General features: G+C 38.8%; 1 protein-coding gene and 2 pseudogenes across 2 annotated transcripts; all 3 read right to left on the bottom strand.

Moving 5' to 3' along the window:
* Positions 1–15828: 15828 nt before the first annotated feature.
* Positions 15829–31285, bottom strand: LOC103303639 (UDP-glucuronosyltransferase 2A3-like; annotated as a pseudogene).
* LOC129151941 (protein dpy-30 homolog) lies at positions 24778–25079 on the bottom strand (annotated as a pseudogene).
* Positions 31286–38717: 7432 nt separating the features above from the next.
* Positions 38718–52319, bottom strand: LOC103303632 (UDP-glucuronosyltransferase 2A2). Of its 2 annotated transcripts, none has more exons than XM_008160640.3 (6): positions 51596–52319; positions 46532–46680; positions 42951–43082; positions 42461–42548; positions 41825–42044; positions 38718–38997 (listed from the first exon to the last, which is right to left on the bottom strand). In XM_008160640.3, the coding sequence occupies exons 1-6, from the start codon at positions 52317–52319 to the stop codon at positions 38718–38720; spliced, it is 1593 nt and encodes a 530-aa protein (XP_008158862.2). The 2 variants fall into 2 exon arrangements, with proteins under 2 accessions (XP_008158862.2, XP_054579557.1); XM_054723582.1 differs by having other exon boundaries at positions 46532–46676; positions 51844–51932.
* Between the last annotated feature and the right edge of the window lie 19770 nt (positions 52320–72089).

Here is a 72089-nt window from a genome sequence, read left to right as displayed (position 1 = left end):
TTCTGGTGTCACTTTGTATAATTTTGGTTTTATACTAACACTAGTACTCCAGTGCATGAAATTCGTGCATGGGTAGAGTCCCTAGTGGCTGCTGGCTGCTGGCTGCCAGCTTGGGCCTTCCTTTGTTCCCTGGTGGTCAGTGCAGGTCATAGCGAGCGATCAAACTCCTGGTCGGTTGAACTCCCAAGGGGACACTTGGCATATTAGGCTTTTATATATATAGATTTTCATTATATAGGATTTTGTTTATATAGATACACCTAATATATTGTTAAGAAAAATTTTAATGTCTGATGACTTTGTATTGCTGTTACTTATTATTTCTGATACTGGTAATTTGTACCTCCCCTATTTCTTTCTTGATCGAATTTGTCAGGAGTTAATTAATTAATTAATTCTTTTGGTCTATTTAGAGCCACTTTTTGGACTCATTGATCATCTTCATTGTATGTTTGTATTTAATTAATTAATTTCTCTCCTAATAGTCATTCCTCCTACTTTGGATTAAATTGTTATTGTTTTTCTAAGATCTTGAATGAAAGCTTAGTTCACTGTATATTAGACTTTTTATTTTTTAAATACATGTGCATTTTAGACTATAAATTTCCTTCAAAGTACAGCTTTACCTGCATTTCAAAAACCTTGATACATTTACTTTCCATTATCACCAGTTAGATGTATTAAAATTTCCATTATGATGTCTTCATTGACTCTGAATTATTTGGAAAAACATTCTTTCATTTCCAAATTTAGAAATGAAGAAATCTTTTTTGGTGATTTCTAACTAACTTTTAGTATGGCCAGACAATATACTCTGTATGAATTGAATCTTTTCAGATTTTCTGGATCTTGGTTCATGGGTAGATATATAATCAATTCTGGTATTTTATTACATACACTTTTGAAAAATATGTATTCCCAGTTTATCTGTCCATCTATCCATCTGTCTATCTGATCTATCAATCTATTTTGCCTAGGGGAATGAAGGGGCATGGAAAATAAATTTTAAGGGGTATGAAATTTCTTCTGGGGGTGATAGGCATGTTCTAAAATTAGATTCTGATGATATAGTGAGAGTTTCATAACTCTGTAATGACACTGAATATATGGGAATTTTGTACTTTAAAGAGATGAATTTTATGTTAAGTAGATCATGTCTCACTATTTACATTAAAATAATGATATTCATTAAAAATAATTTTTTAAGAAAACTATTTTTACAGTTTCAACAATTTTAAGTATTGAATTGAAGTATTTTCTGGTATTGCTTTTATGTTTATCAGTGTTTCTGTGGATTTAATCACACTTCAAAAAGTTTGTGCTTCTTACTAAAAGCTGTTTGTAACCTTAAAATTTTTTTGCATAGAAAATTGTTGTACTAATTGGTTACCCATTAAATCTATAGGATTAAACTGCAAATTTGAAATAACTGTCTGGCTGAATGTTAAAGTGAATTTCAAACTGATTATCATTTTTATTATTTCAAAGTTACTTCTTTATAACTGGATAAAAGTCATAATCACTGTTGAAAAGAACAACTATATATAACTAGTGGCCCAGTGCACGAAATTCTTGCACAGGTAGGGTCCCTAGTGGCTGCCAGCTGTCGGCTGGGACACCTCCCTTTCCCTGACCGCCTGCTACCATTGCCACCACTGGCCAGGAGACTCCCTTCCCCAGGCCGTTTGCCACTGCCACCACCAGCCCTGCCCTCTGGTTGTACTCCCAGTAGAACTCCCGGTCAAGGGGACAATTTGCATATTTTATTATATAGGATTACTACATAGAAAAAAAAAATGTTATAGTCATGAAGGGTCATTAATAACAGTCTTTAATTCAGTCACCAAATCTATATTTGACATTGTGTTCAAGTCCAATCTAACAGCTGGTCCTTTGGCCTCCATGTGAACAATGACACCATCATGAGTGATAAAAGGTTTGGTATGGGTGTGATCTAAAAAGGAGATTAATAAAAACAATGAATCCTGAATCCCATTGTTAGAAATAGACAGCATAAGCCAATAAAGAAGGCAATATTTTCTACATAGGATTACTGTGCTCCTGGGATCATATGAATGTTTGTGACTTTTTAAAAAAATATATTTTATTGATTTTTTACAGAGAGAAAGGGAGAGGGATAGAGTTAGAAACATCGATGAGAGAGAAACATCATCGATCAGCTGCCTCCTGCACCCCCCCCCCGCACTGGGGATGTGCCCGCAACCAAGGTACATGCTCTTGACTGGAATCGAACCTGGGACCCTTGAGTCCGCAGGCTGACACTCTATCCACTGAGCCAAACTAGTTAGGGCTGTTTGTGAATTTTAAAAGGAAGTCTGTTTGAGGAAATAAAAGAAAGAATTATATAAGAGGTGATGTTAGTGTAGAGTTGTTTTGTCCAATAAACAAGTTTAGGAGTGAATCAAGATTCTAACAACACCCTGTTCAAAATCATGGAGGTGAAAAAACATTCTCTCTTAAGAGTACAGAGAGTAATTCACTCTGGTAATATATGCAGTATCTCATGGGGTTTTGGAAATAAAGGACAAATGATAGATGTGTTGAGCACAAAGTGTTTTATATTCTACTAGAGGCCAGGTGCACAAAATTTGTGCACTGGGGGGGGGAGGGTCCTCAGCCTGGCCTGCACCCTCTCACAGTCCAGGAACCCTTGGGGGATGTCCAACTGCCGGCTTAGGCCCACTCCCCGTGCAGGGAGTGGGCCTAAGCCGGCAGTCGGACATCCTTAGTACTGCTGTGGAGGTGGGAGAGGCTCCCGCCACCACCACTGCGCTCACCCACCATGAGCCTGGCAGCTGGCTGAGCAGCGCTCCCCCTATGAGAGCACACTGACCACCACGGGGCAACTCCTGCGTTGAGCGTCTGCCACCTGGTGGTCAGTGCACATCATAGCGACCAGTCGTTCCTCCCTTTGGTCGATTTGCATATTAGCCTTTTATTATATAGGATTGCATGTATTTATTTTGTAGGCAATGTGAGTCACTGGAATTTCAAAGCAAAGGAGTGGTGTTTTTTCCATATAATCTTACAAAAAAGAGAGAGAGAAACATTGAAGTGAGAAAGACACATCAACTTCTTGCCTCCCATATGCGCCATGACCAGGGCCTGGGACTGAACCTCCAACTGAGGTACTTGCCCTTTACTGGGAATCGAACCTGTGACTCTTCAGTCCACAGGCTGACGCTCCAAACAATGAGCTAAATTGGTCAGAGTGAAATTGTCACTTCTGAATGTGATGAAATCCCAAGGAATCCTAGGTCACTGGGTCAATATTTATTTATTTATTTTTATTTATATTATTTATTTATTTAATTTGTATTTTTTAAATATGTTTTTATTGATTTTAGACATAAAGAAAGGACAGAAGGCAGCTTGATAACTTCCTGGAAAGAATGAGAGCCAGAGGAACTATCCCATGATTCAGTCCATCGAGTGTTTTTCCATACCTAAATTTGTGTATCTGGTCTCCAAAAAAATTATCAATATTTGAAAAAGCAAATATAAATATTGCCAAACATGTGGGAAAGGGGGTAAGGGAGGCTCACCAGCAAAAAGCTGAAAATTGTCTCTTAAATGTAACTAGATCAAGGGATCTTCTTTGTCAGTTTGCCTTTAGAATAAATCAGCTATTCCTTGATGGGGAACTTGTGGAAAGTCAGGATGGAAAACTGACTGTTGTAAGAGTCTATTGTAGCATTATTTACCTAGAATGTTTTCTAAGCTTCTTTGTTACTTTGGATTATTTGTTTAGTTTTGTATTCCCACAGACCTACCAGCCCAACCACCTACTCCTTTGCCATTTGATGCTCCCATTTACCCATATTACAGTGCATGTACTTACTATGATATCTAAGACCTTGTTTTCTATGACCTGTGATTACTGATTAATTTTAGCGGATCCACTAACAACTTTGTTCTTGGATTGTTTTCTTAGTCGTTCATTTGCCACATACCTACCCACCCTCCAATTCTTACTTGCTCTCCAGCTTTCTACTTTGATTTTTTGACAGTTGATGCCTAGTTTTCTTCACGTTACCTTGCATGCCCTTTGCTATGGTATCTCTTCTAAGAGCTTATTTTCTATGAGCTATCACTTCTGATTAATTATTAGCATTATTATCTTAGAAACGTTGGTCTTTGGATCACTTGTTTAATCTTATTCTGGACAGACCTACACACCCTCTCACTTCACTCACCAACCAGCTTTCAACTTTGTTTGCCATTTGATGCCTGTTTTTTCCTCTTTATTACCTTGAATGCCTCAATTAGAGCTTATTTTCTATGACCTGTAATTCCTGGTTAATTTTTAGCAAATTTATTTTTAAGACTTTGGTCTTGATTCAAACCACTTCTCATTCTCTTATATGTGTGTGTGTGTGTGTACATGTGTGTGTATATATATATGGGTATATATATATATATGGATATATATATGGATATATAATATTTTTATATAATCTCTATATAACAATCTTTATATAATAATCTTTATATAAAAGTATGTATAAAGATTAATGCTTTTATAACTCTGATATTTATTTCTCCTATAATCTTGTTTTTTTAATTCTTTATTGTTTAAAGTATTACTACATATGTTTCTTTTTCCCCCATTGACCTCTCCTTGGCCACTGCCCCCCACAAGCCCTCACCTTCCTAGTGTCTTGCATCCATTGGTTATGCTTATATGCATGCATACAAATCCTTTGGTTGATCTCTTACACCCCTCCCCATTGCCTTCTCTCTGAAGTTTGATGGTCTGTTTGATGCTTCCCTGTCTCTGGATCTATTTTTGATCATCAGTTTATGTTGTTTATTATATTCCATAAATGAGTGAGATCATGTGATATTTATCTTTCTCTGACTGGTTTATTTAGCTTAGCACAGTGGTCGGCAAACTCATTAGTCAACAGAGCCAAATATCAACAGTACAACGATTGGAACTTCTTTTGAGAGCCAAATTTTTTAAACTTAAACTTCTTCTAACGCCACTTCTTCAAAATAGACTTTCCCAGGCCATGGTATTTTGTGCAAGAGCCACACTCAAGGGGCCAAAGAGCCGCATGTGGCTCGCAAGCCACAGTTTGCAGACCACGGGCTTAGCATAATGCTCTACAGTTCCATCCATGATGTTGCAAATGGTAAGAATTTCTTCTTTATTACTGCAGGGTAGTATTCCATTGTGTAAATGTACCACAGGTTTTCAATCTACTCATCTGCTGATGGGCACTTAGGCTGTTTCCAAATCTTAGTGATTATAAATTGTGCTGCTATGAACATAGGGGTGCATATGTCCTTTCTGATTGGTGTTTCTGATTTATTGGGATATATTCCTAGAAGTGGGATCACTGGGTCTAATGGGACTTCCTTTTTTAATTTTTTGAGGAAACTCCACACTGTTTTCCACAGTGGCTGCACCAGTCTGCATTCCCACCATCAGTGTACGAGGGTTCCTTTTTTTCCCACATCCTCGCCAGCGTTTGTCATTTGTCCATTTGTTGATGATAGCCCTTCTGACAGGTGTGAGATGGTATCTCATTGTTTTGATTTGCATATCTCAGATGATTAGTGACTTTGAGTATGTTTTCATCTGTCTCTTGGTCTTCTTAATGTCCAGTTTCAAAAGGTGTCTATTTACTAGTAAGTCCTTTGCCCATTTTTTGATTGGATTGTTTATCTTCCTTTTGTTAAGATGTATGAGTTCCCAATAAATTTTGGAGATTAGGCCCTTGTCAGATATAATATTGGCAAACATGTTCTCCCATGCAATAAGCTTTCTTGTTGTTTTGTTGATGGTTTCTTTTGCTGTGCAGAAGTTTTTGGTGTTTTTCTTTTTTCTTTTTTTTTTTTTATGTAGTCCCATTTGTTTATTTTCTCCTTAGTTTCCATTTCCCTAAGAGCTGTATCGGTAAAGATATTGCTAGGACAAATGTCTGCTATTTTGCTGCCTATGTATTCTTCTAAGATTTTTGTGGTTATGTTTTGTCCTTAATCCATTTTCAGTTTATTTTTGTGTATGGTGTAAGTTGGTGGTCTAGTTTCATTGTTTTTGCATGTATCTGTCCAGTTTTCCCAACACTGTGTATTGTATACTCTTGCTTCCTTTGTCAAATACTAATTGAGCATAATGACTTGGGTTGATTTCTGGGTTCTCTGTTCTGTTCCATTGGTCTATATATCTGTTTTTGTGCCAGTAACAGGCAGTTTTGAGAAGAGTGGCTTTGTAATATAGCTTGATGTCTGATATTGTTATCCCTCCAACTTTGTTCTTCTTTCTCAGAATTGCAGTAAAGAAGAAAGTACATTGAGACTTGTAGGAAGGGCACAGGCATGGACAGGCTGTTCTGAAACCCACGTGTGCATTTTTGTAATTGGGAGTAAAATCTCCACTGTGGAGTCCTTTCATGAGATGCAAGGGGTTCCAGCCCCACAACAGACCTACTCAGGTTTCCAGAGCTGTGAATAGAAGTCCCATAAATTTGGACTGTAAAAAGAAGCAAGTATTATGGCTGAGTGACTCAGAGGCTGCTGTAGTCCCAAGCAGTTCCTCTTAAGGGGCCAGAACATGAACTTACACATCCCTCTCCGGTTGAGCTCCAGTGCTGGGCAGCAGCATTGGGGGAATCAGGGACTAGATTGTCTGGCATCAGGGCAGGAATTTAGTAGTGGCTTTTTCTCAGAAGGATGTGCTTGGCGGGGTCATTGTTCATGTGCTGGACATGAAAAAGGACCAGTCAAAAATTAAGCATATACTAACTGAAATAAAAAATAATTTACAGGGATTAAACAGTAGAGTGGAATATTCTGATAATCAAATCAACGATTTGGAATATGAGGAAGAAAAAACACCCAACTAGAAGAACAAAAAGAAAAAATAATAAAAAATGTGCATATAGTATAAGGAGCCTCTGGGACAACTTCAAGAATACCAACATTCACATTATAGGGGTACCAGAAGGAGAAGAGCATGAGCAAGATACTGAAAACGTATTTGAAAAACTAATGACTGAAAACTTCCCCTTCTTGGTCAAAGAAATAGACTTACAAGTCCAGGAAGCACAGAAAGTCCCAAACAAGAGGTACCCAAAGAGGTCCATACCAAGACACAGCATAACTAAAATGCCAAGAGTTAAAGACAAAGAGATATTCTTAAAAGCAGCAAAAGAAATGCAGTTAATTACCTACAAGGTAGTGCCCATATGACTGTCGGCTGATTTCTCAACAGAACCTTTGCAGGTCAGAAGGGAGTGGCAAGAAATACTCAGAGTGATAAATAGCAAGGACCTACAACCAAGATTACTCTACCCAGCAAAGCTCTCATTTGGAACTGAAGGTCAGATAAAGAGCTTCACAGACACAAAAAAACTAAAAGAGTTTATCACCATCAAACCAGTATTGAATGAAATGTTGAAGGGTATTCTTCAAAGAGAAGAAAAGGAAGAGGAGGAGGAGGTGGAGGAGGAGGAGGAGGAGGAGGAGGAGGAGGAGGAGGAGGAGGAGGAGGAAGAAGAAGAAGAAGAAGAAGAAGAAGAAGAAGAAGAAGAAGAAGAAGAAGAAGAAGAAGAAGAAGAAGAAGAAGAAGAAGAAGAAGAAGAAGAAGAAGAAGAAGAAGAAGAAGAAGAAGAAAATAAATATATGAATAGTAGTATGGCAATAAATACATATCTGTCAACAATTGAATCTAAAAAAGTAAAATAAATGAACAAGGAATCTAATGAACAAAATAAACTGATGAATAAAATAGAACCGGAGGCATGGAAACATGGAACATGTTGATGAATCTCAGAGGGAACAGAGAGAGGCAGGAAGAGATTAACCAACGATCTTATATGCCTATATGCATTACCTATGGACACAGACAATAGGGTGGTGAAGGCCTGGGGTGGGGAGGGAACTGGATGGAGGAGGCAATGGGGGAAAAAAGGGGGAACATCGCTAAAATTCTCAACAATAAAAATTTAAAAATATTTTTAAAAAATAACCAGTAATAAAACAGTTAATTTTTTAAATGAAGATTGCACTAGAGGAAATCAGTTACTGTTAACTGAAAGTTTCACAAAATTAGTAACTTTTCTTTATCTTTTTATAATTACTTCTAAAATAATGTTTACTTTTAACATATTGTTGGGGATTTTTTTTCTTAAATCTGGGAAAATACTGATTTTCTTAATTTTTAAGGCAATAACAGGTAGATTGCCCCCTAAGCTCCCAACTGCCCTCCCCTGCAGCCTGATTGCCCCCAACTGCCCTCCCTTGTAGGCCTGATTGTCACTAACCGCCTCTGCCTCAGCCATCGCCACAGTGGCTTTGTCCAGAAAGACTTCCAAAAGATGTCTGGTCTAATTAGCATATTACCCTTTTATTAGTATAGATGTGGCACTTATTCTCCAAGTGAGCAACTCCAATCAAGGCACAAAGATTTTCTCTTTATAGTCTCTAGTGTATTTATTACTCTATGGCTAATGTTGGTACTTTATTTGCTTTTCCAGTGGCTAAGTAGTAAGAAACAGGTAAGGACAACAAGCAAGCTCTCAGTATGGACTTCAGTTAGGAAGATGGAAAAGGTGTTAGGAGTTTTAAAAATGAATTTGTTTTTGAGAAAAATTTCAGGATTATCCTGAGGATACATGAGATTGCATTGACATTTTTGGGAAACAGTGGGAAAAATACAGGATTATGGGAGAAAGATTGCTTTTTTTGTACTTTAATATGCCACTTAATACTCATTCTTGGAGCTATAAAACAAAACAGTCCCCTGGGTTCTAGGATTTCTCCTCATAGACAATGAGCAGTGACTGCTACTTAAACAGCTTCTCTCATCACCAATGAGGGTGGCTGAATATGGAGAAAGAGCAGTGTGAGCAAAGATAGAGAAAGGGGAATAGGGAGTGATTCCCAAAGCCTGGAGGCACCCCTAGTGAAACAGGAGGGACACAGTTCTCCAACTCGGGCAGGTTTTAAAGTGCTGCTGATTGGATGAACAAAGTGAGGTCAGCCTAGGTAAAATGTAGGTGGTGCATAGCTTGACTTTGAAAGCATTTTGAAAAAAAAATATTTTTATTGATTTCAGAGAGGAACGGAGAGGGGGAGAGAGGTGGAAACATCAATGATGAGAGAGAATCATTGATCAACTACCTCCTGCATACCCCATACTGGGGATCAAGCCCACAATCAGGGCATGTACCCGGACCGGGAATCAAACTGTAACCTCCGGGTTCATAGGTCAACGCTCAACTACTGAGCCATGCAAGCCAGGCTGAAAACATTTTAATCCACATAAAACTTGAAGGAATAATCGAAAGAAAGAGAATATTTTATATTCTGTACTATTTATTCAAGGTATCAAACTATTTACTTTCTCCCTAAATGTTATACACTTTTCTACACAAATAATTATCTTTTTTTTTCTCCATTTACATGAATGAAGCATCCTATCCTTTACCCCTGTTAAGAACAGTTAACCTCAGGTCCTTAGTCTATTTATTGTACTACTTCTTTCTAAATCTTTAACCTCTCCTCTTTGTGAGCTCTTTTGCAGTAAAAGGCAGACATTCATAAATGAGCTATATGTAATTTAATTGTAACGATATTTACTCTTGGCTCTGTCTGCTTATGGTAAAATCCTTCCCCAACCACTAACCAGTAATATCACATTGGGAAAATTATTTAACGTATTTGTACCTCAGTTTTCTTATCTGTAAAACATGTATATTAATAATGATTATTGTAAGAATTACTTGAATTCTTATATTTAGAATACTTAAAATTATGCTAAGCATTTGACACTTAACAGTGTTATGAAATAAAATACATATATGGATCTTGATGACTACATTCCTCAGTCTCCATGTTACCTCCCTTTCCCATTCACCATCAGTTTACTTCCAGAATGCTACTTTATGAGAATTGTCTACACATTTTGTATTATTTATTGTTAATTTTTAAATTCTTTATTGTTGAAAGTTTTACATATTACATATGTTTTCCTTTTTTTCCCATTGACCTCTCCCAGCTGGCTCCTGCCTCCCAGCACAGGCCCTCACCCCACTATTGCCTTATTTTCTTATCTCCTATATTGTAATGTAGTTTCTGCCCCCACTATTTCCCTGAAAGAAGTTATAACAGGTTCAGCAACAAAATCTGAAATCAGATTTAAAAAATCTGAAATCAGATAAAAATAAAACAAGTAGTTTTATTTACATGGCCTAGAATTTATTGCTCTTCTATTTCATCTACTAAAATTATTATTATGGTTCCTGACTTATACACTTCAGGTTTTTCACTTACCTTCTATTTGTTGTACTCAGTATTTCTTTTTCTTTTTCTGTTATGGTAGCCTCTGTCTGTCTAATAAATTGAAGTATTCTTTATCCATTTACTAGCTCAGTAAATAATAATCAAATACCTTCTAAGTCACTGTTGTTAGTTTCTCTGGATGCCTCATCATTTCTCTTTGTTTCCTTCATTATCCACACTTTTTGTAAGTATGCTTTTCATTAAAATTTCCGTATTTGGATCATTTGGAAGGAACATTGTTATTCACAGGGAAACTGAGTTATTCTGAGTCAGAATAGTCCCTTTAGTGTGGTTAACAAGAAAATGCACCATTAACTGTTTATCATGTTAAAAGAGGGCTCAAAGCTTATTAAGCTCATCTATATATATAAAAAGCCAATGATCGTAACGGCCATAATGAACATAATGACCGGTCACTATGAAGCCCACTATGGCCAGTGTACCCGCCCGATCAGGGGGTGGGGCTAACCAGCCAACCTTGCGGCCCCTCCCCCCTGACGGCCTGCCCCTGATCGGACTCTCCCACCCCTATCAAGAGTGGGCCTCTGGCCAAACGCTCCCTCCCTTCCCCCCAGCCAGCCCACCCCTGATCAGCCCGTCCAACCACTATAGACCCACAGCCCCTCCCCTGGACCAGCCCCTCCTCCTGGCCAGCTGCTCCCCCTGGCCAGCCCACCCCTGATCGCACCCTCCCACCCCAATAGGGTGCAGGGTTGGCTGGTCAACCTCCTGCAGCCCTTCCTCCCAGCTGCCATGCACCTGATGGGCCCCCACCACCCTGATCAGCCCACAGTCCCTCACCCCTGCTGACCCTGCCCCTGATCACACCCCACCCCAATAGGGGGTGGGGCCAGCCCACCAACCTCCTGCAGCCCCTCACCCTGCCAGGCCTCACCTCAAATCTGCTTCCCCCACCCAATTAGGGGAAGGGCCAGCTGGCCAACCACCCCATGGCCCCTCCCCCAGGCCACTGGTCCTTGATCGGCACCCCCCCACCCCATACAGGGGTTGGGCCGGCCAGCACACCACCCACAGCCCCTCCCCATGGCCGTTCCCGCCCCCACTCAGCCCCAAAACCTCAAATTGAGGTGGGGCCCGCCGGCCAATCACCCGCAGCCCCTTCCCCCAGCTGACCTGACCCTGATCAGGCCCAATCAGGGTAAGCTGGTCAGCCAACCTCCCGCCATCTCCTCCTCTCAACAGGCCTAACCTGATCCACCCCGATTAGGGCCAGGTTGGCCGGACCCCACCCATGCACGAATTCATGCACTGGGCTTCTAGTTTTTAATAATATGGAAACTATGCCACATATGGGTATGTGAGCATAACCTATTCAAGAAGTAATCTGTAAGTTACATTTTTTCAGTTCATCTAGGGCATTAGTGTTATCTACTGAATGTTCTGGATGCATTAAATTCATTATACTTAGAACGTATTACTTTTTGTGCCATCTGTGGCAGATAGAAATACTAGTGATGTCAGCATCATGGCAGTTAGATGATCCCCTTATACCTCCTTTTAAATCCACAATAAGTTGGTTGTATGTAACCTAACAAAGTTTTCTCTGCTCACCTGGGCACCTGTGGGATCCACACATTTGTTATATTTGTATCTGAAGGTGTGTGTATTGGAATGCATAGGAAGGCAAGATGGGGAAGGACAGGGGCAGTACACACCATCCCGGTTCCATGGCTTTCCACAGATGAGCTGGCAGACCCAGCAAATGCAATAAGGGGGGAAAGTGTCAGGAAGTAGCCTTGACACCACTGTTTGTGGAGGATAAGAGGGGCAGCAACTGCTCTGGAGCCCATGAATCTGGATCCCTCCCCAGATTGCAGTGGCTTGCATTACTGGATAGCCTGGTCACAGGAGACATCTCTCTGACATCCTGGTCACAGGACAGTGGTGCCAGAAGCTAATGGAAACCAGATAGCAGGGTGGCAGGCTTGCAAACATGGTTACCCCTCGACCTGCCACATCTCCCCCTACCCTGGTGGTATGACCCAAGAAACAGGTAACCCAAACACAGAAGGTACCCTTTATCCTTGTCAGCTCCTCCTCTGCCCAAGGTTCTTTAGTTAGTGGCATGATCTAAACCTTTATTCACTCAGAATCAATGTAACCTCCTGGCCCATAGGTCAATGCGCAACTACTGAGCCATGCTGTCTAGGCTATGAGTTTTTCTTTTTCTATATTTTGTTATATTTGTTCATTTGTTACCTTTTGTCTTATATTTCACATTAGAGGCCCAATACATGAAAATTGATGCCTGGAAGGGGGGTCCCTCAGCCCAGCCTGCCCCCTCTCACAGTCTGAGAGCCCTCAGGTGCAAGAGGCGATCCAGCAATCAGGGGAAGGTGACGCCCACATCACACCTCTGCTGCTGTCACTGCCAGCAGCGCAAGCCTCGGCCAGGCCCTGGTTACCTGAGCCTCGAGCAGCTCTGGGCTGTTGGGCAGCCACCATCTGAGGCTTGTCTGCGCCTCGGGCCCACCCTGGGCAGCTGGGCAGCTGCCATCTGAGGCTTGCCTGTACCTCGGGCCAGCCCTTGAAGGCTGAGCAGCTGCCATCTGAGGCTTGCCTGCACCTTGGGCATTGGCTGGGCAGTTACCATCCGAGACTTTCCTGCACCTCAGGCTGGGCCTGGGCTGCTTGGGGGCTCAGGGCGGGTCCAGCTGCACCATTCGCCTTCTGCCCCCCCACCCCCCTGAAGCTGGGCTGAAGGGACTGTGGGACTCTGGTGGCAGATGGAGGAATTGGGTGCCACCATCTTGTGGCTATGGGCACCACCATTTTTATGAGTGCATGATGGTTAATTTGCATACTCCCTCTTTATTAGATAGGATATGAATGAAACCGTATGTAATGAATTTGTAGAATAATGAGACTAAAAAATTACAATGATCTTACATTCACACTATATGACTTTTCTGTAGGAAGTGATTTCTTTGATTATACAGTATTACTAGTGGCCCAGTGCATGAAATTTGTGCACATTAAAAAGTAATTAATTAGAGGAAATACTTTAATGTTGCTATTTTCCCTTTCTCTATAATAGAAGTGTTAGAGATGAAAGAAAATTAGTAAAATGTATATGAAAAACTTTCTCCTGTCAGAGTCTGGGGCACACCATTGGACCCAGAGTCAAGTGCCCAAACACCCGTGTGCACCTCGAAATTGCAAAAGACCAAGACCCGGCCAGCCCCACCCCCGTGAAGCCCTGCCAGGTGGGGGGTGCAGTCTCAGGTCCCCCAGCCTGGTGGTGGGCAGGGCACACAGCCTCAGGTCCCCTGTCAAACCCCACTGGGCAGGGGTCACAGCCTCTGGGCCCACATTAAGCCTCGCTGGGTTGAGGGGTGCAGCCTCAGGTCCCCTGGCCCTGGGAGGCACAGCCTCAGGTTCCCCAGTGCAACCTCAGGTCCCCTGGCCTGGCACCGGGGCAGGGGGTACGACCTGAGGTCCCCAGCCTGGCACTGGGGCAAGGGGGGGGCACGGCCTCAGGGCCCCTGGCCTGGGACAGACATTGCAGCCTGAGGTCCCTCTTCAAGCGCCCCAGGCAGGGGCGTGGCCTTTGGTCCCCTGACCTGGTGCCGGGGTGGGGTGCACAGCCTTAGGTCACCCTTTAAGCCCTGCCAGGCTTAGGGCCCAGCCTGAGGTCCAACATCAAACCCCACCAGGCTGGGGGCACAGTCTCAGGTCCCTGGGCCAAGCACAGGGGCGGGGGACACAGCTTAAGGTCCCCTGGCCTGGTGCCAGGGTGGAGGGTGTGGCCTGAGGTCCCCTGTCAAGCCCCGCTGGGCTGAGTGCATGGCCTGAGGTCCCCCATCAAGCACTGCTGGGCTGGGGTCGCAGCCTCAGGTCCCCTGCCCCGGCCTGGCACCATGCAGCCTCAGGTCCCTGCTCATCACTTGTTATGGCACGTTACGGGAACCCCGCCTCCACTATGGATGCAGCCATCTTGTGTTACGGGAACCCTGCCTCTGCTGAGGGCATAGCCATATTGTTATGGTATTATGGGGTGAGGGTAAATTTGCATATTACCTGTTTATTATATAGGATCATTTGAATTATAAATACCAGTGATTTTTAAATATAATAAATTGACATTTAACATTCAGATTATCAATTGTACTGGTCTTTAAAAATTTCATTAAAATTAATAAAACAATTTTTATATAATTCTTTAATTTCTTTTTTTAAAAATAATCTCTTTACTTTTAAAACATTACTGACATCTTCACTTGTTGGGGGAAAAAAATCATTCCATTGGTTATCTTTATTGTCTAAAGACATGCTCAGAACTGTCCCTAGTACATAAAAGGCACACAGAAATATTTGTTGATTAAAGGAAAAAGATGGCATAATTGTTTGGTAGGGATTGTTATGGACGGAATTGTGTACCCCTCTCAAATTTATATATTGAAGTCTTAACTCCCAATGTGACTATAGTTGGAGGTAATACCTTTAACAAGATATTTACAATTAACTTAGGTCATGAAGGTGTCCTCTAAGGACTTGTATCCTTCTAAGAAGAGGAAGAGACATAGGCATCTTTTTCTTACCAGGCGAATACAGAGGAAAGGCTGTGAGAGGACAAAGGTTGAAGGTCACTCTCTTTAGTCAGGAAGGAGGCCACACCAGAAACCAACTCTTCTGGCATCTTTTTTTTTTTTAATATATCTTTATTGATTTCAGAGAGGAAGGGAGAGGGAGGGAGAGATAGAAACATCAGTGATGAGAGAATCATTGATTGGCTGCCTCCTGCATGCCCCCTACTGGAAATTGAGCACGCAACCTGGGCATGTGCCCTGACAGAAATGGAACAGTGACCTCCTAGTTTATAGGTCAACCACTGAGCCACCGCAGCCAGGCCCTGCTGGCATCTTCATCTTGCATATCTAGCCTCCAGAATTGTGAAAAAATAAATTTCTGTTGCTTATGCCACTGAGACTGCAGTATCTTGTTATGGCACCTGAGCAGACTAATGCTGAGCTTATTGGAAACTTTGTAAACATTCCAAAGCAGAATGTCTTATCATCATTATTTTCAATTTTGGCCTAATCCTAACAACATTGGGCAAGTAGAGAGGCTTATTTAAAACAGAAGCCTTATTTTCATAGCAAACTAATTTTTGAGGACACTTCCCTGTTTATATGATCACTTGCAACTGGTGAACTGTATAATTCTCAGCTCCCCACATTCATGAAATTGGCTGATATTTTGTTATTTCCAGCGATCATTATATCACTGAAGGTTATACAATTAAAATAGTGATATCATGAATAGAATTTTTAGAATTATTAATGTCCCTGTGCCAGAAAGTGGATAAATAGGAAGAAGGTAAACCTCTCTGAGGATATCAAAGAATGGGACATGCTCACCAGTTAATGATCTTGTGGAATTCTAGGCTGTTTCTTTAGGCTAAAAAAAGAGGAATTTGAAAATTGAAAACAAGAAGGAGGTGCAGGAATAAACTGGTTTGTCCACTCAAATCTTTGCCTAAGTTAGAAAGATCTATTCTCTCTTTTTCCTCTTTCCTGATTTACCAAATTTTCGACAAGAAAATAAACAACATTTTGTGATCAAGAATATAGCAGATGCTGCACAGGCCAGCAGGAACCCAATCACATCCAAAGAGTGGTACTGGAACCAGGTGAGGTTGTGAGCAGCTGGCCGCAGGTGTTTGGCTCCTTTGTGGCGCATGACATACTCGATCCAGAAGACGGCTCTATCTAGAGGCTTTACAGGTTGATCGTGGTGAATCCTTGATAACCTCATCACATTCTCTTTATAGCTGGAAGGCAAATAAGGAAGAAGGCAAAAGAGAAAGAAATGAATGAAATTTTATTTTTGTTTGTCACATGATACATGTTATAAAAATTAATCTAAGGGCCACAGAATTGTTACATGAACACTGCTCATTGTACAGCATTTAACATGTATAGTAGGGAGATGGTAAGATAAATATATTATTAACAGGATGTGGTTAAATGCAGGCATAGAGAAAAATAATAAGAATAAAACAGTTGTTAATTGAAGCCCAATTTTTCTGAGCTGGAAGGGTGACATTGTATGAACTGTACTTTCCAGAAGATTTCCACCACCAAGATCGTGAATGGTCCAAGATTATGGGAAAAGGTCCATTAAAAGGTAAGCATAATCTCTAACATTTTTTTGTCTGGTGCTTAATACAATCAGTGGTAATCCTTTAGAAGGAAGAAGTACTTACGAAGGATCATTAATGACTGTTCTCAAGGCCTTGAGCAAGTCTGCACTTGTCATTGTGTGCATGTTCACCTCCACAGCCGCTCCTTTGGCCTTCATGTGAGCAATGTTATCATGCTGATCAGCAAACATGGGAATTCCCACCATAGGGACCCCATGATAAATACCTTCATAGATCCCATTTATTCCACCGTGAGTGATAAAAGCTTTGGTTTTTGGATGACCTAGTTTGGGGATAGAATGAGAAGTGGGTGAAAATATTTATTATAATGCATGAACAGAAATTCAGAGAAAGAAGAGGAAGATCTATGGGATAAGTTACTGAAGAAGGCCATATTTTCTACTTTTTTTCCTGTTGGGCACTGCTACCACAGAAAATTGTTATCTCAGGAAAAGGAGGTGTTAATTCCCTCTGTATTACCCGAAACTCTTATCTTAATTCACAGCAAGTATGAATGTATAAAATTAATGGTCAAATACTTAATTACTAGAGGCCCAGTGCACAAAATTCGTGCATGGGGGGGGGTGTCCCTCAGCCCAGCCTGCATCCTCTCCAATCTGGGATTCCTCAGACAGTTGGACATCCCTCTCACAATCCAGGACTGTTGTCTCCCAACTGCTCGCCTGCCTGACTTCCTTATTGCCCCAAACCACTTCTGCCTGACAGCCTGATAACCTCCCTAACCACTCCCCTGCCAGCCTGATTGATGCCTAACTGCTCCCCTGCCAACCTGATTGCCTCTAACTGCCCTCCCCTGCCAGCCTGGTCACCCCTAACTGCCCTCTCCTGCAGTCTAGATCTCCCGACTGCACATGCAACCTGGCATTTTGTCCAGGCTGCTGGTGACTGGGCTGAACTGCTGACCTCTGGGAGAGGGAGAGAGGCTTGGCTGTTGGTGAGGCCGGGAGAGAGAAGCAGGGTCTGATCACCCTGCTTTCCTATCCCAGCCTCGCCAGCAGCCATTGCCACTGCTGATCAGCCCCACCTCTCTCTCCAAGAGGTCAGCAGTCCAGCCCGCTTGCCTGCTGTGGGCACAGCCTGGCATTCAGTCCAGGCTGCTGCCAAGCAGGCTGAACTGCTGACCTCTGGGAGAGTGAGAGAAGGTTGGCTGCTGGCGAGACCGGAAGAGAGAAGCAGGGTCTGATCACCCTGCTTCTCTATCCGGGCCTCGCCAGCAGCCACTGCCATGGTTGATCAGCCCTGCCACTCTGTCTCTCTGAGAGGTCAGCAGTTCAGCCCACTTGCCTGCTGCATGTACAGCCTAATGAATGTTCGAGCCTCCGGTTGTTGTGGATGTTACAATCCTGGCTCTTTATATATGTAGATTAGCTGTTAAATAATTAATCAACTTGTCCATCAACTACTATAGCCTTTCTTCCACTTAGTCTTACCAAGAAGATCATTCTGGGGTAGCCAGTCATAGAGCTGAGTATTGGCTCCTAATTTGGCTGGTTTCTTCCCTTTGTATCTCCATAAAACCTGTGGAAGACAGTGAATATATTTCACAAGTAATACCACAGGATAATGATGTTTTAAGGTTGTAGAGTTTGAATATATCATGCATCTACTCTATTTTAGTTGATAGTTGAGAAGGGAGTATAGAGGTATACTTTATAACCACAAAGAAATAGCGGGACTGTTTATAACAACCTTTTAAAAAGAGTTTGTGGTAGTTGCCTGTTATCATTTTGTTTATTATCACTAAACTTCCAGGAGTGAGATTGTTAATGAAGAAAATAATGCCATGCTAGCCTAATAAATCAGTACTTGGGAGTTAAAATTTTTATGGCCACAGGACCTCTGTATAAATTGTTGTCACTGGCAATCCTAGCTTGATCTTCATATTAGTGTTTCTTACAAATATCATTGATTTAGATTTTAGCTACTTATTTTTTGGATGACTGGTTATCATTTCATCCTCCATTTTTTTCTATTTTCTTTTTTCTCCCACAACTTCTTTTTTTTAAAAGTAAAAATAAGGTAGTGATTTTGCTTATATTCCATAGTTTGTTGAAGTATTCTGTTTGGTTTGGTTTCTGCAATTATCATATTTGCATTTATATATAATTTTTATAGAATTTTATGGAATTTAACCAAATGTACAAATAAAAAAAGCTGTTGGATATTTTATAAATAGCAATATATAAAGAGCTGCAATCTAAAATGGTGGTGATAACATTAAAGTGAATTGAATATCATGTTAGGACATGAAATTTGCTAGACTATATTAACATTTCTATGGCCTTTTAATTTTAGAAAATGTTAATTAAAATGCTAAATGAATCTAGGCTTCTACTTCTGTGCGCAACTATGATGAATCAAGTCCTAATACAAACAAATACATGGAGGATATTCTTATGCAGCCTTCATGCCTATGTTTGTCATTTCATTTCTCCCTTTTCCTGGTCCTGGAGTAAATGCACTTCAGAACTATTTTGGGAGTCGTTAGAACAGACCTTAAGATTTCATGAAAAATGGTGCTTAATGTTTTCATCTCTATTTCATTGAAAACAAATTATTGTAGCAGCAAAGGTCAGCAAGCAAGGTCCAAATATGCCTACACTCACTATTGTAATGTTTTACAAATTTTTACTTAATACTGGTACCTGATATGTTAAGTGTAAAATGAGATTCAACTTTCAGTGGGAAAGACACCAGCCCAGCAGGATTAAAGGTTGTACTAACCTTCTGTGGAATCTGGGCAAGGGCTGAGGCAATAAGATTGCCCTTTTCTTCTGTGAGATTTTGGATGATTGAACCCAGAGAAAACACCACAATACCATCTTTGCCTGAGCTCTGGACAAATTCTTCTATTTCCTATAGAGAAATAATTCTTTGTATTACAGATCTATAGTATTATTAGGGAATAATAAAATTATTTTATACTTTTAAAATAAAGATTCAAAGGGAATTGTCAGAGGCCTGGTTAGATTTTTTAAAAATCTTTGACATTTAGAACCACCTACTCTCTTTAGGAGAAAATATATAATGCAATATAAAGATAATGTATCATAGATTTATACACTTGAAACATATAAATTTATTAACCAATGTCACCTCAATAAAGTTAATTATAATAAGTAGATAAATAAAATCTTTGGCTTACATGCATATCATTGATTAGTGAATAACCATAGAATCAAACCATTATATGAGAGTGTTAGGTGGTAAGAATACAGTATATTTCATGGATGATGGATTTTCATGTTACGCACCATGTTTAATTTTATTAAAAACTGAGTACTGGAGCAGAAAAGATGGCGGCGGAGGTGAAAGGCTGATCTGTTGCCTCGCATGGCAGTTTCGGAAATACAACTGAAACATGGACTGCTGAGGGTGGCGACTGCTGCTCGCGTCTCCCCAGGCCGGGCAGCTGCTCCCCTCAGTCAGTACCTCAGCCGGGGCCATGGGCTCGTGGGGGCCGCGGCAGCTGCTGTGGCGGTGGCCTCGGACTCGGCGCAGCGGCTCTCGGTGAAGAAAGAGACCATCTTTCTGCAGGAGGGGCTCACCCGTGCCACCGACCTGGCCGAGCTGCGCACTGAGATCCTCGGGGCCCCGGACGCCGCCAACACCGATTTGGAGGATTCTTAGGAGTTCTCATCTTACATTCAAGTCCTCTAGCCATTTTGACGGAAGAGAATCAAGAGGACGGCTGGGCCGCGCGCAGCGGTTTCAGGGGCGCGACTGGAGGACGGAGCGTCTGCAGCCCAGAACTACAGGAGAGATTTACAGCTAAGAGGGAAGAGGAAACCAGCGAAATCGGAGGGGACGAGGTGTGGAGGCGCGTGGGTCGGGCTGGTGGTGGGGGAAAGGGGCTTTTGTTCCAAACCTAGGGGAGATTAGCTCTCCATCACCCTGAAATCCAGCTTCTGGGGACCCGCTGGAGACCCAGATGCCTGCGGGGAGAGGCGGGACTCTTGCGGAGGTGCGCCCAGCAATCAGTGTTTGCTGCGCTAGAGCGAGGAACGAGGGGACTTAGAAACTTGGAAGGCAGAAGGAGCAGACTCGCAGCCATTTCGGCTCACCGCACCATGGCCTGTTGGCGCCCTGAGACCCCGCCCCACCCTGGGACCCGTCCCGCACGTTTTGAAGACCCGCCCCGCAAGTCTTGCAGGCGCACCTACGCTCCAAGCAAGGGCTTATGCATGTGGGTGGCCTGCCCTCTGGCAGCGGACCAGATAAACTGCTGTTCTAGTCGGACTGCTCCAGGGCCACTCAGACAGGAGGAGGAAACTACAGTTCTTGCTGTAATCCCTGCTGAGTGTCTAAGGCAGTGGCTGATCTACGCCCCATTGGGGACCCAGAAACGAGGGCATCTGGTGGTCTGTGGGAAATGACACCAGACTTCAACCACGCACATAAGGGACAAATCCAACAGGCAGATTCAGTGAGCGCCAAAGCCTTGCTGCACCAAGACCCGGCCCATAGGAGAGTCTCCTGCACAGCAACTCTTCCTTTATAGACAAAGAGAGCCCTCCCGGTGGCACCAGCAACAATCAAGACTTAACTATACAAGGGAGGACCGGGATGGAGACATAGGGCGGAGGCCTGGATGTTGCCTGCCACAACAACTTTGAGGCTGCGATGGGAGAGCGGAGCAGACACCACCCAAAACCACCGTAGGGCTGGCTGAGTGGATGCTCTGCAGCTAGAATAAAAGAGGGGTATGCGGGATGATGCTGATGCAGATGACCCAAGGACCACACTTTGGGAACTGCGGCTCGGGCGACGCAGGGGCGACCTGGAGCGTGCTCGGCGCGGTCCCCCCGGCGGTCTCTGGCTGAGGGGGCGGCTCCACTTGCTGCCGAGCACGGACAGACGGGCCCCTGTGAGACGTGGGGTGGGGGACTACGCGCTTGCTGGCCTCCGAGTCCTTCAGGAATCTCGGTGCCCCGGGGGCGGCCGGGTGTGCATGCTCGGCGACCGGCCGCCGCTGCGGACCCAGGGGCCTGCGCGGTGATGCCGGGCCGGCCAGCCGCCACGCACCGGGCGCACCGGAGCTTCGCCGAGCAGCTGCCCGACGAGTTCTGTGGCGGCCGTCCTGGAGCTCTGGCAGGATGGCCGGGGGGGTTGCTGGGGGGGGTTGACCGGTGAGAATTGGGATCGGGAGGACGGGGCCCCGCTGGGACCCGGGTGCGGGCGGGGTAGCGCGCCCCTGGGCTCGGGAGTGGTCGCGCGCCTCCGGGTATGGGTGGGGCCTCGCGTCCCTGGGTCTGGGTGGGGCCGCGTGCCCCTGGCTCCAGGTGAGGCCGGATTCCGGGTCCGGGTGAGGCCAAGTGCCCCTGGACCCAGATGACGCTGGGTCCCGTGCCCGGGTGAGGCCAAGCGCCCCTGGGTCTGGGAGAGGCCAAGCGCCCCTGGGTCCGGGTGAGACCATGTGTCCCTGGATCCGGGGGAGGCCTCGTGCACATAGGTCCAGGTGAGGCCATGTGCCCCTGGGCCTGGGAGAGGCCATGCGTCCCTGGGTACGGGTGAGACCATCTGTCCCTGGATCTGGGTGAGGCCTCGTGCACCTAGGCCCGGGTGAGGCCACGTGCCCCTGGGTCTGGGAGAGGCCAAGAGTCCCTGGGTCCGGTTGAGACCATGTGTCCCTGGATCCAGGTGAGGTTCATGCACCTAGGCCCGGGTGAGGCCACGTGCCCCTGGGTCTGGGGGAGGCCAAGCGCACCTGGGTCCGGGTGAGACCATGTGTCCCTGGATCCGGGTGAGGCCTCGTGCACCTGGGTCTGAGAGAGGCCACGCACCCCTGGGTCCGGGCGAGACCATGTGTCCCTGGATCCGGGTGAGGCCTCGTGCACCTAGGCCCGGGTGAGGCCACGTGCCCCTGGGTCTGGGAGAGGCCAAGAGTCCCTGGGTCCGGGTGAGACCATGTATCCCTGGATCCGGGTGAGGCCTCGTGCACTTAGGCCCGGGTGAGGCCACGTGCCCCTGGGGCTGGGAGAGGCCAAGCGTCCCTGGGTCCGGGTGAGACCATGTGTCCCTGGATCCGGGTGAGGCCTCGTGCACCTAGGCCCGGGTGAGGCCACGTGACCCTGGGGCTGGGAGAGGCCAAGCGTCCCTAGGTCCGGGTGAGACCATGTGTCCCTGGATCTGGGTGAGGCCTTGTGCACCTAGGCCTGGGTGAGGCCACGTGCCCCTGGGTCTGGGAGAGGCCAAGCGTCCCTGGGTCCGGGTGAGACCATGTGTCCCTGGATCCGGGTGAGGCCTCGTGCACCTAGGCCCGGGTGAGGCCACATGCCCCTGGGTCTGGGAGAGGCCAAGCGTCCCTGGGTCCGGGTGAGACCATGTGTCCCTGGATCCGGGTGAGGCCTCATACACCTAGGCCCGGATGAGGCCACGTGCCCCTGGGTCTGGGAAAGCCCAAGCGTCCCTGGATCCGGGTGAGACCATGTGTCCCTAGATCCGGGTGATGCCACGTGCCCCTTAGTCCGGGTGAAGCCGTGCCCCTGGGTTCGCCGAGACCAAACCAGAGGGAGTCGGACCTCCGTTACCACCATTTGTCCACCATCCAGAGCTGAGGGGTCAGTGCTGACATGTACACATAAGGAACTGGTGGACATTGAAATTGGGTCTCAAAAGAACTGTTGGTCCAGAAAGAAACTCACTACAGACTGATCCATCTGCCTGTCAGCATAACTATTATTGCTCGTCTCACATTCAGTTCTCATAAGTATATATCTAGTGACATATGATCTCGCTCATCTAGGGGAAATGATGAACAACATAGACCTAGGAACAAGAACAGAACCAGAAGCAAGGAGGCATCGATCGGACTATCGGGCCTCAGAGGGAGGATAGGGGAGGGTGGGGGGAGGGGGAGAGTTCAACCAAAGGACTTGTGTGCATGCATATGAGCCTATCCAATGGTTAAGTTCAACAGGGAGTTGGGGCATGCGTGTGGAGGGGGGGGATGGGAATGGGGGGATGAGGACAAATATGTGACACCTTAATCAATAAAGAAATTAAAACAAAAAACAAAAACTGAGTACTTCACAAGCTCATAAAAATATTCTTGAAAAGAAAGCACCCAAATGGGTCTGAATTAGGCATCTGACAGTTTACATCTAATAAATCATTACTATGTTGATCTGCCTATGGCTTCATTGATAATTTTCTCATGTTCAAGTCTTCCTTTATTAATATGCCTAAGCAGATATTTGTTAGAATTGTAGTATCTATAATAATAAAAGGGTAATATGCTAATTAGATGAGACATCCTTCTGGATGTCATTCCAGACATCCTTCAAGACAAAGCAGGGGCCAGAGCGAAGCCCGGGTCACGGGTACCTGCCATTGGCCAGAGCAAAGCCAGCCTAGGCCCCAGGTGCCAGCAGGCGGCTGGAGGGAAACCAGCCTGGGTCCCTGGTGCCAGAGGGAAGCCGGTGCCTGCAGCCAAGGGAAGGAAGGCCTACTCTTGCATAGATTTCGTGCATCGGGCCTCCAGTATAGTAATAGTAATGTATTGGAAAAAGAGATATAACATATTTAAAAAGCTCTATAATCATAAATCACTTTTAGAAGATAGTGATTGCCTATCTTTCTAATGTAGAAAACTCCCAACTCAGTGGACACTAGCTACATGTTCTTAACTTCAGCCTTAGCACCGAGTTGATACATAGCTACTTCTGTAAATTAAACTGCCTCACTGTTTAGAGTTGTGCAAGTTGGCCATGGGAAACTCTGGGATTGGACCCAGTCAGATCATATTCTATGAGAACGATATCCTCTAGACATGCATCATGTATTCCAACTCTGGAGTCACTTATTCCCCAATTAAAGACTGTTAAATGACCAGAAAAGAGATGATGTCAAAGTTGACTATGTCAGCTTCATTAATATTAGGAGGACATATTTGACCCCACAGAAATTATCTTGTTATTATTTTGATTCACCTCCCCAAACACATGGAGTTTGAATAAAGTGTGTGTGTTTGTGTGTTCTTGATTGACAGACCTGTCATCATCATTTTTGCTTTCTTTTGATGTCTTAACACTTTATTTTGAAGGTGATTTAAAAAACAAATTTAAGGACAATCAGAGAAAAAATGCACAGAATACACTCATTAAATAAGTATTGTGATGAAATAAAAATAAGTGAAATACGTTTTCTTCTGCAACTTTAGTAATAAGTTGTTATTCTGAAGTTTCTTATACTTCTAAAAGGGAGGTGGGGGAGTTATGACTATTAAAGCTGTCTCTTAATCACAGAAACCAAATTTTTCTGTTCTTCTCAATAAGTCAGTTTCCATCTTCCAGCTCTGACTTGTTTTTTTTTAAAAGATATGATGCTAGAAATTCAAAAGGATTTGGCAGTCTTTCCTTTGCAAGTACAGCAATTTTCTGTAATAAGATAGGCATAATAATCTGATCCAGGTAGGTACATTTGGCAAAGACTGCAGATCCACTTTCTGTTTTGATGATTTTTCTGCATTAATATTCTCAGTTTTCACTATCCTCTCACCATTATCTCTGGGACTATTCTCAGAATGAGGATTTTCTGAAACCTGTGCCTGTCTTTCCAGCATCTGCTCTGGCTCCATGCCAGACCCTGCAAGTCACAGTTTCTGGATACCAATCCATGCCAGAGCCTTCCATTTCTAAGAGCCCTCTGTAAAATAAATCAAGAATTCTCCTAGGAACATCATGTACCCTAAAAACTTCCTAAAGGGATTTTCAAAATATTCTCACAGTACAAGTAAATGCGGGCTTTCCTCTTCACTCACTATTGATAGTTCAACACAGTACCTATGTAATGCTTATCTATTACTCATTTGTTTCTCAATACTGTTTTCTTTTAACATCCCTGACACTCTACATTTTTTCTTTGAAGACTTAAGAATGTGGTATACAATTATCTTTTTTATTCCAAAAGAAACCTGACGTCAGGTTGGTAAAGAATCAAGCCAAGATTGGGTCTCTTATTTTCCTGAACTCTTATGCTGGTGACCTCCAATATTTCCTTAGCTGTGTGGTGAGCTTGAGACCACATATTACCCAATGACTTCTAGAAAATTCTTCCTGAAAATTCCACTTTTTTCTTTAAGTAAATAGTCCCAATATAGAACTCATTGTATTAGTCTCAAATAAATTTTATCTTATGTTTTCTATTTCAGTAGATGCCATCACTATCAAACATTCAAAATGAAAATCCAAGAGTCATCTTCATTTTCTTCTCTTCCTTTAACTCTTACTTCCCCTGTCACCCAGAAAATAGCGTAGAACTTATCCCAGTGTCTCATCAAAGCATGTTTATCTCCCAACCATCATAATATATGCCCATTTTCATAACTTTGTCACGCTTGTGAAGAATACAACAGCAGTGTCCTTAGTGATTTTTATGGCTCCGGTTTCCAGTTGTTCCTATCAATTATCCATATTGTAAACACAATGATATTTTAAGATGTGCTTCCATCATGCCATTTTATTTTCAGCCTGATTTCCCAATATAATACCTAAAATACCTATAAATAACTCACAAGAGCCCTCTGGCATGGAAATAGAGTTGGCCATCCAATGATATTCAACATCATGTTTCCTTACCAAGACTGTAAGCTTTAAAAGGAAATCAGGTATCATATCATAAGGTACATAAAGTCCATCAATGATGTAGTCTTACCTTAGGTAATTGTTTGGCAGGTTTGCAGTGCAATCCTCCAACAAATTCAAAATTAGGTAGGTATGGACGAGGAAATTCAAAATCCCAATATGTTCGAATTAACCAAATTTCAGCTTTCCCCAGAGTCTCACATAATGTAGTGGGTCTTCCTGGGAAAAAAAAAAAGTTGGGTAGAGGGAATTAGACTATAAGTTGAATGGGAAAATTGCCCCACTAACTTTATGATTAGCTATCAAGGGAAAATTAAATTTAGGTCTTCTAGAATAATATGGCTTTTAGATGTAAAATGAAAAGGGGCATTAATACAATAAAAATGGAATAAAAAAAGAAAGAGAAAAATAAGTAAAGATGAAAGAAAGAAAAGAGAAAGTAAAAAAGGAAAAATAGATTATTTGTAAGTTTATTTTTACAAGATAAAAGAAACCTAACGTGTAAACACAACTCCAAACTGCTAATTAATTTATTGCTATTTTTTTCTCTCCAACTGAATGGCAGATGATAGATTAGCTCCACAATATCTGCACCAATCACCCCTCAATGGTTTCTAGTTTTCTAGTCAGGAATATGTCCATGTCCTCTCCAGCATGTTTTAATTTCAGGATTACTCATATTGTTATAGAATCCCTTCAATATCAGTCGACCTCATCCTTCTGAGTTATATCTCATCACTTCAATTCATGGGACACTATTTTATTAGTAAGAATCCCATGAATAATTTATACTCATGATGACCCTCTTTTTGGGATATGTGATACATAAATACATACTACAGTCATCACACACCTTTTTACTGCTTTCTTACTTTACTGCTGCCTTACTGATGTGTTTTGAAGGATATTTAAGGTATTAATTTTAGGTTTTTAAGCAGAAGAATGACTAATTGCAAATAACCTAGTCATTAATTTCTGTGCATAAAAAAATAAATGTTTTATAACTGAGAGGAAGGGAATAAAAACAGGTGAGAATCCTTTTCACTTTAGGATTCTTATTAAAGTTGATGGTGACATAAACCCAGGGAGGAAAGCCTCATTTTATAGTCATGTTTAATATGAGGTCATATAGTCCAAAGGCTGTAATTTGATAAGGAAGAAGCTTTGACCAAGGACATTCAGTTTGAAATTGCCAGAGATTAGATTAGAACTCCATCCCTTTGCTTCTGAATTAATGTCTTTTTGCCATCTGGATGTCTACTTTTTTTGAGACTCAAATCCTGCCTTGATTACAAACCCAAAGGTGATATTTCTATTAGTCATTATCTTATTTAAATTATTCATTTTTCTGCTTAAGTGATTTAGTTTATATGACCTTAGCTTCATTTCAGAAAGACAACTTAAACAAATAGGAAAATTCTACATTTAAAGTAATGATTCACAGTAATGGGTATAGAAGGGATAAATGGAAAGAGAATGAAATGAATTTATGTATAAAACAAACTGTAAATAATTTCATAAATTGTATTTGAAATTTTACATATGAGGAATTATGGACATGAAACAGAAATAAAATTGACAAATACCCATTTTCTTTTAGTTATGTAATTTACATAAAATTGAGTTATATAATCAGAATGGATACTTCTAAATATATGTGTGTTATATGGGTAATTTAATGAATGGGTTAAATTTTATCTACCAAGTAGATATTATTATCAAATGAATCTGTTATATTAAGTGAGTTAAGTAGGATGGTTTTCAATTTTAAAGACTTCTTGCCTGAATACATTATTAGTACAATTTTTGTTTAATAGAAGAAGCTCTTATTTTCCTCCTAATATAATGCTTCTGTCCACTTTTTCTCAAGTTGAGGCTTTTCAGAGGTCTTTACTCATAATCTTATCATGCCAAAATGTGACAGTGACATATTATAGTTTTCAGTTTCCACTGAGGGTAGATTTGAGCCAAGATTCTTGTATTTTTTTCCTGTATTTATACGCCTAATAAGTAGTGTGCTCCCAGCATGCGTAATGATTATATAATTAATTATAGCAAGTCATTACATTTGAGTTTAAATCATGGGTATATAAAAGTTTGTTTTTTTTAATATATATATATATATATATATATATATATATATATATATATATATATTGATTTCAAAGAGGAAGGGTGATCAAGAGAGAAGAAACATCAATGATAAGAGAGAATCATTGATTTGCTGCCTCCTGTATGCCCCACACGGGGGATCTAGCCTACAACCTAGGCATGTGCCCTTACCCAGAATCAAACCGTGACATCCTGGTTCATAGATTGATACTCAACCATGCCATCCGGGCTCAAAGGTTTTTTTAAGTTGGTTTCTCTGAACATTAGTTCTGTGAAACAATTTGATATTCAGTGAATTAGATTAGATCATATACTTAGTGCAAGATATGATCTTTTGTTTGTTTGTTCTTGTCTGTGCTTCTCAAAGATAGTTGAAGTAGAAGCCTGTCTGAGTTGATTGATTCAGATCTCAGCTAAGTGTATGAAATTGCAAATAAAAGCATTTTAAGCAGAAAAGGCAAAGATGGAAAATAGGTTGAATAGGTGTATATCAACTGTTAATTAATGGTTCTCTTTAACTGCCCAAGACACAAAGTCTTTTAGGATTTTCTCATTACTTTTTCAGATTTTGTGTAGCATTCCCCCAAGAAATACAAAGTATCCTAGGAATATTTTTCACAACCAGGCACGATGAACCTGTCCAAATACTCAACAAAATAATAACAAGACTCAGCAACATATTAAAAAGATCATACACCATAACCAAGTGGGATTTATTCCAGGGATGCAAGGCTGTACAATATTCACAAATCAACAAACATGATACATTACATAAACAAATTGAAAGACAAAAAGCACATGATTATATCAATAGATACAGAAAAAGTGTTTGAAAAACTCTGAAATCATTTTTGATAAAAACTATCAGCAAAGTCAAAATAGAGGAATCATACCTTGACATAATAAAGGCCATATATGACAAATGTACAACCAACATAATACCCAGTTGGCAAAAACTAAAACCATTTCCCTTAAGAACAAGTATAAGACAGAGATATCTGATTTTATTACTCTTCTTAAATATATATTGATTTCAGAGAAAAAGGAAGAGGGATTGAGAGAGAAAAAAACATCAATGATGAGAAAGAATCATTGATCAGCTGCCTCCTGTACACCCCCTACAGCAGATGGAGCCTGCAACCTGGGCTTGTGCTCTGACTAGGTATCGAACTGTGAGCTCGTGCTTTATAGGTCAACATTCAACCAGTGAGTCACACCAGCCAGGCTCAAAGATATTTTTTATACACCAATAATGATCTATCAGAAAGAGAAACTAAAAAAAAATTCCATTTACCATTGCAACAAAATATTTCAGATACATGGAGGGACCTGGTGATGATTATGCTAAGCAAAATAAGCCAGTCAGAGAAAGACAAATATCACATGGTGTCACCTCTATGTGGAAACTAATGGACACAGTACACTGATTAATAAATACAACCAGATGAATGGAAACATGGAACACACTGATGAATCTTACAGGGAAGGGGGAAGTGGGGCAGTGGGAAGAGTTTAACCAAAGAACCTATGGGTATTCATGCATGGGTAGGGTCCCTAGACCTGACCAGCAATCAGGGCCGATCGGGGCCTTCAGGTTGCTGGCCTGGGCCTGCCTACATTCCACGCCACCCCCGGTGGTCAGCGCATGTCATAGCGAATGGTCAAACTCCAGGTTGGTTGACTTCCCGAGGGGATAATTTGCATATTAGCCTTTTATTATATAGGATATGCATTGTCCATGAACACAGAAAGTGGGATGGTGAAGGCCTAGGCGTGGAGGGACCTGGGAAGTTGGGAGCAAGGAGGGAATAAAGGAGTCGACATTTGTAATACTCTCAACAATAAAGTCAAACAAACAATGTCTGACATCCTGTTCTCATAAAAATGGTATAAGATTGAGTGTCATCATCACTAATTATAAAAAATGTTTGCGGTGGATGCAGATGAATTAAATATATTTGTTAATAATCATCTGTTAGCTTATTACTGGTATCAGACAGGTAGGTTATCTTGCTCTTAGGATAAACATTATACTGTCTTCACCAAGAATAGCTATAATTTCCTCTAATATAGAAACTCAATGTACTGTATTTATGTAATATCCAAATATGACAAACATTCCTTACAAGTATCAAGTTGTCTTATGATTAGTGGTTTGATGACTATAAAGACAGAGTAACCATGGCAAGATATTTTTTGTTTCCGTTTCCACTTAGTTTTGATAACTAGTTGATTACTGTTACTGGTAGAGTTTTAAATGGAAAACAGATATTTTAAAATGTATTTCTTTCATTTACTTAGATTTCTAAATTTATTTTGATAAGAAGTTTGAAATAAAAAGCAAAATGTCTTACCTAATGCCTCACTGTAAAACTGGTCCCAAAAATGAATGTCATAATCCCGGATCCATAAGTCAAAGAAAAAGGAAAGCATTGTATTTTTTACTCTTTCCAGAAAGGTCATTCGGTCGGTAAGTCCCACCATCTGAACAGGAACATAGGAAGGTGGAGTGGGGAGTTTCCCACAGTGTTTCTCCTTCATGCCTCCCATAGACACTCTTAATGTGAGCACAAAAGGGACTGCAAGCAATTCAGCCACCAGCTCTCCACAGGGCATCACAGGGTCTATAAGCATTACATCGTAGTTGGTTCGCTGGAGCTTCTTCATGAGTGTCTGGTTGTAGACTGCACTCTCACACAGGGTTTTTACACTTTCAGTTACTTCAATAAAAATCTCATTCAATCTTACTGTAGATCGCCAGGGCGCTAACTTTGGCAAGTCATTCAAAATTACGTCCAGAAATTTGTCTTGTGCTTTCTCTGCTAATTCTTTCGGATATTCTGGATGTAATACCTCGAAGTTCAGTGGGGAAGGTTTGCTGTAGTCAATGAGCTTAGTATGTGGAAAAGTCAACACTGTTACCTCATGTCCTTTCTTTGTGAGTTCCTCTAGAATGGTCTTTATATTAAGCCAATGGCTCATGTCAACGGGCCATACCAGAACCTTTCCACCGAATCCACAGCCAGCACTACCGAATCCACAGCCAGCACTACAGCAGAACCGCCAAAGCCCACTTCTTAGATAACATGACAGCAGCTCCGCCACACACTGCTCTGCTGAGGTTTTAGGGTGTTTCTGCCCAGTGCAGAGACCAAATGGCAATAAAAACACATAGTAAGTTAAAAATTAACTTTAAAAGGAAACATTTTTGCATTATATGCAAGGTTAATGTTTATTGGGGGAATAAAACAGAAATAAAAAAGATATCTGGGAAAATTTTTTCAAATTCCAGATTTGGAAATAAAGAAAATAACAAATAGGAACCACCTAAAATTAATATTTCTCTCTCTCTCTCTCTCTCTCTCTCTCTCTCTCTCTCTCTCTCTCTCTCTCATACACATACACACACACACACACACACACACACACACAGAAACCAAGACCCATTACACTCTTTGTTTGAAGGTGGCAAGTGGTTTAGGTGAAAACATTCCACATCATTTTCCCTATGTGAAATAGCAAATAATTTGCTTGGATACCTATGGGGAATATTTTGATAAGAGTCTTATGATGAGTACAGGGTATTCAGAATTCCAGAGAAAATACAATCCATTATGGAATAATTGGAGACAACTGTAGTAAGATAGGTAACATATGAGGTGAGATGAAAGCCTTGGTAGGATTTAGGCAGAGTGTGGCATAAGGACAGATTTCACAATGAATAGAGGAATGAAAAAAGTTCATGCGTATTTGGAAAACATTCCAGTGGGTATGGATTGCAGAGAAAGTTGTGGGAAGTAGGTTATAGAAGAAAGTTGGATTGAAGTAGGAGGCAATAGGTAGTGTAGAATGGTTTCAATTTTAATTTATAGGCAAAAGTTATTTACTCAAATCTTAAAGAAGGACAATCACAAAATCAAATTTTTCCTTTAGCAAATAATTCTGGCAGCTAAACATAGAATTCATAGAAAAGCAAGAGTTTAAAATAAGGGAAACTGATTGAAAATGTGTACTGATAACTTAAACATGAGACTATAATAGCATGAAACATGGATTAAAAATAGTAAATGTGGGTTTTTCAAGTTGGTGGTGGAGTAGGTGGGTCTTTCTCACACCTCCTCTCAGATCCAAACTGAAAATAACACTAAATTGAGAAACAATCACCCTAAATTACTAACTGAAGACTATCTGAAAAGGAGACTTTTAACATACAGTATATCAAAGATTTACAAAATAGTGGTTAAAAATTTATAGAATTTATGACGTGATCACCCTATAATTTTGGTGCTCATCTGACTCCAAACATCATCTATGTACTTAACAAAGGATGCAGATGTTGTTATGTTGATATTAGTAAACAATTGGGCGCGGCCTCTGGAGCCTGCGCTGGCCCGTCTCCCCTTGGGGAATGGGCGCTGATTGTAGGTGCCCGGCCCTTGTGCACCTGCCGCTTCACGAACTTGTCGTTGAGCGCGATGCCCGCTTTAGCATCGAAGATGGACGAGTGGGTATCGCTGATAAAGTCTGTAGAGACAACCTGGGTGGCAGAATTTCTGAGGAAGCATGTATTGAGCATCTACTGTGTGCCAGGCCCTGGGAAGATGGCTGGAGCTTTGGAAGTGAAAAGATAGTCCTCAAAATCCTTGCCTTCTTGGAGTGCACATGCTAGCAGGGCCAATCGTGACTGAAATGGAATTTCAGGTGAAGAAAGGGACCACAAAAATAACACTTTTCTGAGGAGGGCATCTAAAGTAAAGAATTGGAGGAGGTCTGAAGTGATGAGCCAGGTGTGGAGGTTGTGGGGCCACCACAGACCACAGGAGGGGCGGCTGCAAGTCAGGGTTCAGCCTTGCTGAGAGTTACACAGAATTTTAGAAGACTCTACCCCTAGTGGGCCTTTCCTCTTGAAACCAGTCTCTTTCTATTAAAGTCACACACTAAGCAAATCCTGGAGGAAGAGGTACCGTTTCCCTGCCATCCATCCTGCCCAGCCCTCTCCCCAGCTCACCATCAGTCCTTCCACAATCCCAAATCGCTCATGAATGACCTCGGCAAGGGGGGCCAGGCAGTTGGTGGTGCAGGATGCATTGCTGAAACAGCCCAGTATGAAAGGGAACTGTGAGGCTGGCATGTTCTCTGGACATCACCCACCCACTTCTGGATATTGCTGCCCATTACCTCACCATTTTCATGGAATCAGGATTATAGTCCTTTTCATTCACCCCCATGACAAACATGGGTGCATCTGGTGAGGGTGCGCTGATGACCATACGTAAGGCACCTGCCTGGATGTGGTTCTAGGGAAGGAGGAAGGAGCACTGGCATCATGAATTGATGAGATGCTTTGAGTGTCACACCCCCAGGCCAGCCCTGCCCAATTCTCCCCCACTTACAGAAGCTTCCTCTTGGGACAGGTACACTCCTGTAGACTCCACCACAGAGTGGCTCTGACAGACTTCCAGGGGATCTCTCTGGGCTGCTCGTGGTGAAGAGGTGGCAGAGCTGTGTATCAGTCTCCCTTGCATGGCCTTGTCTTCATAGTCCCTGGCCTTTACTGTTTGAAAGGCTGACTAGACACCTTCCTACCTGGCCTGTAACCATCTCTTCTCCCCACCCCACACATACCTAGCTATCCCAGGTGGATTTGACCCTGCTAATCTTGCCTCTTGGCATCTTGCTGAGGAGGGAGGCTGAAGTAAAGAATTGGAGGAGGTGAGGACAGGTATATAGCCACTTTGGAAAAAGTTTTCCAGACGAAGTGCAAAGATTCTGAGGCAGGAGGTCTGACTTCCCCAGCCTTGCAGTTCCTATCTTGATACATTGCGAGCAGCTCTTGTGGGCCACTTACCTGGACTGCCCTTCCCCTGCTATGCCCTCGTTTATACAAGTTGCCACCTCCCCTACTCAGGCTCATTCACCCTCTGTCTCCAGGGGACCACCCCTGACTACTGCCAACCAGGTCAGGCTCTTTCTATATATGCTGCCTAGAATGTAGACTCCAGAAGGGTGAGGCCTGCTGCACTGCTTCTGATTCCCTGCCCTCACAACCTCACCATGGCCCTCCTTGCCTCTTGTCTCTGGCACTCAGCTTCTGCAACAGGGAGCCTACTGCCAGAGGCTGAGCAAGTCCCTGAAGACAGGCACTACATCCTGGGAGCAATGGGGGAGAGGGGTGTAACTGTAGCCTCAGGCTACCCTGGAGTCAGCAGTGGTTAGTGTTTTACAGCAGAAAGATCAAGGCCTTTTTGGTTTCCACTTTTATAAATTTACTAGTAGCCCTGCACATGAATCCATGTGCTAATAGCTCTCTGTGGGGCCTGGCCGCTCAGCACCCACTGCCCAGAGGCTCTCTGCAACCTAGAGGCCCATCCACAGACAGGCGTGGAATGCTTGCCTCATTACCATGGCGATGAAGCAAGCATTCTGCCAGACTGCTCATGCTGCCCACTCTCAGCGGCCGACACCCCACCCCCCAGGACTGGGGGACTCTGGTGGGGCTGAGAGGATTGGGCGCCGCCATCTTGTGGCTATGGGCACTACCATCTTTGTGATGAAGTGATGGTTAATTTGCATATTACCTTTTTATTAGATAGGATATTTTTACTTGATAGTTTTATCTAACATTTGCATTTGAAACATTAAATATTATTACTGTTTTCTAAAAAAAAGAAAAAGAAAAGAATTGATTTTAACTGAAAAAGTCAATGAAAATTTTCATTCATTTGGAAGTTACATAATTCTATTTAAATGAAGCTATTACCACCTTAAACTATAGAAAATAAACATTGACAGAATTATAATGAGAATGGCTTGCTTTACAAATCTACAGACTCATGGGGAGTGACTAATAGATTAATTGGTTGGTTAAAGACTTGTGAAGAATTAGAGGCAATATTAAAGGCAAAATGATCTAGAGTAGAATTATATGGATAAACCTTTTTTGAAATTTGCACAGATTATGAAGATCTTAGTATCCAATGGGAATTCCTCCAGAATCCAAGTGCTGCAGACAACCTTCTTAATAATATGGTGTTCTGGATCAGTAATCCTGTATATGACACTGTTTTTTCAACTTTCCAGAATTTGGTCATAAAACTTATCCCATTGAACAATGGACAATGGGATGGGAACTATACATGCGTGCACAACATTGAATTCACCGCACAAGGATTTATCTGGCTACTTCAGCTGTTTTATCCTCAATTTGTTAATAGAATATATCTCCCCACCTCCTTCTCAATGTGGCTCTACTTCCTAGGGTTCAAGCTAGCCAACAGGTAGAAGATTGCATTAGTCACCTTCCATCCTAGACGATGCATCCGTTATCTCCATAGAAGTAGTTAAATTTTAAATAACAAATAACCCCCCGTTGTCTTGTAGTACTTTTGCCAACCTCATAAACCATGGGTATGAAGTTTTAGTAAAAATCCTGGTATTGATATCAACATGACCAAGAAACATATTTTTAGTCAAAGAAATGAACAAAATCTAATATCCGTACAATTTGCTGATTTTACCAAGTTCCTCATTAGCTAATGAAAACTGTCCAGGGTTTTAGCTGAGATAATCCCCTATGTATTTTAAGTGCTATATTAAAGAATTCAGTGTATGCTTGAAATCATGGCCTAATATATGATGCCTTTGGTACTTTAGTTTGAATACATGGGTTCAAGGAATTGAAAGAGAATGAGCCCCCTAAAAAGTATGCTTCACCATTCCCCTTAGACAAGTTTTTGTGTAATTTATTTTTTTATTACAACTTGGACTCAGGCAGTTTGGAAGTTGCATTTTTCAAGAGGAGTGATTCCACCAACAGACATGGCCATGATTTACTTAGATTAGGACCTGTGAATGTTACTTGATTATTTTGAGCTCTTCTGCTGTGTTACTCTACTGGATGTGGTGATTTATCTAAACTAGCAAGGATAAACTAGGCCACTGACACGTGATAAAATGTAGGCAAAATTATGTCTCCATATGCAGCACATTATTACTTAATACTCTGATGTCCAATATAAAGGTTAATGGAAAGCTCTGACAAATCATTCAGACAGTATATATTATCACATTGATTTAGAATGGATGAAGATTGGATCATCTTGTCAGGTAAAGAACCCTGACCAGAGGAGATGCTGCCAGTGGATAAGGGGCACATGGAATGTATATGAACAAAATAAATGAAAGTATTAAATCGAGGCTCCTGACCATCTCTGAGTCCTGAGAATGTTAAGAATTGTTCAGAGTACTCTGGGATGTGGCATATGGTTTCTGCTTTGTTAGGGATGAGAGTTTCCTCATCTGAACATTTTTATGAATGACTGGTATGGAAAAGTCCATTCAAAGACTTTTCTTCTTTTTAATTATATGCTGAAGTTATACTAACTAATGAAGTTGGTATCACCCAGGAATTTTTGGCAGCTGGCTTCTGATGCTATTCAGGAAAAGAAAAAAATCTTCAGATAATCAGAGAAGGGAGGCGGGGAATCATGTGAGCAGTGGATATTGAGCACAGGCAAGTCTCCTATGCAATGGTGGTCTGTATCAGAAACCAAGCAGATGCCTGAACTTGGGTAGAGCCCAGCACTATGACCAGTCCTCTTCTCATTGCTTCTTAGCTATTCACTGCATTCTAATTACAGGCAATAAACTGGGCATAGAGCAAAAATAAAGTTATTCTCAAAGCATAATGAAAGTCAAAATACATCAATATGAATCACCCTTTAAAAATGTCAATTATAATAAATGTAATTTTAGCCTTCACAAAAATATTGTAGAATTTATTTGGATTTTCAGTGGTGAACAGATTCAAGAATAGTTACATGCTTTCATGATACAGTTATTTTTAAATTGAAAGCAATTTTTAATATACCATGTTAAAATGAACAAGTATTTCAAAATTATCAGTAGGCCAGTGGATGTCATTTATCTCCTTCACTATATATCAAATACTGAAATTAAATCTTTAGTTATACATGTAATCTATACTAATAAAAGGGTAATATGCAAATTGGTCAGGATGCCCTCACAGTAACAACTGAACAGCAGGCTGTGTGGAGCAACAAAGCCGGCAGGGGTTTAGTGAGGGATGACCAAATGACTGAACAACAGGGTGTGTGGGGCTACCAGGCTGGGAGAGGGGCAGTTGGGGACAACAAGGCCAGCAAAGGGGGGCAGTTGGGGGTGACCAGGCTGGCATGGGGGGCAGTAAGGGGTGACCAGGCCAGTCGGGGGGGCAATTGTTAGGGGCAATCAGGCTGGCAGGCAGAGGCGGTTAGGGGTGATCAGGCTGGCAGGTGAGCAGTTAGGAGTCAGCAGTCCTGGATTGTGAGAGGGGTCCCGGATTGGAGAGGGTGCAGACTGGGCTGAGGGGACTCTCCCCACTGCCCCGCCATGCAAAAATTTCATGCACTGGGCCTCTAGTTAAGTTTATAAAGGGTAAAGAAAGTTCAATCTTTAATCTATTTGTTAAATGAATGCAAAGCCAATTCAAATATGAACATTTGCCTTTAATTAGTTTTTTTTCATTGATAAATATCTACTATAACATTTTTGTTCAATGAGATCTTCTAATATCTTCTTGGCATAACAATTAATTGATGAATTTAAATTTGCAGATGATAGAGACTAAAACATAATATAATGATCTTACATCCCAAGTAAATGTTTTGTTGACTAAACTAAAACTTTGGTTATAGTGATTATACTAGTAGATTATGAGAATTAGTGATTTTTAAATATAATAAATTGACATTTGACTTCTTTATTAATTGTACTGTTAATTAAACATTTTATAAAATTACTAAATTATCCATATTTAGTATTGTTATTTCCTCTAAAAGTGATCTGCTTACCTTTAACATATTGCTACATTCTGTCCTTGAGAAAATATGACTAATTGATCTTTTTAAGGCCCTTGCAATAGAAGGTACCCAATATACTTATTGACTAAAGGTGGAATATGAGCCATGATTATGCATGTGTTCAGTGGAAAGTTGTAGAACTATCTTAGTGCGCTGTGCCATCCCAGTTATTATCATTTCATGCTCTGACTCTAGTAACATTGGGAAAGCAGAAAAAAAATACTATTCTTATAACGTACTAATCTTCTATGATGTTTCCCTGATTTGTATGTTCTAGGTGAATTTGTGAATTTTATTCTTCCGTGTTCCCTACATCCATCAAATTTAGCTCTCATTTTGTGTATTTCCCAGGATTTAGCATATTGTTAGTTAGCATACCATTTAGGGTTAAAAAATAAAGATAATATTGTGTATAAAATTATTATTGTCCCTATGTCAGGAAAGTGAGAGAAAGAGGATAAAGTCATCTGGCAAAAGACAAAGGAAGAACAGGACATGCTCACTAGTAATGGTATTGTCAAATTCTAGGCTTTATCTGTAGGTTAAGGTAGAGGAATGAAAATTTTGAAGACATGATGGAGATAATATGTTTTCATGAAGGTCATTGTGGCTAAACTGAACAGCATTGCCCATTAAGACCTTTACCACCCTTAGAATGGTTTATTCCCTCTTTTTCTTCTTTCCTGTTCTACCAAATTTTCGACAAGAAAATAAACAACATTTTGTGACCAAAAATATAGCAGTTGCCACACAGGCCAGCAGGAACCCAATCACATCCAAAGAGTGGTACTGGAACCAGGTGAGGTTGTGAGCAGCTGGCCGCAGGTGTTTGGCTCCTTTGTGGCGCATGACAAACTCGATCCAGAAGACTGCTCGATCCAAGGGTTTTACAGGTTGATCGTGGTGAATTCTTGATAACCTCATAGCATTCTCTTTATAACTGGTAGACAAAGACAGACAGAAATTAGAGCTTTGTTTTCATTGAAGTTGTAAGTATATGATACCTTTACATAACATGTTATCCATAGATGTGTTGAGGAAACACTTCATTCTTGTTGTGACATGAACTTTGCTGATTGAATGGTATTTTAAGAGTTGTATGGAAGAAATAAAATTTTGACACAATGTAAATTGTTTTACATTTTGTCAAATGTAAACATATAAAAAAGGAATAAGCCTCATTTTTTTTCAAGAGGGAAATTTAATATTGTTTGAAGTGTGACTTTTAAGGACTCCTCTAAAGCCAAGATTGTGGCTAACTCATATTGTGGGAAAATATCCACTAAAAATCATAAGCATGGACCCTAATGTCTGAATAGTTAATAAGGACAGGCACAAAAAATTGCCAGTGAACATAGATTAATTATTTTTGCAGAGTCAGAGATTCCTCCATTGTACATACTTGTATGTTTGTGATGCAAAGGAAATTGTCTCTATTGGCAATGTCAAAATTGGATGAAGGTACTAGGGTCATTTTAGAAATGGCAAGGAGATGGAATTTGAGTTTTCAAGGTAAATAAAAATAACTTGCTAGAATTTGAGCCCCTAACTATTGTAGAATCACAGTAATCAGTGTTATAGAGCTAATATCTCTAATGATCTCTCAAAACAATAATGGGTGTAGATATGTAGCTGAGTGAGAAGTTGTGTCTTCACTTGACATTTGGTGGCTGAGACAGAATTAGTATATTTCTCTTTGATTCTGGAAACATGAAGATGGCAGAAGGTAAGTGGTTTTTTAAGAGATGCCATAGTGTAAGCAGGACACTGTTGGGATTGGGGAAGGAGAAATGAGGTCATTGTCATTCAGCAGTGAATGTGGTAGAGTAGATCCAGCAGCAAGGGGTACTGTGTTCTTTTTTTGTGCACAATGAGAAATAATAATCATCTCATATTTTAATTGAATTAAAATATAGGTAGGGTCAAAACAGAAATTTCACATCATTTGTTTAAATACATTTAAGATAAACTACAGCGGTGATAAAAGCCTAATCATTCAAACTTTTTACCATTTATAGATATTTAATATTGAAATTCACATATATCTTATAGATAAACATGTAATAAGAATTTAAGAGTTATGAATAAGAGATCAAAAGTAGATTATAAAATGAAAATAAGTGATAAATAATATAGGTGAGCTGTTGAAATATTATTAAACATAGCACATAAAGATAAGTTAGAAACAGTGAGCAATGCTCATGTTGAAAAAGTGAATATACAAATTTATGGACAATTTGGGGCAATTTCAGAGAAATAAAAATTGATTAGAACAATTAGAAAACAATAAAGATGGAAAAGAATTGAAAATGTTTTAACTTAAAGAACATTTGAATCTGATGTCCCTGAAATAGATGTTAAAAATGGAACTAAAAGTAATTCTAATAAATAAAATACAAAAATTAATTTCTGAAAGGAAAAATTAAATACTTGTTATTATATATTAACAGTGTTGAAAGGAATCATTATAATCCAGGGAAAATGTAGAAAATTATTTATAGATAAATATCATAATTAAGTTTCTGAATTAAAAAAAATTAATGATATTTTTCTATGCTAGAAAAGAAACACAGAAAAAGAGAAAATTATCAGCTAGACCTTAAAACCCACATCAACATTTAAAGCTAGAAGACCATAGGTAACCTTTACATAGTTCTGAAGAAAGGAAAGTAATAGCTAAGTATATTCAGATAGGTGTGATGCTCATATCAAGGCAGTGAGCAAGTATAGATGAACATGATTTCAAATAATTCAATATCCATGAATTTTTATTGAAAGAAAATTCCATATAATATATTCATTTAAAAGCTAATGCAAAATGCTTTGGAATAAAGAATATCTCATTCATTAAGGGAGAAATTTGATATATATATACAAAAGACTAAATAAATGTGAAGAAAGTAAGTACCAAAAATATTGACAACTTAAAATTTTAAGTAATACATATCAGGGATGAGATTACTTCCATAGTAGGAATTAAGCTGAGAGTGACTAAATTTAAAACACATAGTTAAAAATTAGCACAAAAATAAATAAAACAAAAAATACAATCAACACTATATATACATATATCAATTCTTAACTATGATGAGATCTTTCAGAGAAAAAAAAACTAAGATATAACTATATGTATCTATAGTTAAATATAGGTAATAAATTCATTTTAATTTATCTTTAGCTAAAATAGGTAAAATTTAAAGTTTTGTTTAAAAATTCATACAATTTATATTTATAAAGTTATTAACTATTCTAGCTCTCCTTGCTGTATATATGCATATGCTAATGGTGGTATGCATTCAGTGTTAATGATGGTTATTTTTGAGTGATTAATATTTGGCAAGTTGTCACTTCTATTTTTATACTTACTGAACACTTATAATATAAACAAGCAGATATATTTATAAAGTTAAGCAGATGAACCCTGTCTGGTGTGGTTCAGTTGGTTGGGTGTTATCCTGTGTACCTAAAGGTTGCTGATTCATTTCCTCATCAGGTGCCTCAAAACATCTGATAATTTTTATCATTAACATTTTTTTTGAAAAAAAACAAAACACGTTGATAAGACATTTGAAATCTGAGAATTTTTTGCAATTTTAGCAAATCACTTCATCAATTTGGGAAATGAAAAAATAAAATGGTGTTTATATTAATCATCTTATGGTTATTATTTAAAAGTACACCAATTACAAACACATGGTACATTGGACATTCTTGAATACGATGGGTAATATGACCAATGGTAAGCCTTTCAAGGCTATAGTACTTACGAAGGTTCATAAATGACTGTTTTCAAGGCATCACGCAAATCAGCACTTGTCATTGTGTCTATGTTCACCTCCACAGCGGCTCCTTTGGCTTTCATGTGAGCAATGTTATCATGCTGATCAGCAAACATGGGAACTCCCACCATAGGGACCCCATGATAAATACCTTCGTAGATCCCATTTGTTCCACCATGAGTGATAAAAGCTTTTGCTTTGGGATGACCTAGTTTGAGAGTTGGGTGAGAAGCAGATGAGGATTTCATTATATGTTAACAGAATTTCAGAGAGAGATGGAGAAAAACTACAGGATAAATCAATGAAGAAGGCAGTATTTTCTATAGAAGCTGAACACATGGTTTATTGCTATCTCAGAAAACTGTGACCATAGGAAACGGCAAATTCACTCCATCTGCATTGTCTGGAAAGACTTTACAAGGAGGTGATATCTGAACTGAGGTTGAAATTTGAGAACTCAGGAGAGTCTTAACTGAAGATTCTCCTTTGTGAACCAGAGAAAGCAGGAATCTCTCAATGGCCAATTGTTTCGTTATATCTACTCTAAAATGGGCAGCAAAATGTGAAATTTTTAAATTATTAAATGTTGATTGAATTTAGCTGTTATCAGTTACTCAATCTTACCAAGAAGATCATTCTGGGGTATCCAGTCATAGAGCCGAGTATTGGCTGCTAATGTGGCTGGCTTCTTTCCTTTGTATCTCCATAAAACCTGTGGAAGACAGTGCATTAATTTTATAAATAAGAATGCACAATTAAGGAATTTTAGGGCTGTAGACTTATTTAAAAATCATGTAGTCCATTTTATGTGATATTTAAGAGGGGTACAAAAGGGGTAGTTTGCAAACATTGATTGTATTTCCTTGAAAATAACTTTACAAAAAGATGCACTCTATTTCCATAGTATTACAAAGGCTCAGTCAGTAGGCAAATGATCAAATGGGCCCAAATACAACATTTTAATGTTTTGAGAAATTTGTACTTAAAGATGGTGTCAATTATGCTCAATGTATAATGAGTTTCAGCTTTCACCTGGAAAGAGTACTATTGGTTAGCTACACTTTCTCTCCAATTGGCAAGGTGGTTGCTAACTAGGATCGTAGGTTGTACTGACCTTCTGTGGAATCTGAGCAAGGGCTGAGGCAATGAGATTGGCTTTTTCTTCCGTGAGGTTTTTGACCATTGACCCCAGAGAGAACACTACAACACCATGTTCACCTGAACTTTGGACAAATTCTTCAATTTCCTGTAGAGATAAAGTTCTCTCTATTATGAAAATACAGGACCACCAGGGGGAAAAAAAATCACTTACATCCTAAATAATAAAAGCGTAGTATGCAAATTGTCCCCTCTACTGGAAGTTGTCTGGAAGTTTGACCAAGAGGGTGGGGCTGGCCAGGGGAAGGGATGGAGGCCCCGGCTGGCTGTGGCCGCTGGGGGAAGGGAGGGAGACGCTGGCCGGTGGCGGCAGTGGCGGGGGGCAGCAGGCGGTGGGGAGAAAGGAGGGAGTACCTAGCCAGCAGCCAGGAGCTGCTAGGGACCCTACCAGTGCATGAATTTTATGCACTGGGCCTCTAGTTTCTAAATAGGCAGGGTCAAGAGCAGCGTCGAGACATTGTTAGACTGGTTAGGTATTCTACCACATAGAACCATCTAGTCTCTTTAAGAGAAAAACTGTTTCTGAAAACTATGGCTTAAATATATAATGAGTGATTACAACTAAAGGCATGGAGTCAAACCATTATCCTATAGAATAAAAGGCTAATATGCAAATAGACCAAATGGCGGAACAACCTAACCATCACACAACTGAACAACCAGTCGCTATGATGTGTGCTGACCACCCGGGGGCACGCAGAACATGGTGGTCGTCAGCCGCAGCAGGATGGTGGAGCAGATGAGCTGGGGTGCCAGATCAACGCGGGGCACCGGTCACTGTCATTGGGGCGAGCCTCCAGTGGTTACTGAAAATTATTTGCTCCCCACACCCAAGTCCCGCTGGGTGCTTGCACCTGCCAGCGTCAGAGCTGCCACTTGCAGCAGCTGCCAGTGCTCGGCACCAGCCCCGATTGCTCAGCACCATCAGCGGGTGTGAGCAGCAGGTGCCAACCCCATCACCCCTCAGGGCTTCTCAACCTCCTCCTGCTTCTGAAGGCAATAGGGGCAGCAGTCCCCACTCGCACCCTCTGACTGTTTAGGCCCTGCTCCCACCCTCTGCTGGCATTGGCCCCAATTGCTCTGCGCCATCGGTGGGAGCAGGGCCAGTGCTGTCAGTGCCTGGGAGCAGTGGTGGGGTTGCCGGCAGACAGGGTACCAGGGGCTGCAGCAGGAGGGGCCAGGAGGGGCTTTGGAGGATGGGCCGAGACCCTCCCCTATGCCCACCACAGCCTTGCAGCCCACAGTTCCTTTCAAGGTGCACCAATTCATGCAATGGGCCCCTAGTACCAAATAAATAGATAATAAGAGGCAAATCTTCCCATGGTATGTGAAACTGTTACTCCCAAAGCTTAATTTTATGAACCAACAGAGTTGTTTGCAAACTCATAAAAATATTCCTTGGAGGGAAGCCCCTAAAAAGGGGTTTAGAACTAAGCTTTAAAATTTTTCAGCATGCCAGTTTACAGTCAAGAAATTATTAATGACTTCATCTAACTTTCTGTTAGGAGTTTAGGATATTTGTCTGATACTTATTCTTTCCCTGATTTGTAGGGCTAAATAGAACTTTTAAAAAAGGGATATATAATAATTTGTTTAAAAGGTGACAACACAGTCAAAAGCCTGCTATAATCATGATAAATTTATGAAACAGTGATTCACTCTCTTTCTACAAGAATGTGATACTAACTGCATGCCATTAATTTGAGCCTTAGCACAGAAGTAAAATATAAATTTCTCTGCAAAATAGAATTCATTGTTTACAGCTGTTCAGGTTGAACACTGCAATGTCTTGGATTGGGGTTCTGCACATTGTAATCTATGTGAATGTCATCCTCTAGAGATGATCATGCATTTTCTTTGTAATTATTTGTGGTTGTCCTGTGATCACTGATGTTTCTCAATATAAGGCTAGTAAAATTACCAGGGGAAAGATGATGCCTCAAAAGTATATTGCTATTTTTAGTTTAGTTAAACTTAGGAGAATATCTCTGAAGTCCCAAGAATTGGTGTTTTACCATTTTGATTCATCTTCCTAAACATATGATTGAATAAAAAATATATATACAGTACACACACACACACACACAAACACACACAACACACACACACACACACACACACACACACACACATTAAGACTTACATAGCTAACTGTCTGATTTGGATTTTTGATTTTACTGTCTCTCATTGCTTTTTTATTCTGTGTATTCAGTGACTGGTTTAATTCTTTTTTCAGAGATATAAGCCATGATTGGTATTCATGTTGCTCAAATATCTATATTAATAATTGGGTTTGAAATGGAAAAATTCTTCCCTCTTGTAAAACATATCTGAGTTGGTTTTATGAAATTGTAATAAACAAAATAGTGTGTCAAGGTGTTTTGTAGTAAGCCACAGAATGCGTCATGTCTCTTACTCTACCTTTATTTAGATATTGGTTAACTCTCTCCTGTAGTAACACTCAATAGAGTTTTCCTGAAGCTGTAACTGGTTGGTAAGAAAACCATATTCAGAATCCTGAAATGATATTTTAAAGTTAAATATGCATCTTAGCCGAAGCAGAAATCAAGAACTCTAGTGGGAACACCATTTCACCTGCAACCTTCAACAGAGATTGTTTTGTTTACCTACAACCCAAGCAAATGAGTGTTTCCTTACTCCCTATTGATAAAGATAGTTAAATACAAGATAGTTATTCCTCTGCTTACCTATTATTCTCCTTTGTTTCCCAATATTGTTTTCTTCCAACATTTCTGGCAGTCCAGATTTATTCTTGTATAACTTTGGAATGTGTTATACAATTTCCTTTTTTTACTCAAAAAACAAATGACCAAAAAACTGACATCATGGTCTTAAAGAACCAAGCCAACATTTGACTTCTACTTTATGTTGATGACTTCCAATCTATTTCTAACGCTCTCTGCTGGGACAGAAACCTTGTATTACTCATACAACTTCTAGAAATCTACATCTGAAAATTCCTTTGGCTCCTTAAAGTGAATTTGAAATTGAACTCATAATTGTCATCTCAAAATAGTGTTTCATTAATTGTTTCTTATTTCAGCAAAGGCCACTGCTATCCAAGAAGCCATGTCTTCTGGCAATATTTACTTCTACTGACCAAATCCTGTGGAATCTACCCAACAGTTCTCACAAAAGCCTGATTTATCACTCAATCAACCATAGAAGTGTCCCTATTCATAATTCCATCGCGCTTGTTAGGAAGACTACAGCAGTCTCCTTAGTGACTTTCAAGTCTTTAGTTTCCTGTTTCTTCAATCTAGTACCCACGCTATAGACCCACTGATATTTTTAACATCCTTAAATCACTTCATTCTTCAGCTTAAATATCAAAGTAAAGTCCAAACAAAAAAGTAATATCACTCATAAGGGACCCCTATGACTTGGAAAATTGATTTTGAGTAGCAAACTGAAGATACCCAGCAGCACATCTCTGTTATTTAGACTGTGAACTTTAGAGGGAAATCAGAATTTTTATCATATGGTACACAAAATCCTCCACTATAATAGACATACCTTAGGTAATGGTTTGGCAGGTTTACAATGCAATCCTCCTACAAATTCAAAATTAGGTAAGTACGGACGAGGAAATTCAAAATCCCAATATGTCCTCATTAGCCAAATTTCTGCTTTCCCCATAGTTTCACATAAGGTAGTGGGTCTTCCTGGAGAAAATAAAGTTGGGAGGATGTTATTAGCATATATGTTTGTTAGGAAAATAAATGTACCACTACTTTTCTGATGTGCTATTAAGGAAAAAAAGAGAAATCTAGGCCCTCTAGATTACTTATTATGTCTAAATTTTAAAAGGAAAGGTAATTTAAAGTAATATGGAAGGGAGGGAGAGAAGGAGGAAGAGATATTTGGATAGTGAAAGAACAGTAATGTGTAAAATAATACATTCAATAAAATGAATTTCATAAAATCAAATAAGAATTAATAAAATAAATTCACAAAAATTAAATTAATAAAAAATTTAACCACAACTCCAAGTACTGATGAATTTTATATTCACTGTTTCCCTCTGATTAAATGGAAGTTGATACATTAACTCCATCATATTAGCACCAAATCACATCTCAATAGTTTTCTAATTTCCTGTAAGGAATATATTTCCACCTTCTAGATTCTTATTCTTTCTTGTTCACTCATATTGTTGAAGAATCCCACCAATATCAGTTTACCTTATCTTCCTGAGACCAATCCAATCAACTTCAATCCATTCATCCTTTTTTTCTCGGTAGGAATTCCCTGAGTAATTCATACCCAGTATGACTCCTTTTAGAATGTGAAGTATACATTACACATTACCAATATCACACATTTATTTTATTGTTGCCTTTAATTGGGACAGAGTCTAAGTATTAATTTTAGAAGATTTGTTGGAGGATTATTGGCAAATTACCAACTCAACCATTTTTATACACAGAAAACGTATTTTGTATCTAAGGAAAGAAAATCCTCCTTTCAGATGACAATCCTCCTTTCTTGAGAATTCTAATAGAAATTAGTGATCATATACACCCCAGGTTAGTTAGCCTCTTTTTACTCATTACTTTGTAGTGTCTGAATATGTGTCTCAGGTTGTATAGTCAGATGCTCTAATTTGATAATGAAGAAGCATTGCACAAAGACACTCAGCTTGAAGTTGGTAGAAATTAGATCAGAACACCGCCTCACAGCTTCTATGCCAAAATGTTTATGCCCTTCAGAAATCTTGTTCCATTTGTGTGATATCCTGCCTTGATTACCAATTCCCTAGATAAAATTATTGTGCATAACCTATAGACCACATTTTAAGAAAGATATAACTTAAAGTATTCACTGAAATTCTCTATCTGCAGCAGTGATACACAGTATCAAATCTAAAGCCAATCAAAAGCGAAGAGAATGAAATTGAACAAAAGTATGAAGAAGTTCATAAATAATGTCATAAGACATTTTATATGTCATACTGAGAAGTTATGAAACAAAAATATAGAATGAAAATTCACCACCAATCTTTTCCCCATCATTATATTACACAAAATGAGTTATGAACACAGTGGAAAATTGTGAAAATAACATAATTAATAAGTGGGCTGTTACATTTCAGTTATCATGTCAATATTGTTATTGTTTGAATATATTTTTATTGTTTTTTAAATATACTTTTATTGATTTCAGAGAGGAAGAGAGAGGGAGAGGGAGAAAGAGAAACATCAATGACGAAAGAGAATCATTGATCAGCTGCCTCCTGCACGCCCCCCACTGGGGATCGAGTCTGTAACCCGGGCATGTGCTCTGACCAGGAATCGATCTGGAACTGTGACCTCCTGGTTCATAGGTCGAAGCTCAACCATTTAGCCACACTAGCTGGAAGAATATATTATTTTAGTCCTACATGTGAGTCTACTGAAATTATTTTTTAAAGAATTCTTAGAGGTAGCCTGAATTTATGGCAAAACGGCTCATGTAGATGAGATGTACAGGTGAGAATTTCAGTGGGAGACAGTTACCAATTTCTCAGAAGTAAGTCATGTTAGCTGGGTTGATATTGTGAGACAACTTTTCCAGGCTCCTTAAGTTATTAATTTCTTTCCAAAGGCATGAGAGTAAACTAATGTATATAATTTCTGAATCACTGTTTAAAAATTAATACTTTACAATACATTTAGATTTACTTATAAATAAATAAATTAATATTTATAAAAAAAATTTTGGGAAGGTCAAGATATTTCCCATATACCCTTGTTTTGGCAATTATGCATAAAATTGCTATAACTATACATTTGCTAGTTTTTGTTTGAACATAAGTTTTCAACTCCTTTATATAAATACAAGGAGCATGTTAGAATGGTAAAGTATGTTTAATTTTGTAAGAAACCTCCTAACTGTTGTCTAAAGTGGCTATACAATTTTGCATTTCCACTCATGAAAAATGAGAGTCTTTGTTCCATAACTCGCCAGCATTGGGTGTTATCTGTGTTCTACATTTTGGTCATTCTAAAAATGTGTAGTGGCATCTCATTTAAATTTGCCTCATGAAAAATGATATGGATCATTTTTAATATGCTTATCTATTTGCCAACTGTATATCTTCTTGAGTGAGGTATCTGTTAATGTCTTTGGTCCATTTTAAAATTAGGTTTTATATTTTCTTTTTTTTTTTTTTTTTTTTTTTTTTAAATATATTTTTATTGATTTTTTACAGAGAGGAAGGGAGAGGGACAGAGAGCTAGAAACATCGATGAGAGAGAAACATCGACCAGCTGCCTCCTGCACACCCCACACCGGGGATGTGCCCGCAACGAATGTACATGCCCCCGACCGGAATTGAACCTGGGACCCCTGAGTCCGCAGACCGACGCTCTTATCCACTGAGCCAAACCGGTTTCGGCGGTTTTATATTTTCTTATTGTTGAGTTTAAAAAATACTTTGCATAAGAGTCCTTTATCAGACATGTTTTTTGAAAATATTGTCTCCCAGTTTGTGTCTTATCTTTTCATTTTCTTGTCATTGACTTTCACAAAATAGAATTTTTAAATTTTAACAAAGTCCAGCTTATTCATTGTCTTTCATGGATTTTACCTTTTATGTATCTAAAAAGTCCTTGCCATACCCAAGATCATCTAGGTTTTCTCCTATGTTTTCTAAGAGTTTTATAGTTTTGAATTTTACATTTCTATGGATACTACACTTTTGAGTTAAATTTTGTGAAGCTTAAGATGTTTGTGTTTAGATTTATTTATTTTTGCATGTGGATGTCCAGTTGTTCCAGCATTGCTTTTAAAATGTCTGTCTATTGTATTGCCTTTGTTTCTTTGACAATAATTGACTGTCTTGTGTGTTTTTCTATTCCATAGATCTCTTCTGTTTCATTGATCTTTTTGTCTATTCTTTTGCTAATACCACACTGTGTTGATTACTCTAGTTTTATAGTATGTCTTGAAATTAGATAGTGATCTCCTCCAACTTTGTTTTTCTCCTTAAATATTGTGTTGGCTATTTGGAATATTTTGCCTTGCCATTAAACTTTAGAGTCAGTTTGTTAATATCTATGTAAGAACTTCCTGGAATTTTTATCAGAATTTTATTGATTTTTGGATCAAGTTTGGAGGAATTGACATATTGACAATATTGAGTCTTTCTTTCCATGGACATGAAATATCTGTCCATTTATTTAGTGTTTTAATTTTGCCCATCAGAGTTTTATAATTTTCCTCATATAGATCTTTATTTTATTTTTTGGGGGACTATTATAAATGATAGTGTTTTTAATTTCAAATTCCAATTGATCATTACTGGTGTATATGAAAGTGATTGAGTTTTCCATATTAATCTCTTATACTGTAACCCTGCTATGATTTCTTATTAGTTCCATGAAGGTTTTTTTGGTCCATTCTTTCATATTTTCTACATACAGCCATGTGTCTCTTAATGATGGGAATATGTTCTGAGAAATGTATAGTTAGGCTATTTCTCATTGTGCGAACATCATAGAGCATACTTACACAAATCTAGATGTATAGCCTCCTACACACTTAGGCTACATGACATAGTTTATTGCTCCTAAGGTACAAACCTGTAAAGCATATGTCCATAATTTATTTATATGCACAAATACTGTAGGCAGTTGTAACACAATGGCAGGTATTTGTGCATCTAAATAAATCTAAACATAGAAAAAGTAATGCATTCATATGGCATAAAAGATTAAAAAATGGTATGCCTGTTTAGGGTTCTTACCATGAAAGGAGCTTGCAGGACTGGAAATTGCTCAGTGAGGCAGTGGTGAGTGAATGTGAAGGCCCGAGGCATTACTGTACACTATTGTAGACTTTATAAACACTGTACACTTAACCTATGCTAAATGTATGAAAATATTTGTCTTTAATAATACATTTATCTTACTTTAACTGCTTTACTTTATAAGTTTTTAATGTTTTCAACTTTTTTATTCTTTTATAATAACAGCTTAAAACAAATACTTTGTACAGCTATAGAAAAATAATTTCTTTTTTATATACTATTCTGTAAGCTTTTTATATTTAAATTTGTTTTAACTTTCTAAGCTTTCTTGTTATAAACTAAGACAAACACATATATTAGCTTAGGCCTACAAGGGACAAGATGATAAATATCACTGTCTTCCATCTTCACATCTTGTCTGACTGGAAGGTCTTCAAGGGCAATATGTGTATGGAACATTGTCTTGGAAATTTTATGTCTACCATCTAAATATGATACCTTTAACACTTTAGTATTTAGTTTTTTAAATGTTATATAAATACAAGTATAGATTTGGAGTGACATTAATTATTATGTTTCATATTTTGTTTTGTTTCGATAGCAATCTACTCAATATCAAAGTATCTTACAAAATGACTAGATGAGTGTAAAGAAAAAAGTAACCATATCAAAAATATTTCTCACTTCCCCTTCCCCATTAATACTGATAACAGTTTACTGCTATAAATTATAGACTTTTAAATATGAGCTAAAGTTTTAAAATATAGTCCTTTCATTTTCCTAGACTATTCTTAAGCTTCCCAAGTTTCTTTTAATAACTACTTTAGAATGAAAAGCACACCTCTTACCTAATGCTTCACTGTAAAACTGGTTCCAAAGCTGCGTGTCATATGGCTCGAGCCAGAAGTCAAAGAAAAGGGAAAACATTACATTTTTTATTCTTTCCAGGAAGGTCATTCTGTCTGTAAGTCCTCCCATGACAACAGGGACATAGGAAGGTGGAGCTGGAAGTTTCCCACAGTATTTCTCCACAGTGCCACCCATAAAGAACCTCAGCGTGTACACAAAAGGGACTTCCAGCAACTCAGCAATCAGCTCTCCACAGGGCATCACAGGGTCTATAACCATTACATCGTAGTTGGTTTCCCGGAGTTTCTTCATGATTGACTGGTTGTAGACTACACTCTCACACAGAAATTTTAAATGTCCAGTTACTTGAAGAAGAAATTCTTGCAGTTTTCTTGCTGACTGCCAGCGTGACAATTTTGGCATGACGTTAGTAGCTAAGTCTAAGAAGTCATTTAGTTTATTTGTAGTAAAATCTCCCTGCTGAGGTATAGGGATCACCTCGAAGTTCAGGGTGGAAGGCTTACTGTAGTCAATGATGAGAGAATCTGGAGAAACCAACACAGTCACCTCATGTCCCCTGTCTGTGAGAGTCTCCAGAATGATCTTTAGATTGAGCCAATGGCTCATGTCACAGGGCCATACCAGGACCTTCCCACAGGATCCAGAGCCAGTGCAGTAGAGCTGCAGCAGCAGAACAACTGAAATCCATTTCTCAGACAGCATGGCAGAGTTCTTTCACCCACTGCGCTGCTGCTGGTGAATGTTTGCTGGGCACAGAGGTGAAGTGGCAATTTAAACATAAAGTTAAAAATTAATTGCTCTGGTGATTGACAGATGCACAGAACTTTGTCAGTGTTGTTGACTGGGCCCAATACTACATGATACTTGTTCGGGAGAAGATCTGAAATATTTAAATATTTTGTAGGAAATGTTTGCAGTATTCTAGCAGTTTGTTTTAAATATTTTAAAATAGAAAAATATTTTTAATTGTCAATTTTTACAATATAGTAGAATAACCCATGTGAGTGGATCTAGGAAATAACATGGTATATCTTATGGAACAAGATCATTGGTAATTTGGGGAAACATACAGTATATGTTTTGTCATAAAGATGATTACATGCTGGTATTGCTAGTATGTGGATAAGACATATATTACATAACTAGATGCCTGGTGCACAAATTCGTGCACATTGAAAGGAAATTAATTAGAAGAAATATTTTAGAAGCTGGGGAGGGGCCACAGGAGGGCTCCAGGGTGTGTCCAGCCCATCTTGCCCAGTCCCGATTGGCCAGACCGCAGCAGCAAGCTAACCTACCACTTGGACCGTATGCCCCCTGGTGGTCAGTGTGCATCATAGTGACTGGTTGAGCGAACGGTTGACTGACCGGTTAGACACTTAGCATATTAGGCTTTTATATATGTAGATAACAGGATGAATATACTAAATATTATACAAAGGTATAGTGTTTCAGGGCGCCAGAAGATGCTGTCATTCCACTGTGAAGAAAATTAGACAGAGGTTCAGATTGGAGGAAGCATTTCAGCTAAGCCCAGCTGCCAGGGTGAGAGGAGGGTTCTAAAGGTAAATGGAGGGAAAAGAATGACTATTTGGAAATGATGGCCACTTAAGTAAACATCACTTCAGTATGTTTAGAGGTGAGGTTAACACAGAGCAGTGCAGAAAAAAACAAACATTAATTTTTTTTCATATTGAATTTACACTGGTTCTTAAAATTATATAGGTTTGAGGCATATGATTCTGTAGCACAGCATCTGTATATTGTATTATGTGTTCACCACCCTAAGACAAATCTCCTTAGATCAACATTTATTCCCTTTTTACCCTCTTCTACCTCCCTCCACCTATCTTTCCCTCTGATAATCACCATACTATGAGCTTTCTCTTTTTTTTGCTTAATCCCTTTACCTTTATCATCCAGTCCCTCAAAACCCTTTCCCTCTGAGAGCTGTTATTATATTCTCTGTATCTATAAGCCTCTTTCTATTTTGTTTGTTAGGTTATTTTGTTCATTGGATTTCAATGTAAGTAAAATTATATGGTACTTGTCTTTTTCTGACTGGCTTATTTCACTGAGCATAATATTCTTCAGGTACATCCATACTGTTGCAAAAGGTAGGATTTCCTCCTTTTTATTTTACAACTGAGTAATGTACCATTGTGTAAATGCCCCACAGATTTCTATCTACTCATCTGATGGGCACTTGGGCTGCTTACAAATCTTGGCTATTAAAATAATACTGCAATGAACATAGGGGTGCATATATTCTTTCAAATTAGTGTTTCTGGATTCTTTGGATATACACTGAGTGGCCAGATTATTATGATCGCTGAACGCCTAATAATCTGGCCACTCAGTGTATATATATATATATATATATATATATATATATATATATATAGGTGGGGTCTGGCCAACCTGGCCAGGGGGAGGGGACATGGGCAGTTGGCCAGCCTGCTGCTGGTCGAACTACTGGTTGATGGGACAATTTGCATATTAGCCTTTTATTATATAGGATATACACTGAGTGGCCAGATTATTATGTGTTCAGAGATCATAATAATCTGGCCACTCAGTGTATATCTAGAAGTGAATCACTGGGTCATAAGTTCAATTTTTAATGTTTTGGAGGAAACTCCATATTGCTTTCCACAGTAGCTGTACCAATCTGCACTCCCACCAACAGTCACAAGGGCTCCCTTTTCTTCACATGCTCGCCAACACACTGTTTGTTGATTTATTGAAGATAGCTATTCCGACAGGTGTGAGGTAATATTTCATTGTGGTTTTAATTTGCATTTGCTTGATGATTACTGATGTTGAGCATATGTTGGCCATTTGTATGTCATCTTTGGAGAAGTTTCTCTTCAGGTCCTTTGCACATTTTCTAATTGGATTGTTTGTTTTTTAGTGTTGAGTTTTGTAAGTTCTTTATAAATTTTTATGGTAATGACTCTAGCAAAATTATGAAACTCTAAAGAAGGAATAGCTATGGGAAGAGTTTTTGACCTGCAGTGTGTGAGTTAGTGATTGCACAAGTCTGTGGAGATACCAATCTGGCCCGTGAACAATTCAATCTCGGGAGAGAGGGAGGGTGATTCATTTAGAAATATAGATTTTTGTGTCCATCCATCCATCCATCCATCCATCCATTCAACCCAATTTGTCTCCAAATCCTTGAATATGTTATACCTTCAAGAACAATTTTAGCATAAGTATGTGCCAGATTCTATACAATGCACAGGATATAAAGAGATAGGTAAGATATGATTCCAATTCAAAAGGAGTTCACAGATTATTGCAGAAAATAAGTCAGTTAAACCAACACTTATTGTACACCTACCTATAAGGGAGGTGGATCATAGATGGTAATGATGAACTGAGGAGGGACAAAGCTTATGAAGGAAGTTGTTTGGTATAGGAAGGAAATGAAGAAATAATACTTTTAAGCCTCTAAGAATGATATTTAGCTGGTTGAAAAGTATTGTTTGGAAGTAAAGGATAATATTAATGTTTCTGTGTTCTAAGTGCGACATAGTTATATCCAGGGTTATAAAATCATATTCAATTCATTAATTTGAAAGAGATATATTATTAAAATTTCAAATTCCTTGATAATGTTTGTTATGCTGAAAAACAAAAATCCAGAGTACATTTGTTTAGAAGTTGCAAAGATAAATCTAGGGTCAGTAACCGGAGAGATTTACTCTTTTGCATAATGAGGCGTTGCATAAGTTCTGGTGGTAACTGATAGAAAGCAGAGTCCAAACAAGCCTCGGAAACAGGAATATAGGACAGGGCCATAAATCTACTAGAAGAAAGTTGAGGTAATGTTATAATCTTAGAGGATGAAAGTCCTTTTGTACAAGATAAGTAACCCAGAAATGATAAGAAAAAAAGACTGATAAACTTATCTACTCACTATAAAACAAGGTGCATGATACATTATAAACAGCACAAACAAAGCTGGAGAAAAATGACATATAAATACTGCACAGATATTGACCTCAAAATAAATGTATTATTGGATAAGTATCTCTAAGTTATTTTATTATATAAAGAAACTAAGAACTCAGGTTTCATAGGGAATTCCTTTGCATAAATTTAGAGCTATAGACACCTTTTTATTTATGTCCTATAGAAATATTTAAAATTTTGGATGAAATATAAAATTGTTAAGAAATTAAAAAATCAGATTTATTAAACAAAGTAAAAACAGGAACTCTGATGTACAAACTTGTACCAAAAGTGGACTTGTTTCATTGAATAATACACAGTATGTGTCAGGAGTGAGAGAGTAGGGAATTCTGACCATTTGCCAGTCTCCCCAGCCCACACATACTAGGTTCATGTAATGCTAGATTCCTAATATCTGTCCTCACCTGTACAAATGAATTCCTTAACACAGAAGTTACAGCAAGAAAAATTGCTGGGTTTCACTTGGCATTCTTTCCTTAGAATTCTTAACACAGTCAGCCATTATATGGATTTCCAATTCACAGTCTAACTAGAAAAGCCTCTTTGAAGAAATTCTGACCCTGGGCTTCAAAGGCTTCTCCCAGAAAAAGTTCCAAGTTGAATAAGCAGCTCCCTTTTACAAGGAACCAGGGCTTCATAACTGAGAACCAACATAGCGACAGGGACCATAAATATTGACACAACCATTTGAAATATTATTTGCAAGGTTCTAGTTAGTCAATGGTTGAAGTAGTTCATTACTGGAGTATTATTAGATAACATAATATTTTTTCCTAGAAAAATATTTTTCTAGAAGGTAATCTTTTAAATGGCGCTTTGGGGATATAGATATTTGATCCGTTTGACTTTTTAGAAATATTTTTAAAAGTAACAGTTTTCCTAAAGAGTGAAAAATGATGTATATTGAAAGTGCATATCTATAATAATAAAAGTATAATATGCTAATTAGACCGGTCTGGACAACCTTCCTGATGAAGCCTGGGCTGCAAGGAAAGCCCGGGTCCTGGGTGCCGGTGGCCAGAGGGAAGCCAGTGCCAGCAGCCAGAGGAAGGAAGGCCTACTCTTGCATGAATTTCATGCATTGGGCCTCTATTGTTGATAATGGAACATGCTACACCTATAAAAATGAACTACAGAGGAAAGCATTTATTTATTTATTCCTCAAGAGAAGTCTTGGGGAATAAATTTCTCCAAAAAAAAGAAGCTTCTTTGCTAAACAGATAATTTTTATATGCTTATATTTGTTATGTTAAGAAATATCTGGGTCTAATATTTATAGGCCCAGATTTTAGTCTGCAAAATGTGTTGGAGAGAACAACATTTTTCTGTATAATAAAACTGGTGTCCAACAAGTTTGACATATAATGAATCAAGGCTGATGTTATAAATGGATTTGCCCGAGGTTTTCTGGATCTGGCTAGCCATGTTAATACTGAGAAGTTTTTCCAAACTGGATGTTATATCATTCAGTAGCTTAATATTAGTCTTGGTGGGAGAGTTTATACCACAGGTAGAGGTAAATGCTACCAAAGTGTTATTTTATTCTTTTGTTAGACATTGATATCATGTCACTGGATACTAAAGTGCAGAAAAGAGAGTGCATAAATAGAGGATGAAGCAAGGTAGAGTCCTGGGATTTAACAAATAGAGTAAGTCAAAACTGGAAGTCTTTTTATTAGTTTTCCATCACTGAATGGCAGATTATCCAAAACCTTAGTGTCTTAAAACAATACATTTCTATTTAGCTCATGGTTCTGCTCATAATTCTGATGTACATTAAGCAGAGCTGTTCTGTGCTGATCTAGTTCATGGTCATACAAATATGGGCCAGCTGATCATAGAGGACAGCAGTTAGCAAAAGGCTAGCTGATCTTAGAGGACATCATTTATATGTTTTGCAGTAGTCTGGTTAATATCTTTGTGGGTGAATATCTTGGGATTATGTGTCCCTCACCATTTATCAGGCCAGTTAAGTTAAATCACAAAACAAAAGGTTCACAAAGCAGTGAGAATAAGATTATATATTCCCAGAACATCAGATTATACATTCTTCTCCAGTGTGTATGGAACATTCTCAAGGATAGACCACATATTGGGCCACAAAACTAGCCTTACCACTCCTACTCAATATAGTCTGGAAGTCCTAGCCAGTGCAATTAGACAAAATAAATAAATAAAAGATATCCAAATTGGGAAGTAAAAGTGTTACCTCTTGAAGATGACATGATTCTCTATATAGAAAACACTAAACACCAAAAATCTATTAGTAACAATAAACAAATACAGTAAAGTTGCAGGATACAAAATCAATACACAAAAATACACTGCTTTTCTATATACTAACAACAAAACTTGAGAAAAAGAAATGAAAAACAGCAACCGCTTTTGCAATTGCAACCAAAAGAATAAAATACCTATGAATAAATTTAACAAAAGATGTGAAAGACCTGCTATGTACTGAAGGCTACCAAGCATTATTAAAAGAGGTTGAAAAAGACACAACAAAATAAGATATTTCATATTCATACTTAAAATGGCCATATTACCCAAAGCAATATACAGATTTAATGCAATCTCCATCAAAATTCCAGTGTCTTTTTTTAAAGAAATAGAACAAAAAGTCATCAGATTTGTATGGAACCACAAAAGACCCCAAATAAACAAAGAAATCCTGAGAAAAAAAGAATAAAGCTGGAGGTATCAGACTACCTGGTTTCAAATTATACTACAAAGCTATAGTAATAAAACAACATGGTATTGACAGAAAAACAGACACACAGATCAATGGAATAAAATTGAGGGCCCAGAAATAAAATCACATGTATATGGGAAAATAATTTTTGACAAAGGAGCCAAAAACACACAATGGAGAAAAGAAAGCCTCTTCAATAACTGGTGCTGGGAAAATTGGAAAGCCAAATGCAAAAGAATGAAATGATTACAGTTTGAAACCATGTACAAAAATTAATTTAAATGGATCAAAGATGTAAATATAAGATCTGAAATAATAAAGTGCATAGAAAAAAACGTAGGTACTAAACTTATGGACCTTGGTCATAGAGAACATTTTATGAATTTGACCCCAAAGGGAAGTAAAGGCAAAAATGAATAAATGGGATTATATCAAACTTAAAAGCTTCTGCACAGCAAAAGAAACTGACAACTAAACAAAAAGATAACTGAGCAAATGGGAGATGATACTTGCAAACAACAGCTTTGACAAAGGGTTAATATCCAAAATATATACAGTTAAATGAGTCCTCACTTAACATCATCAGTAGGTTCTTGGAAAATGTGAGTTTAATTTCAATGACGTATAATAAAACCAATGTTACCATAGGCTAATTGACATATATAGTTCTATGCATATTTCTGGTCATAGAAAAATCAAAAACTTCCAAATGAAGACCCAAAACACTTCTAATCCTATATAATAAAGAGGTAATATGTGAATTGACCATCACACCCTCACAAGATAGCTGCCTCCGACCAGGCTGGCAGGGGGGTTAGTGAGGGATGACCAAACGACTGAACAAGCAGGCTGCATTGGGGGACCAGATCAGCAGGGGGGGTGGAGTAAGAGGCAACCAGGCCGGCAGGGGGGCAGTTGGGGGCAATTAGACTGGCAGGGGGGGGCAGTAAGGGGTGACCAGGTTGGCAGGGAAGGGCAGTTAGGAGCGACCAGGCCAGTGAGGGGGGGGGGCAAGTAGGCCAGAATGAGGGGGCAGTTGGGGGCAACCAGACAGGCAGGCAGGTGAGTGATTAGGAGCCAGTGGTCCAGGATTGTGAGAGGGATGTACGACTTCCAGTTTAGGCCCAAACCCCTAAACAGGAAATCAGACATCACCCAAGGGGTACCGGATTAGAGAGGGTGTAGGCTGGGCTGAGGGGACCCCAACTCCCTGCCCTGTGCAGGAATTTCATGCACCAGGCTTCTAGTATTACATATTGAGTTAAATGTGAGTTATATGTATATTTAAGAAAGATTAATAAAAGCAAGTAAGATAATTATTTCAACCTACTTATTCCAGCTTAGGCTCATGGTGGCTGGGGCTCACCCCAGCAGCTCAGGGCATAGGGCAGGAACCCACTCTAGACAAAGGAGGTCACTCCATCAGAGGATGCACACACACACACACACACACACACACACACACACACACACACCCCTACCTCACTTAGACTGGGTCAATTCACATAATGTGCACATCTTTGGTGCAAACAGCGACCCCTGCTGGGAATGTATAATTTTTCTCTCTCATTGATTATGACAAAACAAAATTGAATGAAACAACATTATTCAAGAACCTGCTGTATTTCTAAATTGCTGTGGCAATGTAAACAGGCAAGAGAGGCCAAAAGCACCTGGGCCTGGGCCTTTCATGCTTTTCCTGAGGATGCAACCATGTGTAAGGCAGAGCAAAGTTCTGCACCCAGGACCAACCATGCACTCCTCTATGAGAACTCAGACAGCTTGTACCAAAATATTTAAAAAGATTTTAAATGTGCAAAACAAACTGTGTCACAAGGATGTCACAGCAGTATCCTCAGGAAAGTTGGATGAGAGAATTCTCATAGGACACACCAGATTACCACACAAAGGGCGGGCAGCCTTGCTTCTTTCTCTTCCTTATGCATGACTTCTAAAATTAAAATCCTGGACATTCTGGAGCGGCTTACTCCTGGGAACCATACCTTTCTTTATGTTTAAGATTAACTATTCTCGGTTCTTATCTTGTTCAATGACATATTTCGTGAGCACAGCAATTAATCTTTCTGAGTTTCTAATGCATTGTGTCCAAAAGGCAGATAATGATCATTCTTGGATGTTTCTGTTGTGGATTAGCAACATGTGCAATGTACCTATCAAAGTGTTTGGTACCAAGCAGGTGTTTATCAAGAGTGTCTATTTATTGTTAACAATAAAGATGGTACAGTTAGCAAAGGCATTGATTACCTGCAGAATCACTGAATAGAGAACTATATCAGAGATTATTGATGGTTCACAAACTGAACATGAATGACAATGTAATTATGTCACTTTTACAATTAATATGATTAAAGGATGCATTAAAAAGCCAACAAAATAAAAATAGAAGTGAATAAGAATGAAAACTAAGATATTAGTTTTCAGGAGTTACTCAGTATCTGAAAATGTCTGGAGAGTAGTTTTGTTAGAGAGGGATCCAAGAGATTGATAGTCACAGACGTATATACCTTTGTCAAAATAAACCACACTGTAAACTTTATGTACTTTTTTTAGCCATAGGTCAATTATCCCATTATAATTAAAAAAATGGGATGACAGTATGCATCAACAGTGTGGTTACATTTTATAAAAAGGAAAAATATCTAAGTGTTAATAAGAATGGAGAAAAAGTGGAATTCCAGTGGATCACTGGTAGGGTTATTAATTGATACAAGCACTTGTGAAACTAGATTTTAGCAGTACCTACTAAAGCTAAACATTGGCATATGCTATGGCCTAGAAATTTCACTCTTATAAATAAACCCAACAGTATGGCACATGTATATTTACCAAAAGATATGTACAAGAATGTTTTTAGCATTGTTTATCATAAATAACTAACACCAGATAGTTTACATGTCCATCAACAGTAGAATGTATAAGTAAAATGTGGTGTATTAATTAAATAGGATCTACATAATTGTGCAAATTAACAAAGTATAATTATATGCAACAGATATAACAAACAAATATATTATTATATTTGCTATAATTAGACAAATATTGTAAACATGATGCAAAAAGAAGCAAGATGGGACTTAGAATGTGAGTACACAATGTGTGGTTCATTAATGCAAAATTTAAAATCAGGCAAAATACTCAATGGTGTTAGAAGTCAAGAAAGTGTTCACACCTAGATGTGGAGGGAGTTTGTAGGGGTTGTTATGAACAATGAAGAGGAGTTATGGGTTGTAAAATATTTTGTTTCTGGATTTGGGTGCTGGTTGCATGGGTGGGTTCACATTGTGAAGCTTCAATGAGCTGTAAATGTTCAATTTATGTTTTACTTCAAAAGAAAGTTTACAGAAAATTTAAGAACACCTCACAGCACTGACCACAGGAAAGCTTTTATGAGAAGAAATTAGAAGACTCATATGACAGAAGATGAACAGAGAGATCCAAGTTTTCCAGAAAAAAAGGGTGGGAGGTCGGGAATGGGGCTTAGAATGGGAGTGGGACACATTAAAAACTAACAAACAAAATACTGGTCTCCAAAGGGGAGCAAGAGGTCACATATAAATAATGTTGGGCGTAATCTAGCCCAGTTCCAGACAAGTGGGTTCAGGGGAAAATGTTTAGAGGCTTTTTTGTTTCCATGGGTGGAATAGGTAGCATTACTTCTAGGAAATTTATCTAACATAGATGGAAAGAGAGGGCAGCATAGAGCCAACATGGTACTGACAGGTAAAAGTAGGCTACACTGGCCAAGTACTGGGCTTTCTGCTCTCCTGATCTGTAGTGCACTTGGAAAGAGAGAAGACTGGGAAACCAAGACGCAGGCAAAGAGGGGCCATACAAGTTGCCTTACCTGTTTAGCTATTTTCACTACAGTGTTCAAGCCCTTGCCTTACTATAGGTACAGCAAAGGCTAGTCCCAAATCCTATGCACATAAGAATTATCTATATGTTGTATGGGATATCTCTCAATTCAAGGGTCAGGGGAGAGATCAGTGCAATCTGAAAGTGCCCCATGGAACACTGCGCCTGGGTAAGATTTATCAATAGATTCATTCCTGAAAATGAATAGCAGTGATTGTCATATTTTCCAAACATGCCTGTTCCATTAAATGTTAGAAACATATTTAAAATTGAGTTGATGATGATTTTTATTTGCTTCATCAATAAGATTTAGGACTTCCTCCCTGGAAAATAAAACAGGATTTTTAACTAGTGCAGTTAGATATTTCCTTATTATTTCTTTCTCTTTCCTTCAATATAGATATTTGGGGTTTTACTTTACCACTGTTAATCATACTGTTTTTCTGGTTTATTTTCCCCACAGAAGTGAAGCACAACCATTGAAATGGAAACTGCACAGAAATTTTCCATGTTATTAAAGCTCTTGTACTCAAAGATAATATTAAATATCAGGTGCCCCTCCTATTTCATGATCAGTTTACAGTTATCAGGTGTCATTAATAATTTAAAAATATAATTAAAAACAAAAGACAAATTGGATTATACCAGTTCTTCCAGACAATATATTTCAAATAGGTTTAGTAACATGAGGAGCATGAAGGAATTAAGTAAATAATACACTGAACTTCTCAACCTGTGGGATTTCTGAAATAGATTATCCTGTGAAAATGAGAAGTTGGGAACATGCTTTCTCACGGATTATATAATTTGTCCTGGCCTTGCCTGAGATCACACAGTTAGCAGGTTGAACTTGAACTAAGAATCTTATGTGCTTTTCAAGACCCTTCACAATTTTACTTTATATATGTATATATATATATACACACATATACATATATATATATATATATATATATATATACATATGTGTGTGTGTATACATAAATATATATACATATATTTTTTAATTGATTTTTTACAGAGAGGAAGGGAGAAGGAGAGGGAGAGGAATAGAGAGTTAGAAACATTGATGAGAGAGAAACATCAATCAGCTGCCTCCTGCACACTCCCTACTGGGGGTGTGCCCACAACCAAGGTATATGCCCTTGACCAGAATCGAGCCTGGGAACCTTCAGTCCACAGGCTGATGCTTTATCTACTGAGCCAAACCGGTTAGGGCCACAGTCTTACCTTTTGTAATCCCATTATTTAAGATATCTAGACCATTAGCTTATTCAGTACCTACAATAGTCAGTATGTGATATATATATATATAGGTAGTGATAATTATTATTGAACACATTTTGGATGTCTTAGAAAATAATCATGTGACTAACATCTAAATTTACAGAAAAATACATTTTTGAGGCATATGAAATTTGGAATAAAGAAAATATAGTTAAGTTGCATTATAAAGAATATTAAAACAAAATTTTACTTTCAAAATTCTAATTACCATATCTTCAAAAGTATATGCAAATTTTAGTTAACTTGCATATGTCTTATTTATATGTGTGATATGTTCAATATTCTCCCTCTAGACCAATTCTGTGAAGAATTTCAAAAGTTTAAGTGATGGAAAATTGGATGAAGTATATTCTAACATCAAGGAAAGAAAAAAATACACATATGCAAATCCTACTTGTGAAGGACACAATTAATATTAAATTATAATAAAAATATTACTGCATCTATAGCTTGCACAGGTCTTTGTACTTGTTCTTATCTATGCCTGAGAGCTTTCCTCCAGGGAGCCTTTGGCTGTCACCCTCACTACCCTTGGGTCTTTGTTCAAAGGTCACCCTTTCATTAGAGACCTTTCCTGACCATCCTATTTAAAAGTGTAATCCTACTCCTAGAACAATCCAGTTTTTTAGGTCTACCATAGAGCATATGTTACACTTTAACTTTCTATATATTTTTCATATTTATTTTATTTATCATTTGTCTCCTCTTACTAGAATGTAAGCTTATGGGGATAGAGATTTGGATTTGTTTGCTAACTCTTGTATTCCCAGTACACAGAAGAGTTTTAGATACTGGGTTGTTGTTCAATAAATACTTTTTTACACAAAGAAAGCAAGATAGAAAGGAAGAAAGGATGGAAGGAAGGATGGAAGGAAGGGAGGAAGGAAGGAAGGAAGGAAGGAAGGAAGGAAGAAAGGAAGGAAGGAAGGAAAGAAGGAAGGAAAAAAGAAAGGAAGGAAGGAAGGAAGGAAGGAAGGAAGGAAGGAAGGAAGGAAGGAAGGAAGGAAGGAAGGAAGGAAGAAGAAGGGAGGGAGGGAGGGAGGGAGGGAAGGGGGAGTAAAGGAAGGAAGGAAAAAATGAAGAAAGAGAGGGAGAAAGAAAGAAAAAGAAATCGAGGGAGAGAGGAAGGTCAAAAGTTGTGTAACATAATAATATTTTGAATATGGTCTTTGTAAGAAAGTACCATTGATTGAATCAACTATTAATTCCTGTTGTTAATTAACACCTGGAATACTGTTGATAGATCTAGAGGAAAAAAATATGCAGGGAAGAATAAATTAGAAAAATAAAGGGAAGAAGGCTCATAAAGAACAGAAAGAGAAGTAAATAGGCAGTCAGAACTGGCCTTGGCAGTTTGCATTATTTTGCTTGATCCTCATAAGGAATCTGCGAAGCAAGGAAAGTTGAGACTTGCCAAAGTAAACTGAAAAATTAAGTTGAAGACACCTTTATCCCCAAAACTCAGGGGAGTCTAAGGATGGAGAAATAGTGAGAGGCAGAGAAGGGTATAAACCCAAGTTTTAAAAGTTTTCTGCAAAGAAAAGAATGATGAACTAAGAAGAGAAAATAAATCATGTATCACTTCAAAATGTTTGCCAAAGTATTTTTTGGCAGTGTCATAATTTATCCTAGTAAAGGTACTTCCATTGATATTTGAAGATTGATTTACACATTGAAAAGCTGTTTCTTAAATAGGCACAATATTAATTGCATTAATAGCATACATATTAATACCATCATTTCAATTTTAAGGAATGTACCAAAAATAATGACCAGTTATTTGTATGAAGATATCACACTAATAAAAGAGTAAGATACTAATTGACCGTACCTTTGCAACACCCACCAGCCAATCAGGAGTGTATGCAAATTAACCCAACAAAGAAGGTGGGTTAATTTGCATATGCAGGTGCCGAGTGGCCAAGGGCGGGGCGGGATGCTTGCGTTCCGCACCAGCCCAGCCTCTCTGGGCCTTTGGGCAGTGTGGGAAGGTGGAAAGGCATCTCTGGGCCTGAGCGAAAAGACGGCTCTGTCCAGAGCGAATGAGGTGCCAGCAGCCAGGGCAAGGAAGACCCATTCTTGCACCAATCTTCGTGCATGGGGCCTCTAGTAATAAGTATATTTTCTTCAGTTTGGCATATGCAGTGTGATGAAAACCTTTTACTGTATTTACAAAAAGAATAAATAAGGTATGAAGAGTCATTAATAAGAGGACATTGTAGAGACTTACCTAGAACTTTGCTGTAATACACATTCCATTCTCCCCAGTAGGACTGAAATATGTAGTCTTGCAGAGGATAAGATATGGCATTTTTAACCCTTTCACCAAAGGTCATCTGGTCCGTGAGCTCTGACAAGGCTGCAGGTACATAGGAGGCAGGTGCAGGGATTTTCCCACAGTGTCTCTCTACTGTTGAGGCTGGAGAGAACCTCAATGTGTACATAAATGGGATTCCTAATTTCAGAGCAACCAGGTCCCCACAGATGGTTACTGGGTCGGCTATTAACACATCAAAACTACCTTTCTGAAGTCTTGACATTAACTTGGGGTTATTTAATACTCCATCACAGATTTGTATGTTAATTTGAAAAAAAGTATCTAGGAGTTTTCCTAGTTCTTTGTAGAAAGTCCAGAGTGTGAGAGGAGTTGGTCTATGGTTTAGCCACAGCATGATCATATGTTCAATTAAGGAATCTATATTATTCTTCGTAAAGGAAACCGGTATCACCTCAAAATTTATAGGAGAATCAGGATTGGAGTTGATGAATAAAGTTGCTGATGAAGCCAGTACGGTCACACTGTGATTTCTTTGAGTTAACTCTTCTAGAATGATCTTAATATTTAACCAATGGCTACCATCCGTTGGCCAAATTAACACATTTCCACTTAAAACAATTTCAGTCAGAGTCAAATTAAAAACCAGCAGGAAGCCAAACTTCTTAGGCATGGTGATAGCCATTATGGAAACCAATCTACTGTAGTTCTTTTCAGATGAAAATAAATTTTGAAAGTATATTTATGTAAGTTTTTTTTTCAAATAAAATAATATTTTATGTAACAGCTACACTCATTCATAGGTCAATTGATCTACAGACGAAAAGGAAAACAATGTAATTAAAATTCTTATATGCATTAATATGATTACTTCAACAACAAAAACAAAATATGGTCCTATTTTAAAGAAAAAAAAAGGCAAGCAGGTTATAAGCCTAGTATCTGTATAATCTGTGATAATAACTATTATTTATAAAATGTATCTCCAATTTAATATGTCTTTCCAAAATCAGGTTAAATGAAAAGTAGCACTTCTTATTGCTAAAGCCACTTGGTCAAAACATATAGCACCTTCAAATTGTATGTCTTTATTATAAGGTATTTTTACATACAAAACAAATTAGCCATAGAAAATTTGCACCAATTAGAATATTGTCCTTGTTCTTTAAATCAAGTTTTCTTTTTAATTTCTGTCTGTTTACTTTAAAGGGAATAAAATAGAAATAAAACTCATATTTAATCATATTTGGTATATAACACTTTCTGAAGAACATTTAGTTCATCTGTATAAAATCACTTTAGAACAAAATTTCTTAAACTGCCTATAATGCTATTAGTTTGAATCAATAATCCCTAAAATAACATTTTTGTATGGAAGTTCTTTCTTACATACTTTCCACCCAAAGACATGCCCTGACTTCAAGGTCTCTTCCTCCTGTGCTTCTGAAGCATTGCACAGGACAGCTAGGATTTCCTCATGCTGATTTTTTTCTCATTGCCTCTCAGATTTGGAGGTGGCCTCAGAGGCCACAAAAGCTTGGAAATCAGCCTTCATACTGTTTTAGGAAGATGAGTTGTCAACTCCTTAGTGACTTCAAAGTTTTAGCGTCACATTAGTACTTCAATTTTATTTGGCTTGATTGGCATTTAGTTAATTCTTTTGAATGCTTATATATATATATGCACATTTAATCTTTCTAGAGCTTTCATTTTAGCCCCAGGTTTGCCATCAAATGCTTCACCACCTTCTTGATTCTTGTTTATAACCTCAGGCAAGTTACTCAGCTTTATTACAAAATGGGAGGAAATGATGGTGCCTATTTTCCTATAGTTGTGAAGACTGAATGAAATAATGCATACAAATTATTCAGAACAGCATCTGTATGCCATAAATGTTAGCTATATAAAATATTGTAGGAAGAGAATTTTATATTACAAATGACCAATTTAACCCAATCTCATCACCTCCTTTCATTCCTCTCACTGGAGTGCCCAAGTTTTGGTGCCAAGGGGAAGCAGAGTTTGCCACCCTAAAATATGCCTTTTGGGATATTAATAATTTTAAGCTGGATACTTTCAAGAAATGAAAGACTGAAGAAAAAACTTTGAGTTTCTTCCCAGGTGCCTAAAAGAATTAGATAGAGGACCTGTTCCAGGCAGGGAGGCATCATCACCAATAACTATGTAGTTTAATATGACTAGTGTTTGGTAGACAGGGAGGAACCTAGCAAGGCACCTTTGATCAAAGTCTTCTCTGTGTCTTATTGTTTAACATGGCCCAACAAACATTTATTTACCTAAAATTGGCTTTTCTATCTCCATGTGAATTGCCTCCTACTCTTTGAAGTCCCAAAACACACCACCCTTTTTACCTTAGCTCAACATGGCATGTATGCCCAACTGCCTGATCTGTCCTGGGTTTCATATTCTATGGAACTCCCATATGTACGTACATAATAATTTTGGTCATTTTCTACTGTTAATCTGTCTTGTGTTAATTTGATTATCAGTCCACCCTTTTACTTAGGTCACTTTGACCTTTTATTTTTAGGTTAATAATATGAAATTCAAGATTATACCCACAAAAATTATAACCTCCATTCTCTTTCATTAAGTGGGAGAGGAAAAAAAAAGAGTGACAGTTCTCTCTGGGAATTGTGCATGACCCAGAACCAATTTCGTCTTGGATGTCATGCCTGTGGCGGTTATCCAGCTCATGGATCATTGTGGAAAAGGTAACCCTACCAACACTTATTTGAAAAGTTCTAAAAAATCAAGATTAAGTTAAATTTGAAAATAGAGGAAGAAAGGAAAGAAGGAAGGAAGGCGGAGCACAATGGAAAACTAGAAGGAAAGAGGGGGGGGCGGGGGAAGAAGGAAAAAGAAAGATCCAAGCCAAAATATATTATTCTTTAGGGAAAAAGACTCCAATACATTTTTTCCCCTTTAATATGTTCAGTGTAGCCCTGGCCAGGTGGTTCAATTGGTTGGAGCATTGTCCTGTACACCAAAAGGTGGCAGGTTCGAGTCCCATCAGGGCGCATGCTGGAGGCTAAAGATTGCTGTTTCTCTCTTACATTGGTGTTCTCTCTCTCTCTATCCTTTTCTCTCTCTAAAAAAAAAAAAAATCACTAACATTTTAAATAAATAAATAAAATGTTCACTCTACTGTAAACACTTTGTAAATATACATACTTTTGTTTAATTTCTATCACTTTATTTTATGTTAATTACCTGTGTGCTATTACTACTTAGTTCATGCAAAGATCTAAATATTATGGTCAAATTTTTTTCTTTTTTGAAGATCTGTGGTTTTTTTCCTATTTAAATTAATATATTTGCAAGATAATTTATTGTTATTAAAGATATTAGTTCTCAGAAATCAGTTAATTATTTATAATACTACACTAGGTATTTATAAAATTTTGACATGTAAAGATTACTCAAACAAATAAAAACCTGTTTGTTTTTATAGTGGCCAAAGTATAAAACTGTTGGTAGCAAAAGGTAATGTTTATTTTTTACTGTCATTAAAATGCTACATTATTCTTCCTTAAATGTTCCCCTAATTTTTGTGGCTATTTTTGTTGTTAATACAAACATAGAAATAAAATTTACCTGGTTCAACTTTAAACAAATATATTGAAATCTGCAGCAGGTTTTTCTTTCTTTTAAAGAAAAGCTTACTTAAGACTCAAAAGCTATCCTCAGGCAAATTTCTCCAGGCAACAGAATCACCTGGAGACCTGTGCTTAAGGGAATAGCAAATTCCCTAGTGATTACATGGCCCAATTAAATTCCATTCAGCAAAACAAAGTAGATGAGAAATAGAACTGCCTTCAAAGGCTAAATACACTGAAAGGAAGAAGAAAGTACCCAAGAAAGTTTAAACCAAAAATATTCTAAATAATTGCTAGATTTGCACCTGAAATTTTAAAAGGGGAGAAAATTTTTTCTAGAAGCTTTGGTGTCAGAAAGACTTCAGTTTGAAAACTATTTTCTCAAACTGGTAGCTATATAATTTTATTTGAACATGTTTGATATTTCTAAGCCTCAACATTTTTATCTGTAATAGTAGCTTTTTCTTCACAAATTTATTGTAAGGATAAAGAGATATAATACACATGAAGCACTTATTACAATGTCTGTGGCACAGGATGCGATCAACAAATGTTAACTGCTATTACTATAATGATATCCAGGAGTCTGAGCCTAATACCCATGACTTGAAATAAAAGAAGTAATTTGACATTATAATATCCAATTCCTAGCAATTAGCAAAGATTAAGGACTCACTTTGACGTTCTCATTGCATTGCACTGCAGAACAGTTCTGTTTATTTACTCAAGTGTGACAACCTGAGACCTGAGTGCATATGGATTCTTTGCAATGAATTTGATTAGAGCAGTCAAGCTAAAGTAAAAGTAAATTCAAATTACAAATTGGAAATGTTATTTTTACACATGAGTTCTATTTATCATTCACATTTATCACATGTACAAAGACTTGCACAAAAATAAATTACTCTGCCAAGTCAGTACTACTGCTTCTTACCTGGTGTCTTGAGTATGAGTGTTCATGTCCTTGGGCATCGATAAGAATGTGTTTTAGTAAAACAAACTTAAATACTCATGCTAAGTCAGAGAAGTATAATTTGATTAGAAACATGATATTATCAACATCAGAGTGTTAGGAATATTTTTAGAAATCTTCATTACATTCCCATGAACAAATTCTTAAGAAGTATTTGTCTCCTGTAAAGGTGTGAAGACTTGAAGAACAGTGGGACCGAGTGGTTTTATTACCAGCATTAACTAACAAGCACAATACAATGGAACCTGTGATACTGAGACTGCCAGCATGGGGAAGGTTTACCTGGGGATAATCTCATCAGAATGAATAGGAGCAGTGTAATCATGATAGCCATTACTTCAAGGTTGAGAAGGAGCAATTGATAAAAGTTTAGATAATGAGATAAAAATGGGGACATATCTAGTGAGCAAAGAAGGCTCCACTTACCTTCCTCTATTTTATGAACTGAGACACTGCACAGACTCGGGTGTCACTGTTAGTTTACTGCATGCATGAGGAAATTAAAGGGTTTTTGAAATATTAACAACTTCATTGCCTCATAAAATGACAATTTCGTCATCCTCTATTTTTCACTTTTAGCCCCATGATGTTGACTATCTACTGCTATCATCATAGGATAGTTTATAACCCTCAGAGTGTTATTCTCTCTGAATGACAGGATAAATAGGTCTCTGTTTACATTTCCAAGAGAAAATTCATTTTTTAATTTGGGGCAACTATTTAACATATCCAGAAAAGGTGATGCAGCAACTATAACTAACACTAAGACACTCCTTACCAATAAACTTATGGCTACATGGTCAATTCATTTATGAAAAAGAATCCAAGAATATACAATGGGTAAAGGAAGTTTCTTTAATAAATGGTGTTGGGAAAACTGGACAACCATATGCAAAAGAATAAAACTGAACACTCTCTTACACCAGACACAAAACTTAACTCAAAATGGATTAAAGACCTAATTATAAGACCTGAAACCATAAAATCCCTAGAAGAAAACATAGGCAGTAAGCTTCTTGACATTGGTCTTAATGATGACTTTTTGGGATTTGAAACCAAGAGCAAAGGCAATAAAAGCAAATATAAACAATGGGATGACATAAAACTAAAAAAGCATCAGCACAACAAAGGAAACCATCAACAAATGAAAAGGCAACCTACTGAATGGGAGAAAATATTTGCCAATCATTGGTGTGATGAGGTGTTAATATGCAAAATATATAAACACTCATTAACAAAAATATGTGATTAAAAATGGGCAGAAGATTTGATAGTTTTCTAAAGAAGATATACAAATGGCCAAATGGTACATGAAAAGGTGCTCAACATCACTAATCATCAGGAAAATGCAAATTAAAACCACATGAGATATCACCTCACACCTGTTATAAAATAGATAAGTGTTGATGAGAATATGGAGAATAGGGAACCCTTGTGCACTGTTGGTGGGGATGTATGTTGGTATAGCACCTTTGGAAGACAGTACAATCGTGTACCACTTAAGGATGGGTATACATTCTGAAAAATGCACTGTAGACAATTTTATTGTTATGCAAACACCATAGGGTACACTTAAACAAACATAGATGGTGTAGCCTACTACACACCTAGGTTATACAGTACATCCTATTGCTCCTAGGCTACAAGCATATAAAGCATGTTACTGACTGAATACTGTAGGTAATTATAAAACAATGGTAAGTATTTGTGTAGCTAAATATATATCTAAACAGAAAAGGTACAGTGAAAACACAGAAGGAAAGATTTA

The sequence above is a fragment of the Eptesicus fuscus genome, chromosome 2, assembly GCF_027574615.1.
Source record: "Eptesicus fuscus isolate TK198812 chromosome 2, DD_ASM_mEF_20220401, whole genome shotgun sequence".
NCBI lineage: Eukaryota > Metazoa > Chordata > Mammalia > Chiroptera > Vespertilionidae > Eptesicus > Eptesicus fuscus.
Note: the sequence above shows the minus strand (reverse complement) of the source record. Positions and strands in the feature narration are given on the sequence as shown.

Bases quoted from the DNA above. Each gene is read 5' to 3' on its own strand.
- LOC103303632 (XM_008160640.3), bottom strand. From the start codon at position 52,319: ATGCTGTCTGAGAAATGGATTTCAGTTGTTCTGCTGCTGCAGCTCTAC. The intron at 43,083-46,531 runs GTATGTCTATTA...TTATCTCTACAG, and splicing joins CTGCCAAACCATTACCTAAG to GAAATTGAAGAATTTGTCCA. The intron at 38,998-41,824 runs GTAAGTACTATA...TTTGTCTACCAG, and splicing joins ACAGTCATTTATGAACCTTC to TTATAAAGAGAATGCTATGA.